Genomic DNA, 72,089 nt, shown 5'->3' on the forward strand with positions numbered 1-72,089 from the left:
GCCCTGTTGTGACTTAGTCCTTCCAGTGGCAGCTCGTCTTCATGAAAAGTGATCTTGTGGCTTTCCAACACTTTCCCTACCGTGTTGGCCATCGCTCAATTGGTGATGTTATTGGGTACATAAACTTCATTCAACACCTTCATCAAGGCATTTCTATGTACCTCGGAGTTTTGCAGTAGCGATAAAATGGATATTTGAGCAGGGGTTTTGTTCAGATGATCAACCACAGAATACTCTCTCGCCTGCACCTTTCTCCAAAGATCATCTGGGCCAGTGTCAATGACAGGCGGCTAAGAGGAGGCTTCTTTGCTTGTTCCTCCCAAATGATCGGGTGTATAAACCCTACCAGTTCTGGTCATGCCTTGCGCTGCACCTGTTTCTTCCATTTTTTCCTTTCCTTTCCTTCTTGCTTCCACAACATAATCCCAAGGTATAGCATTAGACTTAAAAGATGGCATGGGTGCCACCATCACGGTGAAGGGTGTTGTTACCTCAACCTCAAATGGAGTTGGTGCGGCTACCTCAACTTCAATCAGTGCCTGAGTTTGTACCACGATAGGTGTGAGAGTGACTGGAGATATTTCAGAATTATCCCCTTCCCGAATGAGTCCAATTGACCCCTCTGAGTCCCATTCTTCATCGGTCATACAAAACGGGTCCCGACCGGGTTATTATTTTAAAGAAAGGTCATTTGGCTTTGGGCTGGGGTTCTGGGCTAAGGTGTTGGGCCAATTTGGTCCGAAAAATCACTCAAAAATTAGGCCAGCCTTTTAAACACATATAATTTAGCAAAATAATTTATAAAAATAATTAGTAAATGAGTAAAAAAATATTTTATCCACTAAAATGATTAAAAATAGATTTAGCATTATAAAAATATAAAATGCTATTTTTTGGCACAAATAGTATAAATAAGGATCATTTGTATATGAATATAGGCTATTATTGTAAAATTACATAAATAGCTCAAAAATGCTAATGTAATTATATAAAATGAAGTAAAAATATTTAAAACATGTATTATAGGTGTAAATAATAATTTTAGGTAACTAAGTCATCAAAAATAATAATTTGAAGGAGTAATTAATAATTATTCAAGCAATTTAAATACAGAAAAATCAATTTTAAAGCTCTAAAATTATGAGAAATTATAGAAAATGCTTGTATAGATTTGTAAACTAAATAATGATGCAAACAATGATGTTTTGAAAGTATATATATCATTTGAAAATTATGAGGGCAAAATTGGGTATCGATAATGTCCACGTCCATTGATACTTTCACGGTAATAATTTTATCTTCTTTCAGACTTATTACATATTGCTACCACATTTTTTTAAGGGAATGAGAATGAAGCAAATTCAATGGGACAGGTTTCCACTTCTTATGCTCATAATCATACATGAATTTGATCATGGCACGACATAGAATTTTTACCACTTCGGGTAGTTATAATTTCTTACAAACACTATTAGAGTTATAATCAAATTTTATTGCCTTTGCTTATATTTAACATCAAATTATAAAATTTCAAGAAAAATAAGGTAAAATACTTACCTTCAATCCAGAATTTATTCCTGAAAGAAGTTCATGGAATCATTGACAATCATTATACTCAATATTATATAAAAGTTGATCACCATGCACGTATCCCAAAGCCTGGTGACCAAAGTAGATGTCTCTACTCAATTGGTTAGATCTCGTGTTGATAACGTGTTATAAAATAATAAAAGAAGGAGATGAGTATTGCAGAGAAAAGTAGAGAAACAGAATTCTTATTGATCAGAGATGATTTATAATGGAATAGAACTCCTCTATTTATAGGGAAAAAGTGACTTAAACAAACCCTAAAATTTCTCTAAAATATAGACATTTACACTAAATACAATTCTATTTATAACAAAAGGTAACGTATTGAAAATATATGTCTAACATCTTATTTATTTAGGTTATCTCTTACTAATATAAATAATAATATTACTATGTGAAGTTAAAGGCTTTATCATTTAAAAATATTATACTATAAATAACAAATATGAAAAACAAATGGCAACACTAACTTTTTGTGCATATGTGTATGTATATGTACTAATAAAAAAAAGGGTAAACCCTCTTATTAAAATTTGGCTATGTTTTTAGGGGGGGCGAGTTGTTCGAACAGTTGGTGGTTGCACTAGGCTTGAATGCGGCTGCCAATGGCAGCGTGCCCCCTCCAGCTTCCATTGATGCTGGTTTGAATGCAGGAGATGAGGAGGGAGATGATACTTCCATGGGTCTGGGGGGGGGGGGGGGGGTTAGATCACTCTAGTGACCCTACCTACATCCTTGGAGTATTTTGTGATGACTTGGATTTATATCTATAGTTATAGGCTTCATATCTACAGTACTAGGTTTAATTGTCTTTATTATAATGTGAACTATCTAAGTAATATGTTACTAGTACTTAATTCGCGACTGTATTTTGAGATTCAAACAAAATTTGTTTATTGAATTTGACCGTTAGTACTTAACTCACGAGTAGAACTTTTTGATTATGTTTTATATATAAGTTGTTTATTACTAATATATCACTATTTTTTAAAAATATATTTTTGTATATATGAAGTTGCTCGTGACCCACTTACCTAAAGCATCGGTCCGCCTGCCTCTGTGGTCAAATATAATAAAACTTACTTGGATAAGTGAAGTGAATTATTTTAATAAAAAAAAAGCGGTAAGATTCGCCCCGAACAAAGACAAGACCTATGTATACAAATGAATTTATTCCACCGTAGACAAGTCACAAGTGTCCGTCAATAATGTAGACAAACGTGCAAATTTTAGTATAATAGAATTTAACGATAATAAAATAAAAAGGAATATAAAATGAGAGTAAGTTATCACATGTTAACAATATTTAACTATGTTTATTAATCATCATATTCAGATCTAACAAATCAAGCAACAGATTTTTATAATTAAACATATTACATCAAATGGATCAAAAACTTGAGTGAAAGTTATCAAAAAAAGGAAACAATGAAATTTGATTATATATAAAAAAAAATGTAATACTTCTTTAGTTATGCAAAAAATCAGACAAATCGTAAAAATAAGTAAGCATATGACTGATATACAGAAGTAAATTAAAATCAAATAGAAGCTGGTCAAGCTTACAAATGATATTAGTAAATACTTATTTATATTTGATATTTATAGTTTTATGCCAAATCAAATAATCATATCTTAAGCATCACAAGTTTAAAAAGTGAAAAAACATATATAATTATCATTTGACAATACTACAGTGATTAATTAATGTTTATGTGTAGAAATTTCACATGTAACCTAGTGGTTAATGATAATTGCCTGATCATTAGTTAGCTGAGTTACGTTAAGATGATACTTGTCTCAATGACAAGAGATAGGTACCTGATAAAAACGATCAAGATACGTGCCAGTAAACCGAATACCTTACTAAAAATGTCAGATTGAATACATCACGCCTTTGGTGGTGGATCCTGTACGAACGTGAGATATTTTGTACACCGAATTATCTTTTAGTGTCGACCGAATACGATACTAAAAATGTCAATTAAATACATCACACTCTTGGTGGTGCAGCCCTTTTCTGGATCCTGCATGAATGCGATATGTTTTGTGCATCGGATTACCTTTTAGTGTCGACCGAATACGATATTAAAAATATCAATCAAATACATCACACCCTGTGGTGCAGCCCTTTCCTGGGATCCTGCGTGAACGTCATATACTATATTTTAGTGTCGACCGAATACGATACTAAAAATGTCAATCAAATACATCACACTCTTGGTGGTGCAGCCCTTTTCTGGATCCAGCATGAATGCGATATGATTTATTCACCGGATTATCTTTTAGTGTCGATCGAATACGATATTAAAAATGCCAATCAAATACATCACACCCTCGATGGTGCATCCTACATGAACGTTAGATACTACCTTTTTGTGTCGACCGAATAAGATACTAATTTTTTTTTGTACAACCTCCTTCGTGGTATCTGCATATATAGTCAAAATGGACCAATCTGATCCAGAAATCTAGTTGGTCAAACCATGTATTATTCATGTTCAATATTTCCCATATGAACAGCGTGCCTCACTATTATTTCTTTAATTATCAATTCTAAGTTCCACGAAAACGACCTTCACTAATTACTGCATATTCCACTTTCTTATGCCGTCCAATCTCACCATTAAATCATACCTCCATTTCACCATTTTGTAAGTTCTTGAAATAAAATAAAATTTATCGCTCTTCTTTCTTAATCCTCAGTTGCACAGATCTTCCAAAAACAATGGCTAATCATCAAGATGGAAGCAACCAAAGCCTATTCTCTCCTTACAAAATGGGGAAGTTCAACCTTTCCCACAGGTCAGTTACCTAAAATTTTATACATTTTTCCTAGCTTTTTCTAAACAAGATTCCAAAGGGTATTTATATAACTGAATCTTATGATAAATCTCAAACTCAAAATCGATATTACTGAGTTTTCTTAGTTTTTCAGAATCAGAAGTGAAAAGGGTGTATTTAGAGTTCATATTCATATATATTTGAATCATGTAAGATCTAACAAATCTCAAACTGTTCCAATCTTTCGGACAAGTCAGTCTCTTTAAGAACTGAAAACACATCTTTTCTGATCAAGCCGCGAAAACAGTATCTTACAGAAATGCACCGTAAAGTTGTATACAGTAGATCGTTTTTGTCCGATCCTTCCACGGAACCTTGTGGTCCGATCCCGCGCATAGTAAGAGCTTAGTGTACCGAGCTACCCTTTAATCCAAAAAGGTATTTATATATAATAATTATCTAACAAATCTCAAACTCAAAATGGTGAAAAAGTTACAACTTTTACGTATTGAGATGACTGGATCACGTAAAAATCTTATCTTGATTTTTTCATGGGAAAATGCGGGAGAAGATTTTTTTTTTTCTTGGACATATATAACCTTGAAGGGGGATCATATTTACGTTTGGTTTTCCACGTGGCAGGATAGTATTGGCTCCAATGACAAGGTGCAGAGCACTGAATAGTATTCCACAGCCAGCGCTGGCGGAGTATTATGCGCAGAGAGCAACGGACGGTGGATTTCTCATCACTGAAGGCACTATGATTTCTCCAACTTCAGCTGGGTATGTTCGTTAATTTGGTAATATTTTAGGGTCTTTTTGGTAAATAATGCACTTAGGAGTACCCAATTATTGCTGCTCTTGGTCCCCATTGGACTATTTGAAAACTACTATTAAGCCAGTAACTTATTGACACGTGTAAATGTACCACTCTTTGCATGATATTTTTTTTAGAAAATCCGTATAATTTCAAAAGAATTGTTAATATAATATCACTCAAACAAAGTATGTATTGCCATTTAGAGGAGCTTTGTATATATACTCTTGAGTTAAATGCTTATTAGCAGTAAGGCTTGTAATTTTATTTTCCCAATTACTAAAGTTAAGTGAGGACGGGAGCCATGAGAATCGAACCAACACATATTATATTTTATAGTTAAAAAAAAGAATTTCGCTTTTCAAATAATAATAATTTTATTCTTTTTTAGATGGGAGAGTATTTTAAGGTTAAATTTACTTTTGCAACTTCAAAAGTTGCCAAAAAGAATTATACATTGGTTAAATAAAGCATTAAATGCTTGTATCAAAATTTTATGGGACTTTACATACGTTACCTTTTTGTTTTTCATTGGATGCTTCTGAATATTTTATTGGTGAGATTAACCCTTAGTCTAAGGGGTCATTATTAAATTTGTTACCTATTTCAGAAATTTTTGCTGATATACTTAATTATTGCTGCTTGGGGGCCCCCATTGCACTATGAGAAAAATACTGTTAAGGACGAGTCACATCATGCCACGTGTATATTTTACCATTATAATTTATTAGTGGAAGGTGGGACCGATATTGTCGGCTCATAATGTATTTAACATGGAAACATAGTGAACTGAAGAAGAACAAAAGGACAAAAATCAAAATTATAATACTCTCTAGTTTCATAATAAATAATTTTTTAGTATTTGGCATTCCCTTAATAAAATATTAACTTCAAAAAAAATAATTATTTTAACTAAATTACCCATAATTAAAATTTGCATATTGTTAACTTGACACGTTGGGATATGTAAATAAAGGCAAATTTTAAAAAAAATAATTCTTTCTTAATTATATAAAATGTCACTTATTTTGGACCAAAATAAAAAAGTTAATTATTATGGACAGCAGTAAATATAAGAACTTGTATGATTATGGGGATCCTTTATTTTGCAGATTAACCCAAGCTTTGAACTACAACCTTGTAGCATCAGTCTTATAAAGTTAGTAAATAGTATTCCATCAGTTTCAATTTATGTGACGTGATTTGACTCGCACAAAGTGAAAGAAAGAAATAAAAAAAATTAAAACTACTTGCTTCTGGATAGATGTGTGGGACAGAGGGCTCGTGGTACCTGCTGCCCACCCTTCCTCCTCTGCACTTGTGATCTTAAACAAATTATAATATTTTCGTGACTATAAAACTTCTCAAACATACCATAACATTTATGTGGTTATAAAAATTTCTCATTCAGGGTACAAAGAAAAGTTCAAGTTAAATTATTTTAAATCATAAAAATATGTCTTTTTTTTTTTTAAACGGAGTAATAAGGACATAATATCCCATAAATGTGAGATCCAGCCTCTTTGCTCATATATTATGTGGTGTTTCAGGTTTCCACATGTGCCAGGGATTTTCACAAAAGAGCAAGTAGAGGCATGGAAGAAAATTGTTGATGTAGTACATTCAAAAGGTGCTGTCATATTTTGTCAGTTGTGGCATGTTGGTCGCGCATCTCACGAAGGTAAATAAACTGATTCGGATACCATGGTTATTAAAAAAAAATGGTCAAAGTGGTTACATTTAAACCAAAAAAGATCAAGAGTGTTAATAATATTGTTTAGACATGCTTCTCTTTCTACTAGAGTTGTTGGACCACTACATTAGGATTAGTAATTGTTGATGGCAAGGAGGCATTGCTAAAATTTTAACAGTTTTGTTGGCAACACCGGATGTTCTTTCATTATATCTCCATTTCTTGGGACAGTTCATACTTCTTCTTTTTTTTCATATCCGAGGAATGAAAGCTTTGGAGCAACGGTAAAGTTGTCTCTGTGTGACTGTAGGTAAAGGGTTCGAACTGTGAAATCAGCAACTGATGCTTACTTACATTAAGATAAACTGCCTACATGACACCTCGTGGGGTGCGGCGCTTCCCATTACCCTGGATGAATACGGGATACTTCGTGCACCAGGATGTCCTTCTAACCAAGAAATATAGGAGAGTCAACTGCACACAGAGGCGCACCAATATTATAAAATGAGAGGTCACCAGCACCCATAAAGTTAGGCAAAAAATTCATATATACATGTATATGTCTTTAAAAAATATGATTGTTTAGTAGTGGCACCTTATATACAAAGCAAATGTTGGTTGAATGTAAACGAGCACCCGCTACCTCTAAATTCTGGGTCCGCCTCTAACTGCACAAGGTTTTGAAACTCGGTAGATGATGAACCCGCCCTTCTACCCTTCCTGTGACAGTTAATATATAGAAGTTGAATAGTTTCCAACTGTTAGTTGTCTAACCAAACTTGTATATATCCATTCATTAGTGTATCAACCTGATGGAGGTGCACCAATATCTTCAACTGAGAAGCCAATATCAAAGAGATGGAGAATACTAATGCCAGATGGAACTCATGGTATTTATCCAAAACCAAGGGCTCTTGGAACCTATGAGATCTCACAAGTGGTTGAAGATTATCGCAAGGCAGCCTTAAATGCTATTGAAGCAGGTTAGTTCTAAGTACATCTCAGTTTAAATTTCTCTGTTTTATCATTCTGTAACAGGTTATTCAATATCTATGTTTCTTATATGGTCATAATGTTGACTACTAGTTTAGCTTGTTCTTTCTTTTGAAGTAAGAATAGTACAAAATAAAGGGTTTCAGTTTGGTAGATATCATCTTTTTCTACTACTTTTTGTTGTTTATTTTGCTGCATTAATCTAAATACATGTCGAGGGCCTATCGGAAACAATCTCTCTACCTTCACAGGGTAGGGGTAAGGTCTGCTTACACGTTACCCTCCCTAGACCTAACCTGTTGGATTACACTGGGTTTTTTGTTGTCGTTGTAATCTTAATACATGTAAATCGAAATATGTACAGGTTTTGATGGTATCGAAATCCATGGAGCTCACGGTTACTTGATTGACCAATTCTTGAAAGATGGGATCAACGACCGGACAGATGAATATGGTGGATCACTAGCCAACCGTTGCAAATTCATAATGCAGGTGGTTCGAGCAGTCGTTACAGCAATAGGTGCTGATCGCGTAGGTGTAAGGATGTCACCAGCAATAGATCATCTCGACGCCATGGATTCAAATCCACTCAGCCTAGGCTTAGCGGTTGTTGAAAGAGTAAACAAACTCCAACTCCATTTTGGTTCCAAACTTGCTTATCTTCATGTAACTCAGCCACGATACGTTGCCTATGGGCAAACTGAAGCAGGTAGGGTTGGAAGTGAAGAGGAGGAAGCGCGTTTAATGAGGACACTGAGAAACGCGTATCAGGGGACGTTCATTTGTAGTGGCGGATATACTCAGGAGCTAGGAATTGAGGCTGTGGCACAAGGTGATGCTGATCTTGTGTCATATGGTCGCCTTTTCATTTCTAATCCTGATTTGGTTATGAGGTTTAAGCTTAATGCACCTCTAACTAAGTATAATAGGAAGACATTTTATACTCAAGATCCAATTGTAGGGTTCACAGATTACCCTTTTCTTCAAGGGAATGGAAGCAACGTACCCTTGTCGCGTCTGTGAGAAGAACAGTTGGATTTTGTATGAACTGTGAATGCCTGATATTGTTGGGCAATTTATTAAGTAAAGAAGGTATTATTGAGTTGTATATGCATCTATATGAGGTTGTGATGTAGCTGATGCTATGGAGAAATTTGTACTATTGAAACAAAAGGTTTGATCAAGCTAGATATGCTCTAAAATTACTGTTCTTGTTATGCATAGGAGTAACTTTACTTTTATCTTCTGTTTTTGCCTTCAAAGGTTATTTATTCTACTCTCCATGCTAGTCGAACTCGTCAACCTAATGATACGGTCAGCGTACAGAAGTTAAACTCATATCATGTCACATATATGAGCAAATAAAAGTTCCGTTTACTTTATTAAATGTTGATACTCTTTAGTTGAATTCTTTGACTTAGCCGCTGGATTTTAACCAAACATAGGGGAACATCTAATTCATAAGGCTTGTAATATTAATCAATAGGCTATGTTGCCCTCAAGTTGGAGGAACCTTCAATCATCTATCTATCTAATGATGAAACAGAATATATGTCCGTTATGGAAAAAAAATACGAGCAAAAAGACAAAATCAATTGAATTTGATAGCCATACTAGAAACATTGTTTAAGAACAAAACTTCCCACTTAAAAAGAATTAAAAACAAAGCTACTGGCATAAAATAACAGCAACTTAAACTTAATTCTAAGACAAGAAAGATGGTTCCACCAATAGCAATATTAAACTATTCTAATCAAAGAGACTAAAGTTAAAATCTTCTTCTTCATCAGACTCTTCTTTCTTTTCCTCCTCCTTTTTCTCTTCAACAGCAACTTGAGCAACATTATTTTCAGCACCATTGACAACAGAAGAAGCAGCACCATATCCAAAAGCCATAGAAGTAGAAGCCAATTGTTGTTTGCCAGCAGCAATTAACTCAGTAATATCTTTGCCTTTAACTTGTGACAATAATAGTTCGATTTTAGACTCATCAATTTCAGCTCCAACAGAATTCAAGATTTTCCTCAAATCATCAGCAGAAGGATTAGTGTTGCCACCCAATTGTGCCAACAAATAGGCTGCAATCACCTTCATATTTACTATTTAGTTAAGTTTTCAAGATTCTTGAAAATAGAGAATCCCTTGAAAGTATACGAGAGACAGAATTTTGTTATTATGAAGAATATGTCTCCTATGAGAGGGTATATATAGGCACCATGTTGGAATTGTAGGGAGTCCACTCCGAATTAGGATAGGTATAGGAGTACGTGATTAAGACCATATTTCAGTTGGATTTTGGTATATAATTCTTAGTACTGATGGGATTGGAAAAGAGAGGAGGAAAAAAAAAGATTTAACTTGTATAAACTATAGTTTTTTTCTATATGTTTTAAGTTAATTACCGTTTTTACTATATTTACAATTAATATTTATCAAGAGATTTATTGGTGATTACCTAACAAGTAATTCCATTATTTAAATGTTTGACAATGAGTACATAGGAATTAAATTTAAAACATGTATGTTAATAAATCTGACAAATCTAACGTTGACGAGAAAATATGGAAGTCAAATTTGTTCTTACGGGGATGGATATGGGTGAAATTCAAAAATAGTCAGATTTACAAGTGGTAATTGAAAAATAGCTATAGTTTCAAAAGTAATCGAAATTTAGCCACTTTTCATGTAAAGATAAATCTGAACAAAAATACTGTCCAAAATTCGAAAAATATTCTAGCATAATATACTGGAGTTCCAGTATAATATACTAGACTTTTAGCATAATATACTTGAGTTCCAGAATAATATAATGGACTTACAGCATAATATAATGGTCCAGGATAATATGCTGGAAGTTCATACACAGGTGCTCCAATCTCCAGTATATTATGCTGGAACTTTCCGTGTTGCAGCAAAATAGTGATTATTTTTTAATAACTTTGCAAACGTTGGCTATTTTTCAATTACCAGTCTGAATACTGGCTAGCCCGTGCTATTTTTCACGATGGATATGGGGCATAACAAGTTGTGACGGACATGAGAGAACTCTTCAAAAAACTTATCTCTTTTTTTTTCCCAAGCCAAAACAAGGTGAGATAGATCTTTAAAAATTTTAGCTTCAGAATTCAGATTCCTATTTATTTACATAACATTCTAAATTCTTTCAAAGTTATAAATGATAAGGGACATTGATTATTACTTATCTAGTAAATTGACATCTTAGTTCTCTCCTTTAGATGATAAATTAGACATGTCAACAAACTCCAATATTCTTGATAGTTGATATCATTATTTATAAATAAATAAAAACAGTTAAAGCTTCTTCCAAAGCATACGGCTTTTTGGTTGCTTTGTTATTCTGCCCAAGCCTGGTTGAAAGAGTTACGGGGCGTAAAACAAAAAAAATACGTTGATCGGGTATACCATGTATAATGATTTCCCCATTCAAGATAAATAATAAATAAAAAGCGAAAAATAAAAGCCATTCCATTTCGAAAAAAGACCTACATGTTTATAAATTTTTTTTAAAAAAAAAAAGAGCTAAAATGATGAAAACAAATCACTAAAAAAACAATAAGTATAAATGCTACTCGGGAAAAAAATTCACAAAGTGATGGGTTCGAGTTCCTACAATGAAAAAGATCTCGATCGCTCCCCCTTTTAATCGGCCGAATATAGCACAAATTCAAATTAGTTGGGGGTTTCAAAGGGATATCAAACAAGAGTTAGAAACCGAAACGAAAATTGCAGGGTATAAATTGAAAAGGTCTTAGGCTAGAGAGGTTGGGTGGTACAACACTTTGACGGGGAAGACTTTCCCGTTTGCCATCTCTATTTGTCAGGATTTATACACCTAAGACTTTCAGGATGATGATAATTCAAAATTCAGATCTTCGGGTGATTGACAGTAATGACTCCGTAAGGGGTTGATCTTAGAGAATATCCTCAAAATTGACTGTATTTAAAAAAGAGAAATTTTCAGAAATCACTATTGTTTAGTGTCTGTTAACGTTCTATAGCTACCATATATATGATTACTTCCTATAATTACTATTCAGTTGTTACGGTAGTGTATTCGTTGTATTCGCACTGCTGAATACAGCAGCAAAAAGCGCCTAAAAATCAGGGCAGTCCAGTTGTACGTGCATGTATTCACATGTATTCGCGCCATGTATTCATGAATACAGCAGCAAAAAATACCTAAAATCAGGGTAGTTCAACTGTACGCGCATGTATTCACATGTATTCGCTCTGCTGTATTCATGAATACAGCAGCAAAAAGTGCCTAAAATCAGGACAGTCCAGTTGTACGCGCATGTATTCACATGTATTCGTGCCATGTATTCATGAATACAGTAACGACAATCACTTTAAAAATAGGTATGTCCAGTTGTCTAATAACGGAAATAATACCAATTAGCCGTGATACACTCATAATATAACTCAACAAAATCAATTCTAACATGCGTCATTATCAACCCAATTAATTAGAATAATTTTTCAATTGTATATAACTTTTGTATTTAGTGTGTTTCAATATTATTATTTTTTTTGGTTGCATTCATTAGATTCAGTGTTTATATTTACTGTATTCGCTATTTTATATTCAGTATATTCAAATGTATTTGTATTAACAGTATTTTAGTTATTCCTAATATATGTTATTACTGATGTATTCAGTATATTTCATTAGTTATATTCACTGTATTTCTATTTGTATTCAGTGTATTTTATTGTATTTCACTATATTTTAAAATTAAATGTATTCACTGTTTATATTATGTTCTATTTTAATGTTTGTATTCAGTGTATTTCAATATTTATATCCTGTACAGTATGCATGAATACAGGTATATTCAGCTGTATTAAAAAAATACAGACCTTTGAAATACATAAACACAGGCAAAAAAAAATATTTATACAAAAATACAATGTGTTTGAGTGAATTTGTACATAATACAATATATTTGTATCATTATATTTGACTAAATAGTAAAGAAGAGAAGAAAGTTCGTCGGAGATGACGTTTTCCGGCCAAGACTCCTTGTATCACTTCACTACCTCTTCCATTACAATTTACAACGCTTCCAATTCGACCGCTTCTTTCTCTTTTCTCTCTTACTTACCGCGCTAAGAATCCCTCTTTCTCTTCAATCTCTCTGTCGCACAAGGTATCTCTGCTTCCTTTTTCTGATTTTGAGATTTTTAGGCTTGCTTTCATGATTTGTTTCTCTTTCGTGTATCTATGATTCAGCCTATTTTGCTCGAAGAGAGAGAGAAAGAAGAAAATTCTAAGAGAGAATAGTGTGTTAATTGAAAGAAAGAGAGAGAAAAAATATAAATAGTGTATTTCATGTCTTATTTCATGCCTTAATGGTAGTATATGCCATAAATACTTATTTTGCTATAAAAATATAAAATGTAGCTATAGAAAATAATATTTTAAAATGATTTTGGTTTGCAATAAATAGGGTGTATACCTTTACTATAGGAGGTAAAATTTCCTTTAAAAAATAGTCCCGGCCCGTACATAACTCTTTAGGAGTTTTTCTATCCGATCAAATTGTTCATCGAAGTCTACCCGATTGTCATATTTTTGCTCTTTAGGATTTCTCTACCAAATAGGTAGAGTTGATACTATTATTATTCTATCAATCTATTAAGTTGTTCATCAAAATCTACCCGATTATCATACTTTTGCTCTTCAGGGATTTCTCTAACGATTGGTACAGTTGATGCTATATTTTCTCTACCTATCTATTAAGTTATTCATCGAAGTCTACCCAATTGATATACTTTTTTAGGTTGTTTTAACAAATTGTTCTACAAATATGCTCCAAATGATCTCAAATTTGAAGCAAATCTCTATTACCAACAAAACAATCACCAGTCAAATAACACCAAATCAAAAAGACTCACTTTATCTTCTTCAGCACTTTCTAAAGTCCAACAATGGAGTTTTAAAATTTTTATAGTAAATTACCAAATTTGTGTTTGAACTAAAAAATTAAGCTTAAATTACCAACATTCAAACGATTTTAATAATAATTCATCATTAACTTCTATTTTCTACCACCAAACAAGAATTTCAAGCTTTAAAAATTAAAGAACGGCGGTGTTCAAGTAAAAAAAAAGGGACATTTCGCTAAGACGGTAAAAAACGGGAATATTCCGCCAAAACCAATCTCTTTGGGGGGCACACCATGCAATATTTGCAGATCTTCCACTTCATGCTCCCCAAATTTTCTCATATACTGGCTCTACTGTAACTTCAAATAATATAGAAAATTTTACTTCCTATACCAAAGGTTGATACCTTATTTATTTCAATGTATCTTGTTGTATTCCATGTATTTCATTGTATTCACTGTCTTTAGTTTTTTCTACTTTTTCAATATATTCACTGTATTTAACTGTATTCATTGTAATTATATAATTTCAAAGCTTCACTTTGCTTCACTGTTTTGTCCGGCAGTATATATTCAGCAGTATGTATTCAATATATTGTAGAATGTATTCATATATTTTTTTAATTAGTATAATTTATGTATTCAGATGTATATATGTATTCAAATGTATCTGCAGTATGTATTCATATGTTTTTGCACTATAGATGACCTGCTATACATCATGTATTCAATGTATTTTTATGTATTTAATTGTATTCAATGTAAATATATAATTTCAATATATAAATTTATTTTTAAAGATACCACTAAAAAAAGAAATGGATTGAATCTCTGAAGATTGCTCTGCTTTTGGGGTGTTTTTCGGTTGAGAATCTTTTCTATAACTGAAAATACAAATTTTATGTGTTATAATTGAGTTTGTTGAGTTATATTAGGAGTCTATCGCGTTAATTGATTCACTTACCGTTTTTAAACAGCTGAATCCCTTTTTTTTTTCGCAAATTCTGTTACTGTATTCACGAATACATATGATTTTAAACAGCTGAATCCCTTTTTTTTTCGCAAATTCTGTTACTGTATTCACGAATACATATGAATACAGTCTATACGTTAGCTGTAATTCCCTTTTTTCCGCCGACTTTTCCTATTGTATTCATGAATACATTAGTTTAAATACATCGAATACACTCTATAACAAGTCAAAACATAGCTATAAAAAGTAATTTAGTAAATGGTAGCTATGCCCCCCACACACAACAAACCCCAAACACAAACCTTAAAAGTCTAGCGTATCAGTGGAAATCTCCACAAGATACATGTGCTATCCCCTTAGCTCCATTATCCCAATGCAATAGAAATTAAAAATTAAGCAAAAACCTTTAAATCACCGCCCAAAATACCCTTCATTCAACTATCGGCTTCCAGGGGAGTAGATCTGTTTTCATACATTCCCCACAAGCAGGATAATATTATAGATCATAGGCAGAAAAAGAGATAAGGTATGGCAATTACAGCAACCCCATCCAAAGTAACTGCAGCGTACAATGAAGCCATAACAAGACTGGTTGAGGATTAAAATAAATTTCTGAAAGAAATGGAAAGTTCAAGGTTCATCTTCTTGAGAGTTGAGAGCTCATAAAACCTCTAGATATTTCGAATGGTAACTAGATTGGGGCTCTCTATAAGAAAAATACATCTCTAATCTTATAGGTGGTATCTGCAATAACCAAAACAATCTCAGCCACACCACGACTTCCTAAAACCTAAAGACTGTAACTCAAAGGGAAACATAAAATTTTAATAAACAAAAACTTATTCCTGAATTGAGCTATATATATGGTACAAATCCTCTATGAAGGGATTCCTGAACTACCTGCTAACTCATTAGTGAAAGGCGAGCTGGACAAGAACAGTAAAAACCACCGATACAAATCATTAAGATGAACCATTTAAAGTTGGACTGCCGGGTAGGAACCTAATACGACTGCAGTGTTTCAACTTGGTGAGAGCTTCTTGTGATCTTCCTCGCAAAAGATCCACGTATACTGCAGTAAGAATAGCTTCAGGACGTTGAGGTTTTGTGGAAAGTGCTTGTACTGCATAATTTTGGGCCTGTTCGATGTCTCCTTGCATCACAGACATGGCAGCTAAGTTTGCAAAGAGCATTCCGCGTGCCTCTTCTGGCTTGAGGAACACAAATGCTTGAGATTCCTCTGATGGAAAGGAATTCAAAGTCGCTGATCCACCATTAGTATCTTCAAAATCCAATGTTTTCTCCTGTCTCCACATTTCAGAATCCTCTTGACTAAACGGTAGATCAACACACTTGCTACCAGCGATATATGTTGACAAATGTTCCACAGCTTCTTTTGGCCGGTTTAGCAAGCACAGAGCCTCAGCTGCATACACATTGCCAAGAAAGATGTATATTTTAGAACATTCTTGGACTTTCAAGAGAGATGTTGCAATTGTAAGGGCCCTCAATGGATTTCCCAATTCCAGCTCTACAAAAGCCAAATCAGCCAATACAGCTTGCTCAATCATCAGATTCTCTTTTCTACCAGTGGCTTCATACTCACAGATAGAACTCGATAAGGAGGCATGTTGACTGCTCACACCCTTTTGCTCCTTCACCTCCCCGTTTGCATTAATCTGACCTGATGCTGCCACATTCAGTGCCTTAGGGTCACCAGTTGACCCATTCTTACTGTTTGCACTCTTGGATGGTACTGCTTCTCCTGTTTCACTTTCTTCCAGACCAGAAGCACGAGGCTGCATGGACTTGTGACCTTTTGATTCAGAACAGTTCAGTAGATGCAGTGCATTCAGAAGACACTGACGAGCCAGTAATACTGATAACTTAGGCTGTCTATCATTAACCACCAAATCTTCTGCACCTGAAAGAGATTCCTGTCCATTTCTTAATATCCCATCTTCCATAACAAGTTGCCTCCACTTTCCTTTTCCAACGACATGAACTTTAACTTCAGACCTGTCAGAAGCAGCAGTACCACTGGCCTTGAGCAGTCCCTTTTCAAGGGCCATCAGACAACATTCTGCAATCCGCAGCCATAAAAGAGGCCTATTATAGAAAACCTGAGTGGCCTTATAGAAACAGCTTGCGGCTTGTAATGGTTTCCCACAAGCCAGGTACTGCACACCACAGTTATATGTTATGAGAAGAGACTTATCCTGTGAGATGGTTGAGAGCTTTAGAGGCTGCTCTTTCCGGAGAGAGGAACTATTACTCAGAGCCTTGGCAAAAAGTACAGAAGAGGTATGATGCTTGCCAAGTCGATAGTATATGCACCCCAGATTGTTGTAGTATATGCTAGAAATTCCCATTTCTGTCCGATTACTTGATGCCATCAAGAGCTTGATCGCTTTTCGATGATTCCCGCGCGCATATTCAAGCTGGGACTTCAGATAGAGAGCCATAGAATGATCCTTCGCCCGTGCTGTGTTCATAGCCATCTTAACTTCACGCTTAGCTGCCTTGAGATTCCTGGTGAGGAGAAGAAACCGGACCTTGCAAAGGTGCAGTTTAATCCTCATATCAGCAGTTGAGATAGATTCATCAGTTTGGCTCCTTATTGAATCATTTTTCGATTTCAAGCCAGACTGTCGTGGTAAATTCTGCCCACCAATCTCCATGGATGATATTAAATGCAGAGCATCATCTTCAAGTCCCTCTTCTGATAATGTCCTAGACAAAGAACCATCAGAGGTAATTCCTGCAGCAGGTGAATCTGGATTGGATGAATCAGGAATAGTTGAATTGCTAGGAAATGAAGCCGATTTCACCACGATGGATGAAGCTGTTGGCTGTGCAGAGTTTCCGTTGTCAACTTGACCTAATAAACTACTGCTACAAAAGACCTTCTCCACATAACTGATCACATCCTGGGAGCAAGAATCATAATTAACCCATTTGGTACAGGAAAAAAGGGCGCGCTAAAGAAAGTCAAAATGGAAAAGAAGCAACACACTAGAAAACAAACATGAGATTCCAACATGATTCCGCCATCTCAGCAACAGTACAGCAACATCTCAGCAAGAGGAAAAACGAAAAACAACCATTCTTTTCATGCGTATATAAAATTGGTAATCCTCATTTAGCTATTAGAAATAGTAAAACTAGAAATGGAGTCTGAACAAATAATCAACCTTTAAATAGAACAATCATGACTGCAACAAAGTAAAAAACCATGAAAGGCATCTTACATGACAAAACTACTGACGTTAAACCATAAGTCAAAAAGTTCAAAGTCAGCAATATTTATAGAAGCACATTAAACCATAAGTCACAACATCAAAACCAGCAATAATTAAAAGAAGCAAATATTCACTGCCCAACAACTGCCTAGAATGACCCACACAAAAAACAATATTGGAAGTTATTCAAAACGAACAAAATAGATAAATATAGAACCAAAGCTTAATCATGCAGGAGACAAATACAACAAATGCAAATAGTACCCTTGTAGAGGTGATACTAGGTGAATTGTTTCCCTCCATATAAGCTTTAGTTGACAGAATTATCTCGTACTTATGGGGACGGAAGATTGCATGTACGTCATGGATTAGTTGACATGTAGGTAAGCTGCCTAGACACCATTGTAAATGGCAATCTCTCACAACGAAATCTGTTTTTGTTTTTTAAAATTGTTACGGGAACCTCTATGATTAGGCGATGCTTCAACTCACCAAGGACATGACCCTTGATAGGAGGGTGTTGAGGTCGAGAATTAGGGTAGAAGATTAATAGGTAGTCGAGCACTTTTCTTTTCTTTTCAGTATCAGTAGTATTAGTTTTAGTCTTGTATTTTTTTCTATTACTACCTGATATTTCTTTCGCCTCGATTTTTATTATCTTGTTGTTGTTACTGTTTGTAGCTACTGCTTCTTTTTCTATCTTTTCTTGAGCCGAGGGTCTAGCCTCTCTATCTTCTAAGGTCTGCATATACACTACCCTCCACAAACCCCACTTGTGGGATTACACTAGACTTCTTGTTTTTGTTTTTGTTGTTACGGGACCTCTAGTTTATTTTTTCCTTGATAAGACATGAAATTGTTAAGGGAACCTTTAGTAAGATCACCAACTTCTGTGTGAATTCACTTTATATAAAGTTAAAAACTATAGGAAGCAGTTTTTAAGCTTTAGATGTCACATTTTTATGGTCTGCGGAATTGCAACAACATCAGTATTTCTTACCTTAGACCAAAATGAGGAAAGAAAATAATTCTATCCCACTTATGCTGTCCTGAGATAAACTGATCTCGAAACATTCTACCTCAGCACTCCAATAAATTATATCACTTCATAATTTAATGAAAATGAAACTACCGATAAGTCATACTTAATGGTTTGCCATGTACGCAATTGAACTACCGCTAGGAGATGAGATATTGGTTGGAAAAATAAGATATCACCAGATTGGTTTTATATCTTCAAAAGGAAACCAGGAAAAATACTTCAATAAAACAAGCTGATTTTGTGGAATACCTGCTTCAGGGTCTAAATTCATTTCTGTTAATCAGATCGAGAAGAGACATCACCAGACGAACAGGAAAAAAAGGTGGAGAACTGATAGCGCCAATGATGGCTCACTGACACGTGGCAGCTATTAAGAAGTCGCCCCTAACATCCAATGGCGAGACCGCATGCCAAGCAACCCCAAGAGAAGTTAGTCGGTTTGCAAGTGAAGATCAAGAAGTGTTTTCTTCTTGAAGAGGAGCTCATACGCCTGGGAATACCTTGCAAATACTTTCATGTGCTTGTGACATTATTGAGACTTGAGAGATGAAATAGAGTCATTGGACGGGCAAAAAGGGACCAAAAATGGATGTCAATTTAATTTGTGGTTGAACTGCAGACTATGCTGCAGCACAGATTGTAGTTTTATGAAGCTTGCTGAATTGTGCTGCAGCGCGAATGGTTCCGCTCAGCCAAACTGAAACTTCACTTTACGGATATTATTGGAAATTATTTTTATTATTTCCAAGTCCTATTTAAACCCAAAGTTTTTCACTTGTTAAGAACTGAGTTTTCGTGATAATTGTGACGTTATTGAGATAGGAAAACCCATCTCCTTTGTTCTTTGAACAACTCTTCATCTTTGCAAGGTAATTCGATTCCTTGTTAAGATTTCTCTGTGATAAAATTGACTAGTTTTCTATTCTAAATCTAGGGTTTTTCGATTTTATATGTGGGCTTGTAGGGTTGAATTAGAACTCAAATTGGGTTTCCAAAATTGAATTGTTGTTTGAATATTAACAAGGTTTTTAGTTTTGAATACCTATTATTCTGTTAGTTTCAATCAAAACATATCTTTACTTAATCGTCTCATTCTTTATATCATTGAATTGGAATCTATTACAAACCGTAGAATATGTTCGATATTCTTCCACAATCGTGAATGCTATCAAGAACTATGAGTGCTTAATGTAGCAGAAAACTGTGGATAATATTCTACATTAGTAGCTTTTGCTGCTTTGTATGTGAGCTGCATTACAAGAATGAGAGTTTTACTGATAAAATTTAATGGAAGGAAAAGAGGAAAAGGCTTGTCAAACAAACTCCTGACGACTTATACTACCCTTTTATCTTTTGTATGGGTCCTAACAAGTTACAACAGTAACAAGATCAAAAGACAAAAAGTTCAAGAGAAACAAACAGTTGGGCATGCACGACTTACCGCCGATCTTGCTGCATTTTGAGTAAGTAATGCAACATCCAACAATAAGAGGCAAATGCGCTTGGCTATTTCCTGTGTGCAAATTCATTAGTCAATGATCAGATATGAATTTCCGATATTTCAGAATCTGCAGTAATTGTGTACCTCGTCGATTGGTTCAATGTTCTGAAACAATCCTTCCAAAATTGAAAATGCTTTTGCATGTTCATGCAAATGAAACCAGCAAACTGCCTGTAAAATTCAAACGCATACATTAGCACAAATAAAGGTCATTCACAAATAAAAAGGGCATTTGTTTGGGAAAAAACTAGCCAAGCCAGCACCAGGTGAACATACTAGATTGTACATGGTCACTGAGGGGTCAAACTCATCAGCGTAAACAAGTGTGGAACTCTGTTGAGAAGATAGCTCCCGTGGTGCACTGTTACTTCCATTAACTCCTGTCACAGCTTTGGTTCCAACATTGTTAGCAGGCTCTGCCTGGTCGCTAGCAGCACGAGCAAGCTCTTCACTTCTTTTCTAAACATTGAAAGCAATAATAATGTATAAGGACAAGGAAATAAGACCAGCTAAGTACAGTTATAATACTACATTACGAATTATAACAGCCAAAGTAGTCAGAAAGAGAAAAGTAAAATGAAGAACTGAGAAAGAGCAATTTTTGAGCTACTCTATACGACACATTTAGAATTAGATTAACTGAGTCAAATGCTCCTCTTTCCTGATAGATAGCTATCAAGTAAAAAAGAAAATTCTCACAAGAATGGAACCAAGGTGCCACTATAAGCGTCAAACCAATAGACGAAAATGACTTCATCAAAAAAAAGATAAAGAAAATGCAAAAATCAACTTCACTAAGAAAAGGTAAAAGGAAGACATCCACGATTTAGGCAGATCAATATCCATAAGCAAATAACAACCATTGTTGTTTTAGCCTGTACGGGAAGTCAATATTTTAATCACTTAAAGAAGAAAAACAAATATCTAATTGAGGCATTAAACTCCTTACTGCTGCTAGTCATAAGTGCACTAAATATAAAAGGACCATCTTCATGGGGGATGCTATCAAATTAGGAATTACAGAACCTTTTCAACAGAAAAGTTGAATTTTTTCCAAGAAGCATAAATCAACAAAAATAAGTAACTACATTAGGTTAATCTTGTTCTCAACCACTTGGACAACATTGAATATTCATGAATGGAAGACACAAAGACCAATTTATCTGAACGCTCCTTATATTAGACCACCAGACTGATCCTGTGTTAACAAAGTTTGACCAGAATGGAGATTAAGAAGATAATCCAACTGGTTCAAATATGCAACTTGGAATAGAGGAAGTACATCCTTAATTTCTGTTACTTTTTAACTTTATAACTACCAGACTAGTCCTATGCACACCAAAACGAGAAACTAAGGCTGTAGCTCGTCAGTCGTGTCGCACCCTTGAACAAGAACTTTTAGAATGAAAATCCCTTTCGAAAGAAAATGAAAAGCCAATATCTGGTCAAAAAAGAAAATGGAAAGCGAAAGTCAGTCGATTTTTACATCTAGCTCTGATTCTGTATCTCTACGACTGAAGAAGCTTTATAATCTCCTTTGTATGCCTAACTTACATCAAGGCTTTTACAAATAACAGTAGTAATCTGATCCTTATTATAGGTAACAGTAGTAATTTGATCTGTTGGAACGATGCCACAATTTCTTGCAGGTCTATCTACTGGGAATTTTCCCACTCCAATGGATTAAATTACTTTTTTGGGGTTATAAAAAAGAATTCATCCAAGCACATAAAAGAATGAATGAAAAGAGTCAGACTTATAGATCGAATTCAATTCAGTGAAGGTTTCACGACACCCCCTACATTCAGAAGGTTTTTTGACTCAGCGGGGTGCACTGGCCCCAATTAATTATATTCCTAAATATCCTTTAGACTTTATGACTGCCCTAAACCAGTGGAGGTTCATACGTACATAAAGAGATACAAACAGGTATTAACTTTGCATTTAAAATGCCAAAGCATGTAACATGTGAACTTCTGCAGAACAAATCAAGCTCACAGAAAATACAGAACCATCTCAAAATAAATAAAAGGAGCAAACAAACAGTACCACAACCATGACACTGATGAACAATCAGACTACTATACCTCAATGCTAGCTTTACGTACCTTAGCATTATTAAGTTCATCAATCAGCTTCTTAGGATTGGAGCAACCATCTTGAAAGTTCTCAGCAATGGCAATGTTATGTAGAACCTAGGGCATGAGGAGCAAAGGACAACATAGATAATCGATAAGTTAAAAGTGAAAACAATGAAACATCATCATGAAACCAAAGCAAGAAGAAATATTAACAAATCCAACAGCTTGATAATTTGATCAACATGATTATGGTGCATATAACACCAAAATCAACTATGCCTAAATCTCAAGTGACTCAGGAATCAGGATCAGTATTACGATCTCTCTATATGCATTATGCTCAACTCGGCCCATTTTACAAATTCCAATGGTAGCAAATGCTTTGTCTTTTACTGCAAATTAGAGATTCTCAAAGATTTGTGCTTATCTCTATCCAAATCTAACGTAAGTGTACGAACAACAACTAGGTCCCAACTAGTTGATATCGCCTACATAGCTGATTTCGCATTTTTTATTGATCGTAGGTCTACCAAACAACTTTTCTCTGTGATTTTAAGCTTAGCTCATCTCCTTTTAATACTTTCAATCAGTGTAATGTCCTACCTACAAACTGGCGTACATTTTTTTTTTTTTTGATAAGGTTACAAACTGGTGTACATTTAAATTATTACATAGGACATGGTCAAATGTAGACTTATTAAAGGACTCATTAGTTCAGAATGAATATGAAATACTTGACCCCCGCAAAGCGGAAATTAAACCAAAGTCCCTTCTCTTAAACATATCTACGCCTATCAGGTAATTGATAAATAATACAAGATACATTTCATTTTTTTCTAAGTTGCTCGGACTCGGGTGCGGGTATCCGATACGGGGACGGATCCGAGTATCGGATTCAGCAAAATCTAAATTTAAAGATTCGAGGGTGCGGATCTTGATATGGATACAGGTGAGGGGATTCGGCTAAGAAAATTCAAAATTAAAAAAAAAAAATAGAGCTATAAAAATATTGTAAATTTTGAGAGATATTCTGTGAAAACTTACATGAATATTGTAGAATTCAATCTTTCATTCTCCAAAAAAATGAGACAAAAATACTACAATATTGAAGGTATGCCATTTTCCATAACTTAAATCTATTTTATTTTTGATTTTGAGAAATCAAAATCTCAATTTTTCTCCCAAATTTGTCGATGGACTCCGGTCAAAGTGTCTGAAGTCAGTTGACCGAATCCGGGATGTATTCCGCTCCCGTCCCCGTCTCGTATCGGAACGGGGACGGCACCAAAATGGAAGAGTCCGTGCAACTTAGATTTTTTTCTCCAAAGATCAAGTGCAAGTAACTATGTTGGGCTCATTGTTGTGTTCCAAAAACTAAATTCAGGCTGTAGTATACTCCTTTTATCCCAATTATAATAAACACCTTAAATACCTCTGCTGCAGCAAGCCTTGTTCTTCCCAACAACCCAAACCAATAATTCATATTCCAAAGCAAGTACTACCTATTGTGCAATGAGTTCAGAGCACTTAAAACGAATTAAATCCACAATGCCGGTTTAAATATTCCAAAACCAACTTCCAACAAATCCACAGATGGCTCATTTCACCGAACTAATTTAACTCCTCACCTATCAAAAAAATCCTCAATTACCAACCCAGTATTCCACAGAAACAATTTCCACCAACTAGAAAGGACCATAAACACATTTTTATTCAACTCTATAGCATCTTAAGAGATGGAATGAGAAAAATCTATTAAGGCACTGGCCATTTATGAGATAACCTTTCTGTTAGTTAAGATTACTAAACATAATAGTCCAGCCAGCTTGCGCATAGCTCGACTATTCCACCGGATACTAGCTACCTCATAACAACACAGGTACAGGTACTGTATAACTTTTCCCACGAAGGCTTAGGCAGATGGGAAGAATAATAAACATAATTATTAAAAATGTAATATTAACTAAAATTTATTAAAATTTGAATCGAATTTGAACTTGAAAAACAAATTGAGCTCTAAGCAATCAATTCAATAAAAGATACTCCAAGAGAGAAAACTAAAAATAACCGGATATCACTTGAAAATTAGAGCTATCAATACACTAAAACCGCTAGAAATGTAAAAAGCTACAAAATGCAAAAAGAAAAAATACTCACTTTAGGATCGCGTTCCTTTTTCTGCAACAGTTGATGCAAAACTCTACAACAATCGGCAAATTTCCCCGACTGGAACAGCAACGCAGCCTCCTTCGCAAGTCCTGAGTTGACGGAGAGTGCGCCATCGTCCTCCGCCGCGGAGGACGTCGTCGAAGACGGAGCAGCATCTCTGCTAATTGCTAACGACGTCGTATCCATTCAAAAATCCAACAGATCCACAAAATCAAACGGACTATAACAAATCCAAAACCCTAAGTTTTGAATCTGAAATTCGGGTATAAAAACCCTAGGGATAGCAATGAAACGGGTATATATATGTATGTATCGATTGCGATGCGTTGGATTAAGAGAGAGAAAAAGAGTGATTTTTCCAAATGGGATAATTCGGATAGAGAGAGAAAATCTAGAAAGAGAGAGAAGGGGGGGAATTTGTTTTACACTTTCAGTATACTATAGGGTTTGCTGTTTTCAGAATTAAAACAAAATGAAAACGATATTTGGAAGGGGAAAAAAAGAAAACAATATAGTCCAACATAGGAAGTTTTAAAAAGAGTTTATTGGAGTTATGGTGGGAGTTGGAACTGAGGAGTATTTAGGAGTTAAACCAATACACATGATATTGAATGGAGATTTTATACGAATACTACTAAACAAACTAATAGATTTCAAATATTGAATGCATAAGATTGATGTAGTTTACTTGATCAACTGACCATAATAATAATTACAAGTTTCAAATAACGATGATATATCGACATCGTGAACTTGAGATTTCATAATTCTCGCTCATTTCATTGATCATTACGTCACATTTTTTTGCAAAACATCGTTATCTTGTATTATTAATATGATTTCATAATGGTGATTTTATGAGAATTTTCTTAAACGGGTTAATAGATTTCGGACACTGAATGAGAAAATGACCCTCTATAACCCCTCAAAATTTTAATAGTCCATCTTTTTTCTCATTGACACAAAATATCCTTCCGGTCCAAACATATTACATTTAATAGCCCAAAATATTTATTTTATATATTTTTTGTATAATGAGAGTCTATTTTATATATTTTTTTATAGAGACAGTCTATTGTATATAAATTGTATATTGACAGTCTATTTTGTATAATTTTTGTATAGTAACATTCTATTTTGTGTAGTGACAATCTATTTAGTATATTTTTTGTATAATGAAAGTCTATTTTATATATATTTTGTATAGTGACAGTCTATTTTGTATATATTTCAATGTTATGCATAGTTATCTGAGAAAGAACAATCATAAAATTTCTATAATTCAAAAAGTGTATCATGTAAAATTATTGTATAAAAAGTGTATCATTTATGTATACTTAACTTATTATACAGTATACTTAGTCAGTATACACTGACTAAGTATTTTCTAATACTTAGTCATTTGCAATAATATATTTTGTCGTTGTAATTATTTTCTAATAACACATATTCATATATTTCCATGAAATTAAATAATTTAATTTTTGTTGCAGTTATTTCTGATCAACAAATAGGTGGTGCTTTAATTTAGTAGTTACCAAATAAAATTTCACCAATTCTTCTTCGAGTTTTTTTTTATCGACTTATTAGAAGAAAAAAACTAACACATGACGAACCAGAAATGCTTGTGAGATCATAGGAAATAGAAACTAAAGGACGAACAAATTAAAAATATATAGGGTGTCCAATTCTGCCCAGGATGTTCGTTGGGAATAACATCGTCGGTGATTTTTTTCCAGGTGTTTGGTCAATGATATGGCCCGCTGGTTTATGTTTGAAGCGTGTTTTATGATTTCAATTGCTAGCCGTTATAATTAGTTTTGGGCTATAATATGTATGGTATAATTTTATGGCTACCGACTGTTATAAGTTCTCAGCGGTGGCTATATATGATTTTCTCTCATACTGAATACATAAGGTAGAAAAAGTTTACTTAATCAACTAATCATAATAAGTAATACAAACTTCAAAAGCGAATATATTACTTACTCAAAAAGTCTCATCGAATTAAAAAAATTGATATTTTGAACATATTGTTGTTAGACATTTATTGAATATTATATTCTATATTAAGAGTTTTTTACATGGATGATCTCTTTACAAAAATTATTCTCATAACTAATAGTATTTCTTGTTTATTGCAATAATAGCAAATTTTATTACACATGTAGCATTATTTAAACATATATATAATGGCTTAAATGTCGTTACAATGGTAATCCCATTTAAAAGCCAAAAGGCTCTCGTTAAGAAACCATTTTCATGAAACAGTCTTACGATGTAAATAACCTATATTTAAGGAAACACTTTCCATCTCTGCCAACACTAATAATATTTCAGATTCTTCCAAAAAAATAAAAAATAAAATTCCAGTTTTTTTCTCTCATTCCATAAACCAAAATATACCAAAAATATCAAAGAAATTTCCCTCTATTTCGTTGATTTATGCCATATTTATTCTAAAAGGATAGCATTGTGATCTATACGCTATTAAATACCATTATTATATTGTGTATATTAACATATTAGAATTTTATTCATATACTATTAACTATCATCATCATATCGTGCATATACACATTTATATATAATCACGTACTCTATATATATATATATATATTTATATATTTCATGTATATATTTATTATTCATTGTTATTAATATTAATACACAATCAATATGTACAATGGTTGGAGAATTTATGTTAAAATACATAAATATATACGTGATTTTTACTTGGTATATTATCTGGTATAATTTATACATGGTTTACATTGTATATAAGTTATCTAATGTAATTTGTACATAAATTATTATAATTTATACATGACTTATACAACGTATATTATCACAATTATGAGATTATATTCTAGGCTTCCATATGTATATTATTATACATGTTATATTCCAAATTTGTTAGTTTTATTTTTTTGTAAATGAGAATAACCAAATTATGTAATGAGAGTAATAATTAAGTACAATTTTTTTTTTGAATAGTGTAACTTAATTAAACTTTTTTAAGGTAATAAAATATTTTGGCTGCGTGATTTTAGGTGCAAGATTTAAAGTTATCTGCTAGGGAATAAATTATTTAATGGCCATGTATGTAAAATACTTGATGTTGCTAGGTTTGTGAAAAAATTTCTTAAGTTTTGCCTATTTATGTTTTTTACTCTTTTATTAATCATACTCATGGAGCAAGACAAAAAACTTGAATATTTAAATCGATAATTTGTCTTATTTTAATAGGAGTATCAAGTTTCATAGCAATCACTACTTGGCTTTAATAGTCAATTTATGAAATTTGTTTAATTACTTATTTGACTGAAATTATGTTACATGTTTTAATAATCTTGTTATAGTACGCATAAACTTAAATTCTTTTCCACCTTGTTCTACTCTAGTTTAGGAAGTTATTTTCATATACTAACTTTGAACCTTTGGACCCTCGAGCAGTGACGGAGCCACGTTGAAGCAAGGGGTGTCACACGACACTTCTTCGCCGGAAAATTATATTATTTTACTTGGTAAATTTTTTTATTTTATGTATATTTATTATACGTTGACTCCCTTTGACTTTTCAATGTATCTAATTATTTATATTTTGGCACCCCTTGATGACTGGATCCGCCACTGCCCGAAGTGATATAGTGGACAACTAAAAGACAGTCTTAGAGGATTATATTGTTCGACCTCTTAAACGAACCTAAGTATATTAGTCTATATTATGGTTGATTCAATGATTTTACACGACTAAATAAACTTCTATCGTGTTGCATTTTCTCTGTGTACCCCTCTCCTCAAGGCCATCGTACTATAGCAATTCCAAATGCATATGGCTCCTCCTGAAAAATACTTGGAGTTATGCATAAACATTTTATCAATAGAATAATTTTCTCATATTTATTTTGTAATTGCAGTTATTTATTTTGTCTATGGAGAATTTTGCCAGCAGGAGCCGTATGCATTTGGAATCTGCACACCCTATTATGTAAATTTGTAATCACAAATAAATATTCCATACCTGAAACTAACTGATGAAAGCAAAATATACTCTTCACCTTCAGATACATAGAAACTCAAGAAAGAATAAAAGGCCAGCGCCAGAATGAAGCAGTTTTGGAGACGAAGAAGATTAGAATACATACAAAGGTGGGGCCATGATTTGAAGCTTATGTGTTCGGAGTTCTAGTTCTTTTAAGTAATTGAGTTCTAAATTAACAATTTGTACATATTTAATTGATTTCTTAAGACAAATAAAGGAATTGAACCAAAGTTACTGGGCTTGGCTGAACCCGTAACTCAAAGGCTAGCTCCCGTATACATATATACAAGCAACAACAATAGTGTATTCCTCCAAGTAGGGTACAGAGAAGGTAGTGTGTACGCAACCTTATCCCTATATGGAGCACGTAAAAAAGCTATTTTCGATAGACCCTCGGCTCAACACAATAGTACATATATACAAGCGGTATTGTTAAAAGTTACAAGATAGCATAAAGTTAAAATGCAATTTTTAATTAACTTTGCGCAACATTTCCAAAATAGAATCTGCATCTCTAACGTCCTGGCTTTCTTGTGATTCTTCATTTCCTTGAGAGAAATCAACACTGGTATATGTCCTGATTCCTGGACCATGTCCACTACAATCCATTGATCGACCTTGTTGTGCTCTTCTCACTTCTTTTTGATGTTCTGTCAGCTCAGTATGCCTTCGTTTTGACTTTGGATAAATTTTGTCATTTCCCTCCGAACTATTAGCTGCATTGCCCAAGAGTTCAACTCGTTTTGAGCACCTACGCAGTGTTGTTGGCACCTTGTATCTATTTGGAGCTGTAACATTATCTACCTCAGAACTGGTTTTACCATTGGGCGACAGGCGCTTTTTGCAGAGTTTTATTTTTCCTTTCCTTGACAGCTTGTCCAGGATTGGAAGTAAGCATTGAGGGTAATCTAACTTGATCTGTTCTCCATAAGTAGAATTCCAGAAGTTAACAGTAGAGTTGGAAATGATGGGATCTGGGTGATCAAGAGTTTTCTCAAGAAGAGGCTCCTGGAGCTGAAGAAAAGAGGAATTGAATTCTATTATTGGTCGCACTTTCTGCAAACAGTTCAGCGTTTGAATCCATAACTGTTGAACTTGATCTTTGAAGTTACTGTCTTCAGCTTCAAAATGTGACACCCACAGAAGCAATGAACTTGTCATGATCTGATGAGAAGTGGTAAAGAAATTAAACCTCTGTACTAGTAGAGGGGGAAAAAAAATAAAGCAGATTAAGGGTGTGTTTGGTACGAAGGAAAACATTTTCCGGAAAATATTTTCCAATTTTCCATGTTTTACTGGCTTAAATGTTTTGGAAAACATTTTCTTCATTAACTCATTTTGGAGGAAAATGTTTTACCTATCAAAGGAGGGAAAACATTTTCCAAAACTCTTTTTCAAACTTCCTCACCATATTCTCCATCCCCACCACACCCCTACCCCACCCTAAATAAAAATATTATTAATAGTACTTTCCTTTCATGTTATAGATAGAATTTTTTTTTTCATTTCAACAAATGAGTATTTTCTTTTCATGCTATAAAAAAGTAATTTTTTTATTTTAACAAAAAATGTATTTTCTTTTAAGGATGTAGAAAAAGTATTTTTTTCATTTCAGTAAAATGACGTAGTAAAAAGTATTTTCTTTCATTTCAACAAAATGAGTACTTTATTTTCATGTTGTAGAAAGAGTACTTTTATTTTTCAACCAAAAAAAGAGTATTTGCTTTTTAATTATGGAGCACAAATTTCAACATTATTTTTGTGTAAAAAAGTAAAGCAGCACATTAGTTCATTTGGGTTTGTGTGAATTTTTAGAAGAATAATTAAATTATTGAAGAAAATAAAGTCCTGAAAACGTTGGGTATTTTTTTGGGGGAGGGGGTGGAGGGGAGCAAGGAAACGGGGGGACTTGGGGGAAGGGGAGTGAGAAGAGTAGCATAAAAAAATATTTTCTGCTCTCTAACCAAACACTAGAAAATATTTTCCGGAAAAGGTAAATATTTTCCGGCTCGTTTGGACAAGGGAAAATAAGTGATAAAACCACTCATTTTTCATGAAAACATTTTCTAGGAAAATATCTTCCATGGAAAACATTTTCAATACCAAACACACCCTAAGTAATGGATCCATACTGCTGCTAATCGTCTCTGTTTCCAATCTAATAATACGATCAGTAGAGTGGTATACATATGGGAGAGATACTTAGAAGATGAAAAGATGATGCAAGGTATGACTTACCAACCTTGAAAGGGAAAAGAAGAAAAAGGAGAAAAATATGGCAAATGCTCTTTACAATTTGAGAATAACAAATCAACATAGTTTAAACTAGAAAAAAGGGCCAAATATACCCCTCTACTTTAGTATATTGTTCATATCTACCCTTTGTTATACTATGAAGCCATATTTACCCTTACCATTAGCCAACCTTTTTAAAAATACCCTCCACCTAATGAAAAGCCACCAGATTAATAAAATAATCATTTAAAAAAAATTCATTATCCCAAACCTAGATTTAAAAGTACGGAACCTAGATTTCTGAAACGTCTTAACTTATTTTATTCATTTAGAGAGACCGGGAATGATGGTGGAAGTAGGATTAATAAGAACTTATATTTTTGGTTATTAGTTGTTCATGGTGGCATTAGGATGTCATGTTATCACTTTCGGTTATTTTTTTTTGGGTGGTTATAATATGGCATCCCTTTGTCTAATGTAATCCAAACTTGACAGGTGGTTTGTATGTTGGTAACAACTGATATATACTTTAATAATACTTGTGTTTGGTTAATACATTAAGTTAGTGTACTTAGGTTGTTAAGTTGCTTTCCAACTTGTTGGTGTACTTTCTTTCATTCTTGATGAACTACTCGGATTGTAGCTTGATATTAAATTGAATCTCCTCTAATTATTTTATAATTTTTATTCATTATAAGTTCAGTTGTTACTAAGAATTTTGACTATCCCATCCTATATCTTGGAATCTAACTTTGGTTCGTAAGGGGTGATTTGGAAATAATTACTTGTTGCCCAAATGTTTAAAGCAGAATAAGAAAATCATGGTGCGTGAATACTCGTCAACAAAGGCTCACTGTTGGAGGATACTTCGGTAGCTACCTTAAGACTTCAGAATTGCCAACCTAATAAGATGCTATAAACATTCAAGTCATGGTGAAAAGAAAATGATGAATACTCGGTACAGTTCGACATGGTGGAAAAAAACAAAAAGAGAAGTTAGAAGAAAAAAATGAAAATTAGAAAAGGTAGAATATAATAAACACACAATAAGGATATTAAAAGAATTGGGACTCAAAGTATAAATGAATATATGGTTATCGGTATTTTTATGTCTTTCACTTCTTGAATTCAACAAGTGACTACGAAGGAGATGACTAATATGTGAGGAAGAAGTGCAGTAAACAAAAGGGGTTTAACGGGTTATTAATGGGTTTTAAAAAAAATAGGTATTTTTTTAATTTGGTGGCTTTCCGTTTGGTGGAGGCCATTTTTAAAAAGTTTGCCTAACGGTAAGGGTAGATATGCCTCGATATTATAACGGAGGTTAGATGTGAACAATATACCAAAGTAGAGGGTTATATTTGACCCTTTTCCCTTTAAACTAATAGTTCATACATATTTTCCACCTAAAGAATAGGATCTAATGGCACCATAGCTATAGAGATAGAAGAGAGTCTAAGTACAAACCTCGATGAATAATGTTATATCCTTCTGCAAGTGCAAGCAGCCAACAAAGTGAATCAGTGACGATAGCAGCCTGAAATTCTCATAGTTAGCAGCGACGCCATATATCATTCAACAAAACTAGTAAAATAAGAAGTCATTACCTTGTTGTGATGAGGCTGATTGATACATTAGTTTTATCCTTTTCCCAGGATAGCTTCACGAAGCTGCAGAACCAGTGGGCGCATAAGAAACAAGTAGAGATTTGAAGTACATGCAGAATAAAGCTTATCTGAGCTTGCTCAAGAGTTTTTCTATCTCCCACTCTTTCTTCAACTGTTTTCTTGCTTGACAAATTTTGTTTTAAAGGAAATGGTACATGACAATGCTCTTCATATCACTGAAAGACTCAACATAAGTGATAATAGCTAAGGACGCCATTAAAAGCTTTTACTTAGACATATTATAATGTTGCCGGCTTCTCACGAAAGCAAAGGACTAAGTAAAGAAAAAAGTAACTTTGGTTATTTACTCAACAAAATGGAGGAAAACAACAAACCGAGTTTTCGATCAAAATAAGGCCGTCAAAAATCCAAGTATTCTTTATGAAGCAGATCAGTGTTTCAACCAAATCATTCTACCTGTACAGCTTCCAATTGCAGCAACACATTTTTTATGAATTTGCAGTGCTAAAGTTTTCTATGGAGCAGCAATCTTAAAATAGGACCAGTATAATTATAGCCTATAGGTAGAAAAGTTAAATGGTATGTTACTGGTTTGACTGTTACCTAAACATCAGTATAATGATTCAATATTTTTGACCTGTCAAGAGGCCTTCGCTTTAACTTCTTAAATATTCTAAACCACCAGCCAATCTCAACAGTGAGATAGGTAATTGCTTCAGTAAGTGGAAATTTTGCAATATCATGTTGCTTACCAGGACGCGAATTCCAAGCTACTCTTGATATTGCTGGATCTCCAACTTTTGCTCTCTTTAGCTTTAGATTTTGCTGTCAAAGAAGCTTGTTCTACAGCACATATCATTGCTTCTCCAAACAATAAAAGAACATCGATATCCTGACCCTTTACACTTGACTGTGGTTCAGCGACAAGATCGCCCTTAGTTAATGCTTCATTGAAATATGAACAGAGCATTGAGCACAGGTCCTCAGTAAGAGTAGGATAACCATTTTCCGATGCCCGACTAAGAGAAACATGAAGTGATATCCATGCTTCAATTACATGCTGAAGCTTGAGATGCACCTTAGGGCAAGAGTATGCAGCAAATGGATAGCATAGGAAATGTATTATTGTAGCATAACCAGGACTATCCGGCTGCAATTTGAAAAGTGAGAGAAAGCTATTACTATCTATGTAATCTTTCAGACAGTTTGCCAGAGCTACCCAGATCTCAAAGCAACACGACATCTTCTCTCTGTATAGTAAACTAACAAAGAGATGGAGAATTTCCAAAGGCTCGTATGAGGAGAGCAAAAGCTTCACAAATTTGTGTATCCATTCGACTATATCATAATCAGGTGCTTTCAACGTTGACTTGGTTACTGAATGGAAATAGAGCAAAGTTATACATGCAACTGGTGATACCTTCTCCTTATAATTCATAAAGCAGATATCTGGTATTTTTGCATTTTTGAATCTATAGACTGGTTCTGACTTCTCAATATTTTTTAGATCTAGTGCCACCTTGTAAAGAGGGGATTGCAAAGTTGATGGTTCTAATTCTTCAACGAAAGCCTCCAGAAGCTGAAGTAGAAGCGATTGCAAATCATCTATACCGCCATCCCTTGAATGCATACTCTCATATACACTCTTCAAAAACTTAAACATCATATTCAAAGAAAAGATAACCCCGTCATAAGTTATAAGGTCAGATTTCAACAAATGTTTAACAGATCTCAGTAGAGATTGAAACAAACTTGAGGCAGCACTGTACGTCACTGTCCTGACTTCATGGGACAGAGTAATATTTGACCCTTGCATGATCACACCATGAATCATGTTTAGGGAAAACTCCAAATTTCCAAGATCCAAAGGTGACCATTTAATTGGATGATACTTCCATGAGCATTTTGCAGATTCTGGAAGTTTCATTATGAAACCTTTAGATAACCAATCAGCCTTCTGGTCGGTTAACTTACTATTTACATCTTTGTTTCCTGCTGAAATGAAATTATCGAGCAGCTCAATGCAGAAACTCCATGACCATATATTCTTATTGACAGGTCCAACCTTGAAGACGACTTCCAAGATGGGCTCCCAAACTGTTTTAACCACTGCATGAGAGCTAGCTAACTTGTCGAGCTTATACAGAAGATAAGACCATGTATTCAGGCAGGATACATGGACAGATGCATCACAATTACTTGACATGATTCCTATCAGGGGCGTCAACACAAGTTTGATCTTCTTGGAAAACCCATCAGCTTCAGTTGGATTGTTTCCCTTGAATACAGTTTGGCCCGCAGAATTCTTTACAAGTGCATTGCTTTCAGGATCATGAAGTGTCGAGCAGATTAAAGCATCAATGAGACATTCCCAGGCAATCTGAAGGAATACGGCAGACATTTAACTTTAAATATCCTCCAAATATTCAATAAGTCAAGTTAGTGGAAGCGCTTTATAGAGAAAATGGCACAATGAGCTGCACTTCCTGCAATGAAAATAAAATTCTTGGCACTAACAACAAATTGGGCAGTTAAGAATTTTCACACTATAGATAACAGAAAATATACCATATTCAAATAGGGATGGGGCAGATATGTGCTATAGGAGGCTATAAATTTCTTACACCAAACATTTTATATGACGCTCAAAATACAATTGGTATACAATTAAGCAATAAAAACTGAATACACACTTCAGATTAATTCGTAAGATTAAAAGAATTTTATAGTTAAATTGACAAAGTTGATCTCTTTTATCGGGATAATATCCTAGATTCTCCCTCAAATCAATTATTCATGGATGAATTTGTATTAAGTTACTCGTGAGTTTAAAAGATTTTTTTTTAATTAAATTGAGAAACCTGATCTATTTTATCAGGAAAATATCCTAGAATTCTCCCTCAAATCAATTATTCATGGATGAAATTGCAATTTGTAACTTGGTCAAAGCACTATTTAAAGTTGGTTCATTTTAACAGGTCTTTTCTATGATTTCAAGCAAGCAAAATCTAACAAAACCAGAAGAATTTATTTCTTAATGGTTCATTTTAATAAGCCTTTTCTATTACTTAAAGCAAGCAAATTAAAAAAATTGAAGAACTCATTTAACTAAAGAAGTTGTATTAAGAAAAGGTTAAAAGGAAGGGGATTTAGCTTCTTGGTATCTAAGAGATGACTGTAAGAACTGAAATTTCCAGCTAGATAGATAATGCAGAAATCTTGGTTGGACACTTTACTGATAACACCAGAACATGTGTAAGATGCTAATCAATGTTCATCGAAGTTATGTCAATATTCAACAATCCTAAGCAAGGATATCAACATCACATAAGGTTGATATGGTCATTTTAAAATTAAGAGTCTGGTACCTATCAGAAAAAAAAAAGTTAAAGAGTCTGGTAGATATGTTAACGGTGCCAATGATGCAGCATTCACAGTGCAAATCAAACTACAGCTTTGTCAGCAAGGAATACTTATGAATATGGATTGAATCCCGTAATGTCAAATACTAGGAAAGTACTTTTGCTTAACTTGAAGTTGCATTAAATTCTCTGGAGTCGATTTAAAGGATGTGCCAAATTTAGATGAATGAATAGCGTACCAGCGAAGCACTCTGAATCTGTGGATCAAGGTCTGGAAAAGTTTGTTCTGTAATTTTAAGCAATTTGTTTACCAAATGCTTATATTTCATTCCATAAGGTCCAAGTAGACGCATAAACCATCCCCATGCTAGTAGAGTTTGAATCTTCAGGCCTTGGTTCAGTAGCTCCTCCATTGTCAAAAGCAAAGTTTTCTTCAACTCTATGGCAAGGGCCTGTTTCATAAAAATCAGTAAAATGTGTCACCTAATATTTAACATGAACTATAGCCATTTTATCATTTTTTTTTTCCTCGGCCTTTTCTTTTCTAATTTTTTTTAATGATAAGGGTTTTGGGTGAAGGGGGATTTTGCTTGATCCCTATACCCCCTTTTTTGATAGGTAAAAGGTAATTTTATTTATAATAGCATTCATTACCAAGCTAGTACTGAACAGGCACAAACATAAGCAAGAAGGAATCTTTGGAATCTGCAAGGACTCCAGTAACTCCAGAATAGCATCAGGGTCATAACTAGAATCGACTTTACACAGTTTTAAGCATAGGATACATCTATTCTTTACAAAGCAGAAATTTCTCCCTTTTCCACCAAAGCATCATTGGTTTCTCTCTAGACAAATGCTCAACATTATTATAAAGGGATTGTCTCTCTACAACACAATTTTTTGTTCAGCACGATGCTGTACAATCAGGAAAGAGGCAGCTAGTGTTCTCCAAAAACCATTTGTCTTCCCATAATTTAAATCTTCTCCCATTCCCAATATTTAACCCAATAAGCTCTTGAAATTCCACCAACAAACAGTTTATATGTCTCCAGAGAGCACATCCATGTGGTGCACTTGCTGTGTTCCCATAATTCTGAAACCCAAACTTTAACTCGATTACATCTTTCCGCTGCTACCTTAAACTATCATTCCACCTCAACAACCATTAGGATAATAGGCTCTTATCATAGAGCCCTATACTAATAACGTAGGCTCTTATTATGGAGCCCTATACTAATAAACAAATGTGAACAGGCAATTAATGCCTCCTAGTCCAGATATGCACTTTTTATTGTGTTACGTGGATCCTTCATTCATGCAGAATTTTTCAAAACACTAAAAATTAGTAAATTGGAAACAGACCCCTTCGAAGCACAATGGAATAAAAATATATTTGTGCAGGCGATACAAATTAATTGTGAATATATTTTAACCATGTTAGCACGTTTCCTTCAGGTCCTAAGCTTTCTAGGAGTCTTTTACCCCTGCTAGAGATTTATATGCTGGTAGAAAATATAAAGAACTTCTAGTACTTTTTAATTTTTATTTTTATTTTGTATAATATTCGCATGAGATGAGTTTAAATGGAGAAATATGGTTAGTGAGGATTCATATAGCTGATCCCAACTTGTTTCGGACTGAGGTGATAGCTTTTTGTTTTTGGAGATTAAGTAGAAATACATAATACTAGAGATGCAATTCTTTTTTATCTCCTCAGGAAGCATAAGAAACAAAGTGCATAACGCAAACAAGAAATATAGTATCATCTGCTACCTTTGAGAGATTTACTGGTGGAGGACATATCACGCTAGAGACTTTCAATAAACAACGTTCTGACATATCTCTTTCCCTTTTATCACTGCTGACAAGCCTTCTATAAACTGGAGGAGCCCATATGTTTGACATGGCTCTCATATTTTGAGCTGACGTACTCACCAACTTCATTACAGCCTATAGCAGTATAATTACAGAGAATAATCAGGAGAAAAAATTCCAAAATATCTTGTAGTGCATTTGGCTTATAGACAAAAGGTGTACAAAGAGGAGTCCAGTAAAGGAATACTTTTTTTTTAATTTGCAATTCTGATTACTATTCAGGTACAAATTATAGCTATTCTCCCTTCATTTCTTTACTCATTATATGATATTGTGGAGAGTAGACAGAAGAGTTTGAACTCCTACTCTTTGACAAGATCCAGACTTTACACAGTATTAGGTTAGACAGATTATCGCACAATAAATTCGGATATACCTGCATAGCCTCAAATGTGACTGAAAGAGAACCAACAGGATTGTCAAGGGCATAAGTAATTGCCCTCAGCAAAGACTGAAAATGTGCATCCAAAAGCGACGAGTTGAACTGCTGCATTGATATACACCAGACACCCAAGTTGCAAACAGACTGCAATTAGCAATAGCTACGTCAAATTTTCCAAGAATATTTCTTAGCAAATGTTGTCTCAAATACGTTATTTTGTTGCCTCTCAAAAAGTTCAGAGTACCTTAATCTTGGTGGTCGTAATAACCTCAACAAGAGAATCAACAATAGCCGTGGCATTGTCACCTACATTTAGTCATCGAAGCTACGTTACCTCCAGAACTTTGAATCTTCCCCGAGACGTGTACTTGTACAGTAGCAGTAAATGAATAACTTGGACTTAAACATGTGGCCTCATATGTATGACATAAAAAAGGAAAAAAGGAAAAGAAAAAAGAAACTATCTCCTTCATATTTGTGTTTGTGGCATGTTTATTGTTTTTCAAAATACATACATACTTTAATTCTTTAGATGCACTCTTTAACTTCATCACATTCGCCCTGCTTTATTTCTTTAAAAATTTTGAGCAAGAACTCAAGGTGCAACTTTGGATTTTTTTTTTTGTGTGCGTGTGTGTGTTTGTGGCTGCTAAAACTCTAAATTTCATTTTCAATTACAAATCTATCTGCCTCTAATTTTTACTCCAACAATTGGTCAATTCGATCCTTGCAAAGTATAAAGTGCCCAACATTTTGAGATTGAGGGACTAACTTAGGATGCCTCTTTTGAGAGTCAAATGGACAACTACAAGGGAATCTTATAAGCCAAAAACAGAGAATACCAAAACCAAAATAAAATAAGGGCAAAGGAAAGAACCTTCGATTGAGCCAACTATAGATGGGTGATAAATCATAAATCCCAAGCACTTCAAAGCCTGAGCAGCACTAAAATTTTGAGGAGACATAACAAAAAAGCAAAAACAGAATCAGTTCCTAAAGTTTCCAAAGCAAAGAGATAATTTTGAAATAAAGAGTTTAATTTTTGAAGACAAAAAAAAAAAATTCAAATTAACAGATCACTTAGAAACCAATTAGAAGTAACCATAGTAAGTGTAGTTTGTTAAACCTGAAAAAGATGGTAACTACCTGCTACAATTCGTTAGTGTAAAAATATTTACACTAAAATAAACATTATCAAGTTACTTAGAAATCAATTACAGGTAACATGTCCACAATATGTGTGACCAGTAACCTCGTATAACACGTTAAATCACATTTTTAATGTAAATTACAACAATTAGTATCATCAATGTCACTCTATAAATTGAATTCTTTTGAAATGGGTTTTAAGTTAAATAACTGACAATAGAATTTCTTTTACACTATCAGCAAATCTTGTACTGTAATAGCAGTTTAGTTATCATTTTTATCGAATTAATAGTTAGCACGATTTATGAGATTCACTTTTTTTTTAAGTATGTACCGAAAAGAAACACTTTTCTATAGTTAGAAACAGTTTAACTGTAAACTTCTCAAACTAATATCTATGATTTATTTTAGACAACAAGTCTCAAAAGTCTTTCCCTGTTTCTCTCTTAAACTTAGTGTCCTGTCAAACAACATCACATAAAATGGAACGATATAGTAATAGTTATCAAGAGAATAAGCTGTAATTATCTAATAAGTGACATGATTCTACTTTTTACACCATCATTACATAGAACTTAAACTCTTTGAAAAGAATGTTAGGAGGGACTCACATTTCCTCATCGTTATTGAATATATCGACGAGAATATAGGGCACGATGATAGAAGATGAATCGGCGAGCAATTGAACGAAAGAAGAGTCCGTGCCGGATTGTTGCTGGAGATGAAGCAGCGTCGAGTAAGCCAATGGTTTATTTGATGATAAAAAAGTGTGTATCTGCTCGAGTTGCTCTTTGAAGGTTTCCATTTTTGTGGATTTTCAAAATTGAAGTGATGAGTTTTGCCCTAGGTTAGAGTTGTCAATGGTGGATTTACGCGCCAAATTCGAGAAAGGAAGAAAAAGAAAAGAGGGAGAGAGAGGGACGTGTGTGTAAAAGAGAAACTTTTCTGAATGGTCCTTTTGTAGATTTTGAAATGTGGAGGTTTAGAGCGGACATAATAAATTTTTACCTTTTTTTCAAAAAAAAATCATTTTTCTCTAAAAATTTTCAAAAATTTAAAAGACTCCAAAAAACTGTTTTCCAAAATTTTCACGCAAATCAATCACAAAACTTCAAAAAATAACCCAAAAGTATATTCGTATCCAAACACAACTCTATCATTCTATCATCTAAAATAACAAATAAGCCCTTTAACTTAACTGCTCCAACTTAATTGGTTAAACTAGCACGGGCTAGCCAATTTTCGGACTGGTCATTCAAAAATAGCCGGTATTTTTCAAGTCATTGAAAAATAGTCACTATTTTGCTGCAACAGAGACCGGTCCAGCATAATATACTGGAGTTCGGTGCACATGTGTATGAACTTCCAGCATATTATGTTGGACCGGTATACTTTGATGGCTTTAGTATAATATACTGGAGTTCCAGTATACTTTGCTGGAACTCCACTATAATATACTTTGGAGTTCCAGTATACTTTGTTGGAACTCCAAACTCCAGTATATTATACTGGAGTTCCAGCAAAGTATATTGGAACTCTAGTATATTATACTAGAATTTCAGTATATTATGCTGGAGTATTTTCCGGATTTTGAACAGTGTTTTCGTTCAAATTTATCTTTACATGAAAAGTGACTAAATTTCGATAACTTTTGAAACTGTGGCTATTTTTAAATTTCTCCCACTTAATTGGCCGAAGTGTACAGATATCCGCTTTTAGCCTTTTAGGCAGTTATTTAAAAGATAGCCAATATTTATAATTCATTTAAATTTAAGCTACCTTGTGTCTAAAGTTAAAATTATCACGATTGAAGTTCGACATGGATGAAGTGAGCCAAACATAATTGTCGAAACATATTAGACGGAGGATTCTCAATTAAGTTGTCGAAACGGGGGTAACCACTTTTAAGGTGCTATTTTAAACGTTAAATTTCTCCTACACACCGAGTAATAAATATTGACACTTGTATTTAAATAAATTGCATAATCATTCAAATTTTCTACCTACAAAGGTGAAGAACGTGATAGTGGTGTGAGATTCATATATTTAACATATGAAAGGCATCTCCAATATTTCTATAATAACAACTCAAGTTTCAAACCATGAGTTTGAAGTTTGAACTGCCGTAGCCAAACTTTAGAACAGGATTATATATGAAATAACTAATTTCATGCCTTATTTTATAAAGATTAAGTGTCCTATCTTGTTGTTTAGAATTTTTGTGTAAAAGATTTTCTTCTTGAAGTTTTCAAGAAATTCACGAATTTGAGTTTGGTGGGATCTAAGTTTGAAAAAATAATAGTTTAGGTTTCATGTAAATTGGGTGAGTTTACCTAGTATACTCTTTAATTAAAAGGTCTCCTCGTAATTAATTGTAAAAAACTTTTTTTCGTGCACCATCCCCTTCCTATTTCTAGCCGTTGACAAGGACAGTAAGAGGGGATTGACAATAATTAAAAAATAATCTATGAAATTGATATATATAAAATAAGCAATGGAAAACCAAGATAAAACAGTAACAAATTTTCCATTTCATAGAAATCAAAAACCTAGTAGGTATCCGGCTAAATCAAGCTTATTGATGGCACCATTAATATCGAGAAAGATTTCACATGGATTTGGCGCTTGCACACCCCCAATAAAATTAATCTTTTCTTATGGTTATGCTATCACGATATAATTTCTTGTCGTTAGCACTTAAATTATATAGGCATGAACATTGATGTAACTTGTCCGGTATGTAGAAATTCTCAAGAAACTATTACCCATATATTCCTACACTGCTATGTTGCCTAGAACATTTGGAATAATTTGGGTGTTACAATAGATCACCATGTAGTCGACACTGATGATAAATATTGGCTTCTAGGAATTAAATATCTAAAACATCATGATCAGTAATAGTTATATATCGTGGAAGGATCTCTTTCCATTTATAATCTGGAGCCTCTGGACGAATAGGAATAGAAATAAACTCAACAACACAAATAATACTTTGAGTTCCAAGACCATCATAGGTTGTGGACTATAAGCTTTTTACTGATAGAGAAAGCAATATAGCTAAAAAGATTTCTATCTAAATCTAATGGCGCCATAAGCCTCCTACCGGCTGGTATAAACTGAACATTGATGATTCTTTTAAACGAGATATATTAGTTTGTGGTATTGGGGTGATAAGAAATATCAATGGTGATTAGGTTGTTGGCTTCCATCATTCCTCACAAGCAGTATCTCTACTCCATGCAGAAATCTTGGCATTCAAACAAGGTCTTCAACTAGCTTTGGATATGAATCTCACGCTTCTAGAAGTAGAAATTGACTCAACCGAGGTAATACAATACCTGGATCAAGGATACCCTACTTACAACACTTTACTTCATGATTGCAGGTGGCTAATATCAAGAATAGGAAAGCTGAAGGTCATGCATAACTTCAGAGAAGGTAATGAAGTAGCTCACTTGTTAGCTAGGGAAGCAGACTACGAGACCAACATCAATAAACCTATTTATTTAGCAGTATCACCTCCTCTTGTTATGACCAGGATGCTGGCAGACAAAAACAACGCTACTTTTATTAAGCGTGCAGTAGACGGTGCTTGTAGAGTGTTGGTCAAACCTGACAACTGTAATGCCCTTAAGGGTATTAGTATTTTGTATAATAGTTTAGAAGCACTTTAGTATGTCCTAATAAAAGTTACAGATTCCCAAAAAAAAAAATGATTTGACTGAATTTTAAGTTAACGTTTAAACATACTTCGTTTAGAAACTAAAATAGGTTTTATATTACTATTGTATAATTTTTGACAACGATAAGAAAAGATCTGACTTAGACCTCGCAAAATTGCTCTTTTGCACAAAAATTATAATGTCAAGCTTTTTAGTCACTGCACTATTTCAGTAGTCTTATTTGTTATCAACGAACATAAAGAATAAATTGAAGCATTTTTTGAGAAAATGTATGCTTAATACTCTGCATGTTAAAGTTGTAATTGCACATAGATAATGGTCAAGTGGGCTAATTACTTCCTTTTTTAATGATAATTTGGGTTCAGTTTGTCTTTTGAGTATAGATCTTGAGGGGTTCTTGTTAGGATCGAAATAATCAGGTGTCATGCGCAAGCTAGTAAGTAAATCATGAACAACGATAAATGTTAACACTCAGATTCGGCAGTGAGAAGCCATAGATCGATGAACCCTAATTTGGCAACAGTAGTAGAGAGAGAAGCTCTAGAAAGATCTTTTATTAGATGTGTAAAGAATGAAATAAAAATATGTCTGTCTATTGTAATACACTAACTAATATATACAAGTTGGGCTGGTAGCTTAATTTACATTTGGGCCTAAATAAAATTGGGCATGTTACTTAACCAGGCTGATCCCTACTAGTATTTTCAGCTCCAGTACCCCTCTCAATCTGGAAGGGCTGACCATTCTAAGCTTGGCAATGAATCTATGTTGCTGCACACCAAGTAAGGATTTAGTAAATATCGGCATGTTAGAAGAAGTAGAAATAGAGTGAAGAGAAATAAGACCATCAGCTAACGTATTCCTGACGAAGTGACAATCCACCTCGATGTGCTTAGTACACTCGTGAAAAATAGGATTCTTGGCTATGTGAACAGCAGTCTGATTGTCATAATATATCTGGATTGGACAGAGATTATCAATGCCAAGTTCACCCAACAAATGAATCAACCAACTAATTTCAGCTACCAATATTCTAAGGGCCCTATACTCAGCCTCTATAGAAGATAGTGCTATGGTGGGTTACTTCTTAGATTTTCAGGAGACAGGACAACCACCAAGTAAACAGAGAAACCCAGAAACTGATCTTTTGCTATCAGAACAACTGGCCCAATTAGAATAAGAGAGTGTCCTTTCAGATAAATGTCAACATCATTGTTCAAGAAGAGCCCTAAATCAGAGGTACCGGCCAAATATCTCAGTACATGATAACCAACCTCTAAGTGAGGCACCCTAGGAGCAGACATAAACTGACTGAGGTATTGGACTGTGGAGGAAATATCATATCGAGTATGCTGCAAATAATTCAGTTTACCAACTAATTATCTATAAATGGAAGGGTCGGGAAGCAGATCATGAGATTCAGCTGATAGTTTGACATGAGGATCCAATGGGGACACAACTGGACTCATAGCAGAACAGTTATATTCTTGGAGAAGACTAGTGGTAAACTTATGCTGACCAACCAAGAAACCATGAGGAAGCTTAACAATTTCAAAACCAAGAAAATAATAGATTTCCCCAAGATCCTTAATTTTGAATTGGTCATCAAGGAAGTGTTTAAGGGAAATAATTTCAGACATGTCCTCTCCAACTACTAATATGTCATCCACATATATAACTACAATAGTGAGATGAACCCCTGATAACTTCCTAAACATAGAATAGTCATTTAGTCTAGGCTGAAAACCCTCAGACTGCAAAGCAGTGGAAAACTTAGCATATCACTGCCTAGAGGCTTGTGTCAACCCATAGAGAGACTTATTTAGTTTACAAGCTAAAGAAGCAACAGGAATAGAATCAGAAGATGTGACAGAAAGACCTTGAGGAATTTTTATGAAAACTTCCTCATCTAAATCTCCATTTAGAAAGGCATTATTCACATCAAATTGGTAAACAATCCAGCCCACCTTAGCTGCTACAGATAAAAGGCATTTAACAGTAGTCATCTTAACTACAGGAGAAAAAGTCTCATTAAAATCTATACACTCTTGTTGAGTATCCCCCCAATTACTAACCATGCTTTATATCTTTTAATAGACCCGTTAGCCCTTTATTTAACTTTGTACACCCATTTACAATGTATGGCCTTTTACCAACAGGAAGAGGGACTATGTCCCAAGTGTTGTTGGCTTCCAAGGCTTGAAATTCCTTAATCATAGCCTCTTGCCAAGCAGGTTGAGAGACAGCTTGATGATAGAATTTAGGTTCTTACAAGCAATCTTCAGAAGACACAAAAAGCACCCTAGAAGTAGAAGCAATATTACAAACATAATCACCAAGATATACGGGAGGATGAGAGGTTCTGGTTGATTTTCTGAGCACAAGAGGAAGAGGAGAAGATAGAAGAATTAGAGAAGGGTGAAGAGGAGAAGAAGAAGAAGAAGAAGAAAGTGAGAAGATGATGGATCATGAAGATGTGAAGAGTTATGAGTAGTATTAGTGGGAACAAGGGACATATAAGAAAAAGAAGAATCGGAGAAACAGAAGGAATAAGAGGTGGAAATAAATGAGTGGAATTAGGAGCAAAATAAGAAAAAACATGTTCATGGAAGATGACATCCCTGGAAAAGAAAATGCTAGAGTTAGACAGGGTGAGCAATTTATATCCCTTCTTGTTGGGATTGTAACCAATGAAGACAGAGATAATAGTTCTAGATTTAAATTTATCCCTATATGGCTTAGGCACAGCTACAAAACAGAGACAACCAAAGGTCTTTAGGTGAGATATACTAGGTTCAGTTCCATGAAGAAGTTCAAAAGGTGATTTATTTTTCAATAACGGAGAAGGAAATCTATTAATAAAGTATGTGGCAGTTAGGATACACTCTCCCCAATATTTGACATGTAATTTGGATTGAAACAGGAGTGCTCTTGCAGTCTCAAGAAGATGTTAATGCTTCCTTTCCACAACACCATTTTGTTGAGGTATGTGTGGGCAGGATGTTTCATGTAGTATCCCATTGGCAGAAAAGAAAAATATGGATATGGAGCTAGAGCCTAGCTCAAAAGCATTATCAGACCTAATCACTTGTACTAAAGAATGGAACTGAGTTTGCATGAATGAAAGACTGCAAGATAGTAAAGACATTACCCTTAGAGGACAAGAGATGTGTCAAAGTTTCTCTAGAGTAGTCATCTACAAGTCATGAAATATTTAAAACCGTTATATGTTTGAGTATGGGAAGGTCCTCAAAGGTCCACATGTACAAGTTGGAAAGGGGAAGGGGAGTGTATTTCACTATTAGGGAAAGGGAGTCTCTGTTGCCTAGCCATAGGACATATAAGACACAAAAATGACTATTTCTTAGGCAATTTAGTACAGAGGGAAGAAATAGTTTTTATTTTACTAAAGGGCAAATGCCCAAGTCTAATATGCCATGAATGATCAAAGGATAAAGCAGAAGAAGAAGTACAAACAGGAAACTCATCAGCATTCACATAAGTAGAAGAAACAAGATAATGTGAAAGACTAATGCTTTTATTCATATCATTAATGGAATTGGCAGTAATGGTATTTATAAATAAAGTATTGAAAACAGAGTTGCAACTAGAAGTGAGTGTAGCAGGGTTGAGAATATAGAGTCTATTCTGAAGACTACCAAGTGCCACTGGCCTCTTTAAAGGAGGGCCCTGCAAAACACAAGCAAAAGAGGAAAATAAGGCAAAACAATTTATTTGTATAATTAATTGAGCAAGAGAAATCATGTTATGTTGAAAAGAAGGAACTAGAAGCACATTGGCCAAGGAAATTTCAGGATCTAAAGTGAGAGTGTCAGTGCATGTCACTTTCATTTTGAATACATTAGGCAAAGTAACCAGGTAAGGAAAAGTAAGAGGCTTAATATCAGATTAGAAGGATGTAACGACCCGATCGGTTGTTTTGAGTTCTAGCGCATCGTTCGATGGGTTGAGGCCTTGAGTAGCTTCACTTTATGTATTATGACTTGTACGTATAACTAGATTTGAATTTCGGGAAGTTCAGAATTTATTTGGAAGGAAAATTCTCAATTCGGAAGTTTTAAGTTGAAAGAGTTGACCAAGGTTTGAACTTTGAGTAAACGACCTCAGAATCAGGATCTGAAGGTTCCAATAGGTTTGTGTGATCATTTTGGAGTTGGGCGTATGCTCTATTTAAGTATCGGATAGTCCGGAAGCATTTCGACGCCTATTGTGGAAAGTTGGCATTTAAAGGTTTGGAAATTTTCCTAAGTTTAACTATGGTTTGACTTTAAAGCTATCGAGCTCGGATACTTGTTTCAAGACTTGGAATAGGCATGTTTCATCATTTGGAACTTTTCTACAAAATTTGGTGTCATTTGGAGTTGATTTGATGTGGTTCGAACGCTTGGTTGTAATTCTAGAAATTCTTGAAGTTCATTACGATTATCATGCGTTTTGGCGTTTGATTCATGATTCTAGAGGTTATTTTGGTGTATTGATCATGCGAGTGGGTTCTTGTTATGTTTTTAGACTGGTTTGTGTGATTGGACATAGTCTCGAGGGCTTAAGATGTGTTTGGGTTGTGTCGCGCTCTTATTTGATGTTTCGACGTTATTTTCTTGGGTATAAAGGATACTATATTGAGAAAATGACCTTTTATTTGTGATTTGATTGAACCATTAGATTCGTATCGTAATTACAGAGTCATAGCAACAAGAATCATTAAATTCCGATGTCGTATGAGAGAGTTATGCCCATTTCTGTGTTGGGAAAGATGCTGGTGTTGTTGGTGCTCAAGTGTCGCAATTGCAAACATTTGTTCGCAATTGCGAAGATTGTAGATTTTTTTCTTGGTTCGCAATTGCGAACATGTGTTCACAATTGCAAAGCCTATAGATTTTTGCCTTGGTTTGCATTTTGCGAACATTTGTTCGCAATTGCAAAGCCTGGAGATTTTTGCCTTGGTTCGCAATTGCGAACACTTGTCCGCAATTGCGAGGGTCCGCAAATGCGAACCCTGTGTCACAAATGTGGCATCTGCACCTGGTAAAAGAGCTGGGAGACGGAATTTTGGAGACATTCTCTCATTTTTGGAACCCTAGGCTCGGTAGGATGCGATTTTGAAGAGGGATTTTCATCTACAATCTTTGGGTAAGTAATTGTGTTCGATTTCCAACTATTTTACATGATTATACATGATATTTAACATCAAATTTTTGATAATCAAAGTGAAATTTTAAGAAACTTTGGCTATGTTTTGAGAAATGAGGATTTGAGTATTGAGAGTCGATTTGAACTCGAATTTTGAAACAAAATGTATGCATGGACTTGTGAGGTTATGGATAGCATTTACTTACAAAAAATTTCGGAATCCGGACATGTAGACCCGATGATTGACTTTGTTGACTTTTCAAGCGAAGTTGGAAATTATTATAAATTGATTAATTACGAGTATATTTTTATTGGTTTGCACATTGTTTGACTAGTTTCGGATCGATGGGCATCGTTTTAAGGTGTTAGAGAGGCGTTGGAGCCGGTTATAGAACTTTGGAGCGAGGTAAGTCATCTGTCTAACCTTGTGAGGGAGAATCTACCATGTAGGTGTTATATCTATTATGTGCTACATGTTGTGGGAGCTACGCACGTATGAGGTGATGAGTGTCCGTGCGTATGCTAGAATTCCTGATCATGTCCGGGTAGACTTAGACTCACGCCATGCCTTAGTTGTACTATTTGAGTTATTCTTGTTTGTTTAATGCTTTAATTCGCATTATGACATGAGACTAGACTCGCGTAGAGTAATGGACTCGCCATTTTAGATATTTGACGAGCTACTTGATTAGCCGTAGAAATTGTGTTTCCCTTACGAATTTCTTCCGCGTTGTGCGTATTCGTCGAAAAGCTCCCTTAGTTTCATAACTGACACGTATATTCGTGAGTGGGGTCAAGGACTTGTTAAAGCTTCTTATTCTAATGGGATCGGTCTATTTTCCTCTGCAGGATATTGTAACACACTCTTATGGGATCAGGTCATTCGCCTCAGCAGGATATTGTAACACACCCTTATGGGATCGGGTTGTTCGCCTCGGCAGGATATTGTAACACACTCTTATCGGATTGGGCCGTTCGCCTTGACAGTATCATATTCTTATGGGATCGGTCTGTTTGCCTCGGCATTTATATGAAACACTCTTATGGGATCGGGTAGCTCGCCACGGCAGAATCGTGCGAATACTTGATAAGAAGTCCGCGTACTCATGAGTTTCCTGACTTGAGATATGACCGTTAATTTGGTATTGACCATTACATATTCCCTTTGAGCTGTAGACCGTATTATTTGCCTATATCTGCACTCATTGTTTACTTACCATGTTTCATACATGTCTACTTTATTATATTTATTTTACTGGACCACTAGTAAGTGTCAATATCGACCCCTCGTCACTATCTATTCGGGGTTAGGCTAGATACTTACTAGGTACGCGTTGATTTACGTACTCATGCTGCACTTCTGCACTAAATGTGCAGGATTTGACATGTTGATTTGGTGGTCATTTGGGCGCGTGGGTGCAACTGTTGAGGGGACTTTATGGTGAGCTGTATTTTCATGCTACGGTTCGTAGCACACAGAGTTTCCATCATATTTATTTACTTTATCTTGTCTATCTTGTATTCCAGACAGATTTTGTATTGTTATTGTACTTCCTAGTAGATGCTCATACACTTCTGACACCGGGTTTTGGGGGTTCCTAATGGATGATCATTATTGTAGTTCACGTTATTTTTATCATTTCACTTTGTGATTTATCTACATTCAGAAATTGGTAAAGAAAAGCATAGGTTCCTTTGAGTGCCACGTTTTATTCTATTTATTTAATAAAATTCCTAATTTTAAAAAATTAAAAATGGACAATTATTTAGATGATTCCCGTTGGCTTGTCTAACGGCGACGTTGGGCGCCATCACGACCTATAGTGGGTTTTGGGTCGTGACAAAGGAAGAGTGTGGTGTCATGTGATTAGTTGCACCTGAGTCTATAATCCAAGGACTATTCTCTATCTTAGAAAAATTACAAGCAAGAAACCTAGAACTATTGAAAGTAGGGTTACATATCAAACCTGTAAAATTGGTAGAACCAACAGTGATTTCCTGAGGACCAATTTGCATTTTGGATTATTGTAGAAGATTCATTAATTGATAAAGTTGCTCCTTAGTAATGCTTGTACCTCCAGAGTCTGAAGACACATGCTTAACATCTCCACCACCACCTTCAAGCTGACCCTGAGATTGTGCATCAGAAACTTGAGCAAAAGCTGCAGTTCTTTTGAACTTAGCTGGAAAGCCTGGTGGAAAGCCATGGAACTTGAAACATTTGTCAAATGATTGTCCAGGCTTTTTACATTATCTATAGACCAGATTGTTACTCTTAGCAATGTCAAAATTGACTCTCTGAGTATAAGGTTTCTGTGTGCAAATGGAGAATGCCACAGAGCCAGAATTGAATGAAGGAATATTAGCTACTGTGGACTAGCTCTCATCATTCACAATCAAGGGGCTTCATTAAGAGAATACTGCGCCTAATTGTGGAGTAGGACTCATTGAGACCCATCAGAAATTGATGAACCTTTTGATCTTCATCCAGTTTCTAAAACTTTTCCTTGCAGCCACAAACACAATCAGGATAAGAGATAGCAAATGAGAGTTCATCCTACATATTTTTGATCCTATTGAAATAAGAGGAAATGCAGGATGTTCCTTGAGAAACGGATGAGATTTCCTTTTGAATCTGATATATTTTAATTCCACTGGCCTATCCAAACCTTTTTTCAATTTCATTCCACAACCTTTCAGCAGATTCAGTGTACATAACAGTTTCCCTAATCTCTCGATCCAAACTATTGAGTATCCAAGCTACTACCATATCGTTACATTTGGTCCAAGGCTCAAAGCCTCAAATAGAGGGGAATTAGGGCTAGGTTTCGGAATTGCACCTTTAATCATCCCTAATTTGTTCTTATAAGATAAACCTAGTAACATGCCCCTTCACCAGCTCCCATAACCAGTACCATCAAATGAGCTAAAAACCAACACCGTACCAGGTGAGTAAGACGGCAAAAGGTACAAAGGGGAAGAGAGATGTACAATAGTATCATCACTACTAACGGATCTATCGACATGAGTTGAAGTCGAACCCATAGCAATTTACTTAGGGTTTCAGCAAGAGAAGACAAATATACCCACACTCAACTAAATCGATTAAAAAATGAGGGGTAGAGAACAACACTGATGAATTCTTCAAATACATGAGAAATCGGAATACCGTAATCAACAAAGAAGAAATTGATCGAAGACTTGTCATTCAAAGGCGAAACTAGGGGTGGTAAGTGGGCCGGTCTCGTGGGCCGCGGTCCCGAGCCGGTCCCGATCCTAAATTAAACGGGCTAAATGGTCCCGTGCTAAACAGTCTTTTTGTAGGAATCAGCCCGGAACCGGGCCCACAAATTCATGGTCTCGGGCTAAATGGGCCGAGCCCGCGAACTAAGTGGGCCCAACAGCTAAGTAGTGATTTTTTTTAAAAAAAATTAAGTAGAAATTAGAGACAAAAATATGTTAAAAAAAATATCTAAGGCAATGCCTTGTAAATTTATTATAGAATTATGATCTAATTTTTTAATTCAAATTTAAAGACAAAAATATTGTGCCTTGTAATTTTATTATAGCAATAAAAAATATGGCAATATCTTTCCTAGTCTTCCTCCCCCCTATGGAATGAGCACAACAAGGTGCTAATACCACCATTGAGAAGAAAAAGGAACTAATCAAGATGTGTCAAAATATAAGTTACATAATACATACTATTTTTTGTTCATACAAGTTACATGCTATCTCTTACAAACTTTATAAATCCTTCAAGATTCGGAGGAAGTTCTGTTGGTAGTAGCAAAAAAGTAGCTTGGTCATCGCCGCTTCCATTGTCGGGTGAAGCAACATCCTCAGCAAGTTCAGCTAGCATTTCTTCATAAGCTTCGTCTTCCTGTGATTATGATTCAGCAAGTCCAAAATTTATTCTTTCCGAATGGATTCAAGCTCTGAAAAGTATTGCTTTTTCCAAGATCTCCCTCATAGACGCTCTATAATCATCGATTTGAAGTCTTGCTTGACTGAAAGCGCTCTATGATGCCACTGTTGAAACTTGAATAGTTAAAATGTCTCGGGCCATCCTTGAAAGAACCGGAAAGTATTTTTCTTTGTCCTTCCACCATTGCAAAATATTAAATGCGCCGTCGGGATTCACTTCCTCAAGTTGCTGCGAGAAATAAACTTCAAGCTCATTTAGTTGTGAAACATTATTACTACTAAAACCAAAAGAACCCCTAAACCCCGCCCAAGCACTAAGTCCTCTTACTCCCGCAGTTCTTTTAGAAGATTGAGAATCAGAAGAAGAAGAAGAGTGTGTTGGAACATTTGGTCTAGCATTATTTAATGCAACTTGATAAGTATTATAAATAGTTTGAGCATTTATTCTAATTGAGGCTATTGCTTCCGGAAGTTTAGGCAACTTATCATCTTCAAGTGGTAAACCATTATAAACAGTTTCATACCAAAATTGAGGACCTCCTAATTTCATACAAGGATTTAACAAAGCAACAACACCATAAATAGAGGGAATAGGGAAAAAATATTTCTTAAACTTTTTTCTCATAGAATCAATAGAAAGTTTATAAATTTCCCACGCTTTGAAAAATGAGCAAACAAATTTGTAAGTTTTACAATATAAACTAAACAGTTAGAAATAGTAGGATAATATTGCCCAAAAAATTCATTTGTAGCAATATAAAATTTTTCTAAAAAATCAACAAGCATTTTAACATTAGCCCAATCCTCATTCGTAAGGTGCTCGTCATCATCACTTACATGTGCATTAAATGTTGAGTTTATGAGGTTTCTATATTCATACGCAACAACCAAACTTTCGTACATGTAATTCCATCTAGTTGGACAAGGTTTAGGAATCTTTCTTTCTCTTAGGCCACATTCATCGCATCTTTTAAAATATTCTCTAAGTCTACTTCTACGGTTTGAATGAAAAAGCCAGTTAAGAGCCATTTTATCCTTTTCAATTTGAATATTTAGATTTCTCATACCATCACCTACAATTAAATGGTAAATACGACAAATACATCTGACATGAAAAATGTTACTAAATGAAGGATTTAGCGTAGTGGTAAGCAAGTCTATAGCATTTGTGTTATTAGTGACATTATCCATTGAAACCGACATTATTTTATCACTAATGCAAAAATATCTGCAAATATCCGTAACTGTGCTAGCAATAAATTATCCTGTGTGACGTGAAGCAATTATTCTATTAGCAAGTATACGCTTTTGTATTATCCAATCCTCATCAATCCAATGACATGTAACAGTAAGGTAATCACAGTCGTTGTTACTTCTACAAATATCAGTTGTAATAGCAACACGATAATTTATGTGAGTAAATAAATAACGCAAATATTGTTCATATTCATGTTTATATTTATAAATATCGCTCTTTACGGTTGTGCGAGAAAAACCTTTATAAGTAGGATTAAAAAAAATTCTAATATAATGCACAAACACATGGTCAGAAGGAAAACTATAGGGTAAGCACATAACAGTTACCATTTTATCCAATTCTTCCCGATTTGTTTTTGGATCATAATATAAAATACTACCGATAACAATGTTAATTTCCGGTTGAAATTGATTTGAACTGGTACTAGGGTCAGCCTGACTAGGACTAGGTACACTTTTTCCCTCGGCCAAAGTTTTTAGACGTTGATATCTGACGTTATCTCTAGGGTATTTTTTTATGTGTCTAGCCAAAGATACCGTCCCGCCCCGTGATCCAAAATACTTAAAAGCTAACTTCATACCATAAGTTTTACACTTAGCCATATTTTGTGGAACTAGTTGAGTAAAAAAGGGCCAAACATGAGATGTTTTCTGCCGTTTGGTAGGTTGTCTAGAAAAAGTAGGGGCAGCAACGGGAGTATCAGATGGGTCATCATTTGGATTAGCAGCATTATCACTAGCTGGGTTAACATCAAAACAGGATTAGTGGGTGTATAATCATCCAGTTGAGTTTCATCAAGATCAATTTCCTCATCATCATTTTCATCAATAGTATTATAATTATTAAAATAGAGAGCATTCATTAATTTATGGTCTAAATGTTCACCGGGTGCAATGTTATGACAAAATTCAGTCTCGGTAAATTATAATAAACTATTATCGGTATCAAGACTAGCAGGTGTAGGACGGGTATGGGGAGCCGAGGGCAGGGGAGGAGGAACAATAGTACCACTAGATTCGCCAGTCTTGGATTTTCCCTTATTCTTTTTTTTACCAAAAATATTTCTTAAGGAAGGCATCTTAACTAATAAAGTAATAGCAAATAAATAAAACAAAAAAAACTATAATAATAGACTTAAGAGTTGGAACGAGTTTACCGAATTGACAAATAACTTGTTAAAAATTGATTATCGTTGAAGACTTCAATTCACCAACTTCACAAATTTTTTACAAATTGTAACAACCTCAATATTTTTTAACTATTTTTTGGAATAAAGTAAGCAATAGTAGCAAGTATAGAAGAAAATTAAAGAGAGATTGATATTGAGTTTGAAAGAAAATAAAAGAATGAGGGGATATTTATAGTTGAAAATGGGGAAAAGTGTAATTATAAAAAGTTTGGGGTTAAAACTAAGTTGGGGGTTAAATGTCTATTTTTTAAAGCCCAACAACTCTTTTTTAAAATAGCTAAACGAATAGTTTTGTTTTTCTTTTAAAATATCCGTTGGGCCCGCCAAGGGACCGGTCCGGTCCCGATCCGGTTCGGTCCCGGTCCCTTGTCGGGCCAAATGGGCCTGGTCCTAAAAGTTCCTAGGCATGAATCGGCCCACGAGACCAGCCCAAGCCCACCTCTAGTGGTCCTACCTGTAAGGTCCAGTTAAAAATTTCCTAATGACTTAAGATTTTAAAGTGCGACAACGATATTTGGGAATAACGTATTCGAGTATTAAAGAAGACCCATGGGATAGAACCACATTATTTTGAAATAAAAAATATATGCTTAAGGTGTGTTGGAACATACTAAGGAGTTTTGTGAATGGCATGAATTCGTGTGGAGCAAGTTGGATACATTAAGTGGAAAAGATGTCTCAATTCGCACAAGATTCTACTTCAAAAGCATGTTGCTACCAAACTATAATGACTTAGGAGCTGATCTACTTATTAAATTAAAGCTCCTCGAGTCTAGTTTCTAACGCTTTAATTCGTTTATCATTTGCACACTCATACAAGAAGTTATGTTCAAATTCCCAAAGGCTGGAAGAATGTGACCATGCTATAACCCTCGCGAAGCTAGGTCTATAGCGCGCTAGACCGTGCTATAACCCTCGCGAAGCCAGGTCTGTAGTGCGCTAGACTGTGCTATATCCCTCGCAAAGCCTGGTCTGTAGCTCGCTATAAACTGTGCCTAGCCTGGTCTGTAGCCCGGTCCGAATTTTTGAGGGTCCGATTTTCTAATTTCATAACCCGACCCTAGTTCATATAAAATGATCTTAGGGTCATTTTGGAGGGATAATCTGATATTTTTAGAGAGGGAAAAGTTCCCTAGAGTGAGAGGAGGAATTCCTAAGCCCTTGTTCATCAAATCTTGCTCAAGCCTTGAAATCCAACAAGAAATCCCTCAAGTTCTTCATCTAAAAGGTAAGGTTTCATACCTTAGTTTTCAATTTCGAATTTGGGTAGAAGATGGTTGATTAGGAGTATGATTCTTAGGTGTAAGTGTTCCTTTAAGGTCGTGATGGTGCCGGACACTAATGTCAGGCAAGCCAACAATAATTACTTAATTTGGTTCTCATCTTAATATTTTAGAAATCATATTTTTCTTCAATTAAACAGTAAAAGATGGAATCTACAGTGTAAATAATAATATTTTGATATAATTTCAATACAGTGCAACCCATAATCGCCCCAAAACCCGGTGTGACAAGTGCATGAGCATCAACTAGAAATATAAAATAAAATACAGCATCCGTTCGGAATAAAAATTTGGACAGGAAAAATATAAATACTCTAAGGGAGACTCTGCTGGCTGCGGGTCGTACTGTGGAATGCAGCTCACCTAAGTCTCTGCATGCCTACACGCCTCTGCTCTCATAAGGCCGCTAAACATAAATACACTTGGAAAAATAAATATGCACCAAGTGTAGTATGTGTACGTAAATCAACGCATACCCAATAAGTATCCCGTCTAACCTCGAAGAAGTAGTGACGAGGGGTCAACTCCGGCACTCACTATGGGCTATCATTAACATGTCGGTATTATAATTAAATAAGAATTATTTGAAACAGCTGAAGGCTCAATAATCAAGAAGTAAATAAAGCACATCCTTTATTATTTAGGAAATCTCCATTTTTGATTTCGTCATTTAACAATTTATATCTCAAGTCAATGAAGCAATATCAATTATTATTAGTTCCGAAGATCTATCATGCACAAGTCATGCCGAGGATGTACGGCCCGATCCAACATTTAAATGTAAACTGTGCACTGCCGAGGGTCGAACGACGCGAACCATAGAAACATCTATTAACCTGCCGAGGCGAACAACCCGCTCCCATGAGAGTAGTGAAAATTTACCCCGCTCGCGAAAATGTATTTGCGAAGCGGTTGCACATAGATTTATCAAATTATTATTATTATAATATTCTTCAATTCCTTTCAAAAATATAGAATTCAAATGAAAACTTTCGAGTCCCAAAATCCTCAATTTCAACTCTTTTCAAGGCATTTAATAAGCATACTCGATCTCAATTCCTTTCAAGGAAATCAATAACAAAATCAAATAACAGTATCAACAAAGCATGGTGTAAACCTAGAACTATCCGGACATAGGCATAATTAGTAGCTACATACGGACTCTCGTCACTTCGTGCGTACGTAGCCCCCGCAAGTAAGAGTACACATAAAATCAATTCACCTATGGGGTTAATTCCCTCTTACAAGGTTAGAAAGGAGACTTACCTCGCTCCGAAATTCTGAAACCGGCTCCAACGCCGCTGTAACACCTCAAACGGTGCCCGTCGCTCCAAACAGTCAATTAATATGCAACCCAATCAAAATGTACTCTAATACTCATAATTAATTAATTTATAACAATTTCCAACTCTGCTCGAAAAATCGATAAAGCAACCCTTGGGCCCACGTGCCCGGATTCCAAAAAGTTTCGAAGACAAATACTACCCATTGTACTACGAACTCAAATATATAATTTATTCTAAATTTCGTGCCCAAATTCGTGATCAAAATCCAAGAATACCAATTTCTAGGTTTTTCTTCAAAATTTAAAATTTCTACATATTTCCATGTTTAAATCCGTATATAAACCAAGTATCCAACTTACAATAGTTGGGAATCACTTACCTTACCATAGATGATGAAAATCTCCCCTTGAAGCTCTCCAAAAATTGTCCAACCAAGTGAAAAATGGGGGGAAAATGAGCCAAGTCCCGTTCTTAAATCAATCTGTCCAGCCGACCTTCTGCACCTGCGTTACATTAGCTGCACATGCAACTCTGCATCTGCGGAAGACCCATCACAGATGCGGTTCCAGCCCATACCAACAGCCCTCGCTTCTGCGCGCAAGGTAGCGCTCTTGCGCTCTCGCTTCTGCGCCCACCCCAGCGCACCTGCGCTTGTGCTTCTCCACATAGACGCGCAGCTTCTGCGGTCCTCAGCATCCTTGGCCTCTCCGTTTCTGCGCTTGGCTTGCCGCTTTTGCGGCATCGCACCTGCGGCCCTTTTTCCGCATGTGCGATTACACTAGAACTCAGGCCCTTCAGCAATACAACAAAACTCCAAGTTGATCCGTTGACCATCCGAAACCATCCCGAGGCCCTTTAAATCACATCAAACAAGGCCTAAAACACAAATCACCCTCCAACTCAAACTTAACGAACTTTGAAACTTCAACTTCTATAATCGATGTCGAAACCTATCAAATCACGTCCGATTGACCTCAAATTCTGCACACAAGTCATGATCGACATTACGGACCTACTCCAACTTCCGGAATCGGAGTATGACACCGATATCAAAAAGTTCACTCCCGGCCAAACTTCTCAAAAACCTTCAAATTTCCAACTTTCGCCAAATGACCCCGAAATGACCTACGGACCTCCAAATCCACATCTGGACGTGTTCCCAATAGCATAATCACCATACGAAGCTATTCTGAGACTTAGAATCCCAAACGGACATTGATAGCATTGAAATGCACTCCAACCCAAATTTATGAAATCCTTCCAAAATGCCAACTTCCACAATAGGTGCCGAAACATTCCCGGGTCATCCAAAACCCGATCCGGACATACGCCCAAGTCCAAAATCATCATACGAACATGTTGAAACCTTCAAATCCCGATTCCGAGGTCGTCTACTCAAAAATTACACTTTAGTCTATTCCTCCAACTTAAGGCTTCCGAAATTAGAATTTTCTTTCTAGATCAACTTCAAACTTCTCGAAATTAAATTCCGACCACGCGTACAAGTCATAATACCTGAGGTGAAGCTGCTCAGGGTCTCAAACCGCTGAGTGACGCGCTAGATCTAAAAATGATCGGTCGGGTCATTATAGTCTCTCCCACTTAAATATACGTTTGTCCTCGAACGTGCTAAGAACTGCTCTAGAGTTTGCCCGAAATCATCATTTAACACCTCGTGCACCTACCCGTGCTACCATAACCCAATTGAGCACATTTGCTCGAGCAACCTGAAAATCCTCCCTTTTATCTAGTCAAATAAGCCTTAAAGCCAAATTCCAACATCTAAAATTCTCTACCAGCCCTGTTTCCAAACCGTATCCATCACTACATGATGTACCAATTCATGATTGTATAACCTTACTAAATTCTTACCATGCACCGCGTAACTCATTTGCCTAAGGCAATCTTTCTAAGTCACAACAGCTAAAATTTCCACTGACCCGAAGCCAGTGATGTACCTCATGACTAATTAAGCCTTGCTTAAACTCTCACAATACTGCCACGACAGAGAAGATGTGTAGAACTCATAACCACATGCCGAATCACAATTTATGGAGTCTCTCCTCCCGACAAGAACCATTACCTCATTCTGGACCGAATAACAATATTTACTCTTTAATATGCCTCGTATAAATCTGATCGCACTAATCCCAGGTCCAATAATCTCATCTCACCCAGTACAAGATGCTCAGGGAATAAGCCATCTCAGACACTGCCAAAAGTCTCATATGATGCCATAATGTGCCAACAAGCTACAAACTCGAATGTGATACATAAGGAAACATACTCTGGAAAGATCTACTCAACCCACACAACTAATTTAAACAACCGAAAAGATGTTACGAACCTTCCTCAGGAAATGGGAAGCAAAACGCACAATAATAGATGTGGGAAACTGTACTCAATAACACACTGTTGCAGCATGCAACCCAATCCACACATGATACCATTGCGACATGCAACCCGATCCAACCATGATACCCGTGGCGGCGTGCCACCCGATCCAATCAACATATCTGTGGCGGCGTGCCACCCGATCCAACCATGTACCCCTGGCGGCATGCCACCCGATCCACATATATTAATCTAAAGAAAACACACATCGAGCCGTATCGCTTATACTCATGAAGTACCCGAATATCAATCATAAGCATGCCAAGTGCATAATACAAATCTCGGGGAGACGGGTAGCGTCACGTGCTATAAAACTCAAGCACAACTAAAGTGCGATATATGATCTGCATCTCGAGAGCCATCATGCTCACATAACACCACAAACTATACGGGATCTCAATACGAGTGCGAATAATCAAACCGCTTCATAACTCACATGGCACAATAGAGATTACACGGAAGGGACGACAACAGAAATAACATCCAAGGTCCAAAGACCCCTCCGAAAACAACACTATGCTGAGATGAGCACATCCAGCCTGATATAGAGCCCACATTCACATTTAGACCCATCCACGGACCTCAAACAGATTCTAATCATACCACGCTTGGCTAAATAGCCTCTCAAGGATGCACAATGACCTATTCAAGACACATGAGAACAACCGTCAAATACGGAACAAACTTTCACATTCCACAACCAACTGGACCGAGCGCCCTTGAGGCATAAATTCTCACATTAGCGATAGTACCACAATCTCCATACTTGGTTTTAAATCTTTAATCAATCAAGTGACTACATGTCACACTTATATAATCTTCCCATGGGATACACTTCCACGACCATTCTGCTCAGGTAGCAAGTCTGCACATCCATACCACCGGCCATACTAATGTCGTAAAGCAAATCGGGAATCCGCAAATCAGTACACCAAGCCTCTTACACAAGACACCGATCTCAGGTGACCCTGAAGACAATGTCAGCTCATTCTAAACATCCGAATTCTTCCTTGCTCATCTGAGCTCTTGACATTCTGGTCGGCATCAACTACAACCTTGATCCTTAACCTCCAATTCCCATGCCGCTCACTGCATCTAATCACGGCAATACGTGAGAGTATAAGAATTCCATCTTAACTCCTCAACCACTAGTAGGATACACACTTCATCATATATGAACCTTTCACTTAACTCATTTCAGGAGAACCATAGCAACACGCAACCGAATTCACATAACCATAGAAATTACATTCCCCTAGTAGTGGTTTAAACCGCCATAACTCTTCTGGGATCCATCCATACATAACATGCCATAATACTCAAATGCCTTCAAATAAAATCGATTACGGCGGCCGTCAAGCCTCGCCCGTACCACCATAAATCACGTGCATAACTTAACGCGCTGAAGGAACTGAACGTTGCCCCCACCATGCCAATTCAGCGATTGTTAATCGATCTGACTTCTCCTAATTTACTCTGGACTTCCCTTAGGAATAATAGTAGCTCCATTTCAAACATAACGAACCCAAATCTGTACTCATCTAGAGTGAATTCATTTCTCGAGACCACGTTGTCTCAAAACCCATGAACCATCTCATACCCTCCTTGTGCGCATATTCATATCTTCAACTGGTACAACCATTATGATATTTCCTTTATAAATTCGAAGTTATTTTCTCCCATTCCTCCAGTGCTACGCTGCAGACTGATGATAACATAGAACACTCCAGGCACCCTTTTCGTAATCCTTTGCAATGCTCGATACTTAACCATACTACGGACTCGAAATCCTTAGACACCACACTTTATATTTTTTTAATCCACTAGGACCATTATTGAGAGTCACCCACCCTGACTTATTCCTAATTATGATCAAACTCCAAAGCCCTACTAGCACATGAACACCTTCTCAAAGAAGCACTCGGCTGACTCACTTTCCTTGTACATCACATCTACACGATGCATAAACTCTGAGTCTTCCCAAAGCCTGAACATGAATTGATAAGGCCAAATATAGCACACATTCCCTAAATCCTTTGCTCGAATTACAACTGATGTTTTTCTTTCTTTCCCTTAGTCCTAATAACTCACCAATATGCTGATAACCAGAAACCTCACAAGTAGACAACCATGCAACCCAATCATAGATGGTGGGGCTCTCCCACTTAGCTTGAAGCTACAATTTCATAACCCTGGAACCTACCAAGATTCCCTCTTCTTCATTGACATGACCTTGCACAATCAACCCGCCAAATTCCTCGAAATCTTCCTGTTAACCATTTCATGAACACTCTGAATCACTAGCCATATTTACATATTCGACCTCTTACCGGATAGCCAGATTTTTTCGTAGAAGCTTAATCGACACCACTCAACTGCTAACTTGCTCACAGGAGATATCCCACTTGTGGAAATTCCATATCGGCCTCTTTATATTAAGCAACTCCCTCTTGTCGTATCTAACCTTCCTCAGTAGTAGCCAATATTCCAAATTAGTCTGTAGTCCTAGTCACTATCCACCTTGAATCCCAAATCACTCTAAACTTTCTCAAGGCGTGTAGTCATCCTACCACATAACCCATATATTGCTCTCCCACTCTCCCACTTTGGTCAAACTCACTCCTTTAAGCAACTACTCGACTCATGTTTCTCACACTTGGTCTTCCAGAAGTTTATCCACTGCCAGACACCTCCCTCATGTCCTTTCTCATCCTTCGCTGCCCAGTTGTTGCCTTAAGTCAAATCCATCTCTGCAGCACTTGAACCAATATATCGTTACCAACTTTAAATCTTTCCGAAGATCATCTTCCTCGAGCCGTCAATATTAGAAATACCCATTTAAATTCTGGAATTACTACACTCCGTTGTCTCTGACACCCGCTTCTCCGGCACTATCTCATACTACTCTGCCCCGAAGGCAAATTGATAAGACCATGACACCGGCGAACCTTAACGCATTCAACAAGGATGACGACACCACATTACAGATGAAAATTCCACCACGCTCGAAAATAGCAAGTCCCGTTACTCCATCAACCCAAACACGAACATTTATAATCCGATTGTCTTTCCTCCGCTGGAAATAATATACCGAATCTCTGAATCATGCACTAGGTAAACCTCCTTCCAAGTCATTCATTGCCTCGACGCATAGACAAGCATCCTACAATTACACCAACACTATGCGATAGCAACGCACAAATCATCATAACAATCAATGCCAAATCTCAAACCATAGGAAATACTGATACTGAGCTGAAATGACAGAACGACCTTCCGCAAGGCGATGACAATAGCCCAATCAAATATGCAGGGAGAAACATCCCACACCACATCTGCAGTACCATTAAAATTCCTCGATTCCCAATTTATAACAAGCGCTTCACGTCGCACAAGATTGAATGGGAAGGAAAATAAAGGCATAAGCCTCAAAGGAATCAAATCGCATGATGAGGAATCAAGAAGGGAAGTGCTTCTAACAGTCCTGTAGCCTCTTGAAGATAAGTACAGACGTCTCCGTACCGATCCGCAAGACTCTACTAGACTCGCTTATGACTCGTGAGACCTAAGTGAACCAAGTGCTCTGATACCATGTTATCACGACCAAAAATCCTTTAAGGTCGTGATGGCGCCGGATACCACTGTCAGGCAAGCCAACAATAATTACTTAATTTGGTTCTCATCTTAATAGTTTAGAAATCATATTTTTCTTTAATTAAACAGTAAAAGATGGAATCTATAGTGTAAATAATAATATTTTGCTACAATTTCAATACAGTGCAACCCATAATCGCCCCAAAATCCGGTGTCACAAGTGCATGAGCATTAACTAGAAATATAAAATAAAATACAGCGTCCGTCCGGAATACAAATTTGGATAGGAAAAATATAAATACTCTAAGGGAGACTCTGCAGGTTGCGGGTCATACTGTGGAATGCAGCTCACCTAAGTCTCCGCATGCCTACACGCCTCTGCTCTCATAAGGCCACTAAACATAAATGCACCTGCACAAAAGAATATGCAGCAAGTGTAGTATGAGTACGTAAATCAATGCGTATCCAGTAAGTATCCCGTCTAACCTCGAAGAAGTAGTGACGAGGGGTCGACTCCGACACTCACTATGGGCTATCATTAACATGCCAGTATTATAATTAAACAAGAATTATTTGAAACAGCTGAAGGCTCAATAATCAAGAAGTAAATAAAGCACATCTTTTATTATTTAGGAAATCTCCATTTCTAGTTTCGTCATTTAATAATTTATATCTCAAGTCAATGAAGCAATATCAATTATTATTAGTTCCGAAGATCTATCATGCGCAAGTCATGCCGAGGACGTACGACCCGATCCAACATTTAAATGTAAACTGTGCACTGCCGAGGGTCGAACGACGCGAACCATAGATGCATCTATTAACCTGCCGAGGCGAACGACACGCTCTTATGAGAGTAGTGAAGATTTACCCCGCTCGCAGAAATGTATTTGCGAAGCGGTTGCACATAGATTTATCAAATGATTATTATTATTATAATATTCTTCAATTCCTTTCAAAAATATAGAATTCAAATGAAAACTTTCGAGTCCCAAAATCCTCAATTTCAACTCTTTTCAAGGCATTTAATAAGCATACTCGATCTCAATTCCTTTCAAGGAAAACAATAGCAAAATCAAATAACGGTATCAACAAAGCATGGTGTAAACCTACAACTACCCGAACATAGGCATAATTAGCTACATACAGACTCTCGTCACTTAGTGCGTACGTAGATCCCGCAAGTAAGAGTACACATAAAATCAATTCACCTATGGGGTTAATTTTCTCTTATAAGGATAGAAAGGAGACTTACCTCGCATCAAAATTCCGAAATCGACTCCAACGCAGCTTTAACACCTCAAACCGGTGCCCGTCGCTCCAAACTAGTTAATTAAGATGCAACCCAATCAAAATGTAATCTAATATTCATAATTAATCAATTTATAATAATTTTTAACTCCGCTCGAAAAGTTGATAAAGAAACCCTCAAGCTCACGTGCCAGGATTCTGAAAATTTTAGAAGACAAACACTACCCATAGCACTACGAACGCAAATATATAATTTATTCTCAATTTCATGCCCAAATTTGTTATCAAAATTTAATAATACCAATTTCTAGGTTTTTCTTCAAAATCCCAAATTTCTACATATTTCCATGTTTAAATCTGTATATAAACCAAGTATCCAACTTGAAATTGGTGGGAATCACTTACCTTGCCATAGATGATGAAAATCTCCCCTTGAAGCTCTCCATAAATCGCCCAACCAAGTGAAAAATGGGGGAAATATGAGCCAAGTTCCGTTCTTAAATCAATCTGTCCAGCCGATCTTCCGCACCTGCGGTACATCAGCCACACCTGCAGCTCCGCATCTGTGGAAGACCCATTACAGATGCGGCTCCAGCCCACACCAACAGCCCTCACTTCTGCACGCAAGGTAGCGCTCATGCGCTCTCGCTTCTGCGCCCACCCCAGCGCACATGCGCCTGCGCTTCTGCGGTCTTCAACAACCTTGGCCCCTCCGCTTCTGCGCTTGGCTTGCCGCTTTTGCGACGTCGCACCTACGACCCTTTTTCCGCAGGTGCGATTAAACCAGAACTCAGGCCCTTCAGCAACACAACAAAACTCCAAGTTGATCCGTTGACCATCTGAAACCACCCCGAGGCCCTCGGGACCTCGAACAAATATACCAACACGTCCCAAAATATATTACGAACTTAGTCGAGCCATTAAATCACATCAAACAATGCCTAAAACACGAATCACCCTCCAATTCAAACTTAACGAACTTTGAAACTTCAACTTCTACAATCGATGCCGAAACCTATCAAATCACGTCCGATTGACCTCAAATTTTACACACAAGTCATGATCGACATTACGAACCTACTCCAACTTTCGGAATCGGAGTCCAACCTCGATATCAAAAAGTCCACTCCCGGCCAAACTTCTCAAAAACCTTCAAATTTCCAACTTTCGCCAAATGACCTCGAAATGACCTACGAACCTCCAAATCTACATCCAGACGCGCTCCTGTTGATACCCAATTTTTTCCTCATATTTTCTAAAAATGCATATATACTTTCAAAATTGCATATTTGCATAATCATTTAGTGTACAAACCTATACAAGCATTTTCTATAATTGTTCATAATATTTAAAGCTCTAAATCAATTTCTTTCTACATTTGTTTTATATAAATATCTAATAATTATTCTTTAAATTATTTTGTGATGACTTAATCATCCAAACTTATTATTTACACCAACATATATGTTTTATAATATTTTACTTTATTTTTTCTATAATTGCATTCGTATTTGTTAGGCTAATTGTACATTTTTGTAATAATAGCCTATATTCATGTATAATTACATTATTTGTGCCATAATAGATTTTTATATTTTTATAATATTAAGTTATTATTTTAAATCATTTTAGTACATAAATAATATTTTTTGTTATTTATTAATTACTTTTATAAATTATTTTTGATAATTTTTGGGTATTTAAACAACAACCTAATTTTTAAACCAATTTCGGACCAAATGAATGGCCCAAACACTCAAATACCTAGCCCAATTACCCCAGCCCAAAGCCAAACGGCCCATGTCTAATACCCGGTCACGACCCGCTTCTAAACGACCCGCCCGTATAATTTTTTGATCTTAGCCGTTGATCTCTCAAGATCAACGGCCATCGTCCACTCCCCCCTCTTAAATTAACCTAACCCAAAAACCTACCCATTTCCCCTTAATCCGCCGCCCCTAAACGCTCAACTCTCCTATTCTCTCTTCTGTAGAACCCTAGCCGCCTCCCCCTTAATCCCCTCTCCTAATCCCACTGATAATGGGATTCGACTACCATTCTCTTACCATATTCGAATCCTTTTGGTACTGGTTGTCCGTTTGTGGTATTATCTATCTTCCGAAATCAAACCAAAGTGGTTCGAATCTTTGATTTTGAGCACTATTTGGTCTATATACGTTCAATACCATACCGTGTGAGTTCGATTTTGTTTGGATTCTGCTGATTTACACTTTCCCTAAAAAACTATGGTTTACAGATTTTCTCTCTTAAATTGATTTCAAATCGATTTGCATGTTTCTTTTCCCTGTTTGTTGCTTAAATTATTCTGTTTCCTTATATGTTTGCTCGATTTTGACTGCTATATAAACCCCTCCCCCATTCCCTTTTGGACAGACTTTGAATCAAAAAATTTCCACTAAAAAGCTAAAGATCTTCACTCGGTTGTTCGCTTATTCTCTTGTTCTACTTTGGCTCTTGGCCGACTGAAAGTCAAGGCCACCAGAATTCCTATTTCTCTAGACCTTCCTTGGGTGTGAGCATTGCCTTGGGTTCCTTGAAGCCTTTGGGAACTTGACGCATCTAAGGTCCTGGGAGATACTGCTTTGTTGACGTTTCAAAGTGATTATGTTCTTTTCTTGTTTGTCTACTTGTCAATCAGTAACTGGTGAGTTCTTTAGCCTTTGCAATGTTCATTCTCTTATATTCCTGATTAGTATATTCATGCCTATGAAATTGCATAACCTAATGTGTTTTTAGACTAACTCTATGTGTAACTCTGCTTATGATATGAACCTCTAGCATTTGCTCATGCCTAAATTGTCAGTTCTAAAATGTATTTGTGTTTAACTTGAGCAATCTAGACTGTTTAAAGTTCATTTAGCTTAATGTGTTGGTACTTTGAGTGTTTACATTGGTTATATGACATCAGTTTGTTTCCTGCCTTGTCCTGGATTTCTATAGTGATTGATTTGTATATATGATATGCCCCAATCCATGCTAAGACCCTCATTCTAGCTATGATTTGCTCCTATGATCATTTTATTCACTTAGTATGTCCTTACCCTGCCTAACTCTGTACTCCCTAGAAACTAGTTGGAACCTTTTAGAATAGCTTCTTAACTTGTGTTCCCTATAACATTTGATTCTGTTTGCCTTTTTGGTGTGAGTTGCACTGTTCAACCTCTGGTGCTTAGCATAATTTGACCTTTAGGCTTGAACCTGTTAAGTTAATGTTCTGTTGTTTGTTCTATTTGGCATAATGCCTTGCTTATTAATTTCGTAATCCCAGAAGCCATAATCCCCCTTGCTTTCTTACAAATGTTCCTTGCCTCAATGTGCTAAGTGTGGACTTATGATATTAACCTGTCTCTTGAGTTTGTTTACCCTCTATGTTGATATGTTCATTGTGTGATCACTCTTGCAATGCCTGTTCCTAAAATGCAAATGCACTTCTTCAAACTCTGCTATTTGACTACTATTTTTATTCTCATTGGTTGTTTACCCTATTCTGAGCCTATAATTCTTGGCCGGCTGAAAGCCAAGGCCACTAACGCTTTCTCTATTAACCTCCCTAGTGTGAGCACTTCTTGGGGTCCATTTTGAGACCCTTGTGAACTCTGACACACTAGGGCCTAAGGTTCTTTGGCCATTTTCCGTACTACTCAGTTCTGTCCTTCTTTCTGTTTGTTGAATATGCAAATTGACTTGTGTAAGTAATTGTTTCCTGGATCCTATGATCAAACCATGGATGTTGGGTATGGTTCGAGTTCTCCTATGGTTTTTGGTCTATGTTGAGATCTGTGTGGAGAAAGAGCTTAGTTGAAGGCTTGTCAGTGCTGGGTATCTTTTGGGCCTATCTTGGGCCTAATGTTATTGCTTGTACTACTTTGTAATTTATTCATTATCGGGCCTGTAATAATTCTGTAATAACAATTGGGGTGATAGTGAAATTGGGAAATGGGTATCTCTTAATATTTGCATGAAAAAGAGTAGAAAGCATGTTTATAGGATTTGTGTGATCTATTTTCTATCTGACTTATTATATGTGAATCTCTTTGGGCACTATTAGAAATCATGTCATTAGGGGATCACACTCTCACATAATTAGTATGTTGTCAATGCATGAGTATTCTATCTATTTTTGTGTCCACTGCTATGTGTTGCTAGACCACATGCCTATAGGAAATAATTGTTAATGACTGCTCCTTAATCTGCTCAGTAGATATCATGCCCATAGGATTTTAACTAATTAATTCGCTATTGCAATCTCATCGTCCATCTAGAAAGCATGCCTATAGGAGCTAATTGCATGAGAATCAGTTCCAATCGCCAAGCTTTAGAAATCATGCCTATAGGACATCACTACTCACTTTTCAAACGCTGTTTTATTGTTCCTTATTGTATAAATTACCTAGAAATCATGCCTATAGATGTGTCCATTGATAATCTGTAATAAGCCACTTAGCAGCATCTGGAATTTACCAATTGGTAATTTGGAAATCATTAGGTCTAAAATGGCTTGCGCATCTGAATAAGATCATCTAGAAACCATGCCTATAGAGTTTAACAACTGCAATCCCTTCAATTCTAAAAACTGCCTAATATGTAAAATCTGTTTGCGTGCATTTATTTGCCTAATTATGGAGGCTAATGTGAGCCTTTAATTGGATCTAATTGCAGTCCTATTTGTTTTGAATTGTCGCATTGTTTTAACATTTTTGAGCAGCCTAAGTCAAGTCTAGAACCATCCAAAAATAGAGGTCCAAATGCCTCCTGGACCATAGGCATGGTACGGGTAGTGCACGCATAAGGCACGATTTAGAATCAACTAGTGCGCTTTAGATAATAACTTAAAGATAGTAATCGGGTAGCAGGGGATGATAGTCTGTGCCCGCTGAATAATACGAGTAACACCCCATCTTGAGGGAGTTACGAAGTATTATTTATGTTGCACTGGGTGATCCTTTAGGCTAAAAAACTTAGGACCCCCCATTTAATCCTTGAATTAAGTGTTTGTATTTACTCAAAGTCTTTGATAATCAAACTTCCTAAACTTCTTGTTTTCTCTGTCTTTGTTTATCTAACTAATTCATATAATTCAAGTTCGGCCGGGACCCACAGTTGTGGACCTCGAAGAGTGCCCAACACATTCTCTTCGAGGTAATTTCGAGCCCTTACCCGATCTTTGGTGATGCAAACTGGTCAAACCCGAGTCATATGCAAATAGGTGGCGACCCTTCTCTTTTAATACCTCCTTTAAAAGAGTTGTCACATGTCGAGGCCCGAATTCGCGAGAAAATGGGGCGTGACAGCATGACGACTCTGCTGGGGATATTTAGGCTCTTACCATAGCAAACTTGGTTTATATGAATTAGTCTTCTCTGATAAACGTGTTTCCTTGTTCTTTTATTATTTTGCGACTACATGAATATTCCGCTCCTGTTTCCTTTTTTATTGCTGCATGCACACCCTTTCCCTTATTCTCCCTCTATTTGAATTCGTATTAATATGCAAATCTCTTCCCTTATTTTCCCTTCTTTGCTCAAATTGGCTCTAACATGCGTGTTCCTTTTTTAGTCGTACTTATTTGCTCCAAGTCTCCTTCTAAATTGCTACACCATGTTTCTCCCCATCCTTACTCCCTCGCTTACTTTTTACGATTTCCACATTGCACGAACTAACTTCTTCTTGTTTTCCTTTCTTTTCATGTCTTTTACGTTTCATTTTAATAATGCATTTACTATTTTCATCATGTAAAATATTTGACAACGTGTTATTTATCTTTGCATAAAGCATGCTCCATATCATATTCTACTCGTGCCCAATTAATACCATAGTGGCGCTTGATGAGTGTCCGCGCTCTTCCGAAATCACCCTTTAAATTTGGAAAGGCTTATTTGCGGTAAAACTAGTCGATCAACGGTGCAGTCGATGATTCCGTACCTTTTCCTCTCAAGTTGTCCGCTTGAGGTTACCGGTCTAGACTCTTCTAGAAACCCCACTCTAATATTAATTGTGCATGGATCATGTCCAAACCTAGTATGGGTTAGAACGCTGTCCGCGTGATAACCCGCTAAGGCAACCCTTGTCCAAAGTCCTCCAGGATTTCCGTAATTCCAATGGATACCATCACGATATGTGCATTATTTGGAGAAAACATGCCCGTATGCCGATCATTAATGTGTAAATAGTCAAATCCGGAGGGGGGAAGGGCTAACTTTATTTATTTTGCAGAAATGAGGCACGAAGTCCCCATGTTCGACATGGTTCAAAATATCCCACCTTTCCTGCTGGATTGGTGGAAAAACCTCTTACCAAGTGACAAAAACCATGTAAAAAGAGTCCTCGGGAATTTACCCTCTTTATTAGACATTCAGCCAAACAATGCATTAATTGAGGCCGCCACCATGTTTTGGGATGAGAAGAGAGCCGTCTTCCGTTTTGGCGACATAGAAATGACTCCTCTTTTAGAGGAAATAGGAGGCTTTGCTGGACTCCCATGGGATAGCCCTGGTTTGTTGGTACCGGAAAACCGTACTTCCCGAGGTTTCTTGAAAATGATGGGTTTCAAGAAAAATGACGAGTTACTCTGTCTAAAGAAGTCTTTTATACCATTTGAGTTCCTTTATGAGCGTTATGGGCACAACTAGTCATATCACCTTTACCATGATGAACTTGCCATTACTTCTTTGGGTTGGACACACCGCCGGGGTTTCGTATTCATTATCTGTTTTTTGGGAATGCTGATATTTCCGATGAAGGGAGAAAGGATCCACACTCAGCTAGCTATGGTCGCTAGGACTTTAATGGAGGGAATTGAGGGGCAAACTTACACCATTGTCCCTATGATCTTGGCGGAGATGTACCGGGATTTAGACCGTTGCAAAAAAAGGTATGGGCACTTCTAGGGTTGCAATCTGTTGCTACAGGTATGGTTGTTAGAACACTTTCAGAGAGGTGAATACCGTCAAGAACTTCCACGACGACCATGGAATGACCACATAGCCTATCATCATCCGAAGAGAATGACTTTTATCCCAAATAGGTTTGCGCAACCGGGAAATGCTGTGAGCTGGGTACGTTTCTTCAGCAATTTGACTGATGAAAGAGTGCATTGGATGTTCGAATGATTTCCTAGCAACGAGTTCATCATCAGGTCAAGAGAGACTCCTCATCTAGTGTTAATAGGGTAGAGAGGAATCTATCCTTATGCTCCTATAAGGGTTATGAGGTAAGCTGGGAGAAAGCAGGTTATAACTCGGGTTACCAACATGGTCCAGTACAAAGCAGACTTCAAGGAGAACACCATTCCATTCAAGTTCGAGGCACAGCATATGTGGCATCAAAATATCATTTTGGAGAAAGTACCATCGAGCCAGATCGGTATCACACCGGCCATGTGTACTTCTATCTATCATGGTTGGTAAATGATATAGCAGGAGATGTCAAGCCAGGGATTAATTTGAAGAATAGGGTCATAGACGACGCTGCCGAAGCACAAGTCAAATATAGGATGTTGCGCAAAAGGGTTTTTGAGTCTGAAGCCAGGCATTTGGAACAACATAAAGTGGACATGGAATCAATAAATGAGTGAAAAGGA

The 72,089-nt window shown here is 36.0% G+C and overlaps 4 protein-coding genes across 4 annotated transcripts; 1 reads left to right on the forward strand and 3 right to left on the reverse strand.

Annotated features, from left to right (window-relative positions):
• The first annotated feature begins 4,055 nt into the window (after positions 1–4,055).
• LOC104106502 (12-oxophytodienoate reductase 3) lies at positions 4,056–9,094 on the forward strand. The gene is made up of 5 exons (XM_009615064.4): positions 4,056–4,395; positions 5,017–5,157; positions 6,742–6,872; positions 7,685–7,867; positions 8,242–9,094. The coding sequence occupies exons 1-5, from the start codon at positions 4,319–4,321 to the stop codon at positions 8,898–8,900; spliced, it is 1,191 nt and encodes a 396-aa protein (XP_009613359.1). The 5' UTR covers positions 4,056–4,318; the 3' UTR covers positions 8,901–9,094.
• Positions 9,095–9,533: 439 nt separating this feature from the next.
• Positions 9,534–10,188, reverse strand: LOC104106501 (large ribosomal subunit protein P2-like). The gene has a single exon (XM_009615063.4). It carries the CDS (start codon positions 9,969–9,971, stop codon positions 9,627–9,629), a length of 345 nt encoding a protein of 114 aa, XP_009613358.1. The 5' UTR covers positions 9,972–10,188; the 3' UTR covers positions 9,534–9,626.
• Positions 10,189–15,351: 5,163 nt separating this feature from the next.
• On the reverse strand, positions 15,352–25,258 carry LOC104106500 (uncharacterized). The gene is made up of 6 exons (XM_009615062.4): positions 24,783–25,258; positions 22,653–22,739; positions 20,821–21,003; positions 20,629–20,715; positions 20,485–20,556; positions 15,352–17,689 (listed from the first exon to the last, which is right to left on the reverse strand). The coding sequence occupies exons 1-6, from the start codon at positions 24,978–24,980 to the stop codon at positions 15,722–15,724; spliced, it is 2,595 nt and encodes an 864-aa protein (XP_009613357.1). The 5' UTR covers positions 24,981–25,258; the 3' UTR covers positions 15,352–15,721.
• Positions 25,259–29,079: 3,821 nt separating this feature from the next.
• Positions 29,080–40,383, reverse strand: LOC104106499 (uncharacterized). The gene is made up of 10 exons (XM_009615060.4): positions 40,082–40,383; positions 39,199–39,266; positions 38,566–38,627; positions 38,316–38,465; positions 37,838–38,014; positions 36,304–36,516; positions 33,455–35,082; positions 32,682–32,744; positions 32,542–32,611; positions 29,080–30,003 (listed from the first exon to the last, which is right to left on the reverse strand). The coding sequence occupies exons 1-10, from the start codon at positions 40,273–40,275 to the stop codon at positions 29,311–29,313; spliced, it is 3,318 nt and encodes a 1,105-aa protein (XP_009613355.1). The 5' UTR covers positions 40,276–40,383; the 3' UTR covers positions 29,080–29,310.
• Between the last annotated feature and the right edge of the window lie 31,706 nt (positions 40,384–72,089).

Source organism: Nicotiana tomentosiformis, chromosome 11 (genome assembly GCF_000390325.3).
Source record: "Nicotiana tomentosiformis chromosome 11, ASM39032v3, whole genome shotgun sequence".
Lineage (NCBI taxonomy): Eukaryota > Viridiplantae > Streptophyta > Magnoliopsida > Solanales > Solanaceae > Nicotiana > Nicotiana tomentosiformis.

Bases quoted from the DNA above. Each gene is read 5' to 3' on its own strand.
- LOC104106501 (XM_009615063.4), bottom strand. From the start codon at position 9,971: ATGAAGGTGATTGCAGCCTATTTGTTGGCACAATTGGGTGGCAACACT.
- LOC104106500 (XM_009615062.4), bottom strand. From the start codon at position 24,980: ATGGATACGACGTCGTTAGCAATTAGCAGAGATGCTGCTCCGTCTTCG. The intron at 22,740-24,782 runs GTGAGTATTTTT...CTCATGCCCTAG, and splicing joins AAAAGGAACGCGATCCTAAA to GTTCTACATAACATTGCCAT. The intron at 20,557-20,628 runs GTACACAATTAC...ATTTGCACACAG, and splicing joins ACATTGAACCAATCGACGAG to GAAATAGCCAAGCGCATTTG.
- LOC104106502 (XM_009615064.4), top strand. From the start codon at position 4,319: ATGGCTAATCATCAAGATGGAAGCAACCAAAGCCTATTCTCTCCTTAC. The intron at 5,158-6,741 runs GTATGTTCGTTA...GTGGTGTTTCAG, and splicing joins ATTTCTCCAACTTCAGCTGG to GTTTCCACATGTGCCAGGGA. The intron at 6,873-7,684 runs GTAAATAAACTG...TCCATTCATTAG, and splicing joins TGGTCGCGCATCTCACGAAG to TGTATCAACCTGATGGAGGT.
- LOC104106499 (XM_009615060.4), bottom strand. From the start codon at position 40,275: ATGGAAACCTTCAAAGAGCAACTCGAGCAGATACACACTTTTTTATCA. The intron at 39,267-40,081 runs GTGAGTCCCTCC...TCAAAATTTTAG, and splicing joins TTCAATAACGATGAGGAAAT to TGCTGCTCAGGCTTTGAAGT. The intron at 36,517-37,837 runs GTAGCAGATGAT...TTTATGAAACAG, and splicing joins CACCAGTAAATCTCTCAAAG to GCCCTTGCCATAGAGTTGAA.